Raw genomic sequence first — 72,089 nt, 5'->3', positions numbered from 1 at the left:
GAATTTAAAGGTAAACTGTGCCAAGAATTTTCTATAATAAAAATATAATCCCCCTTAATAAAAATATAATATTCCTTTATAAGCTTTAAATTTTTTTTAATTTTTTCTAAAATTCTTTAGGCTATTATTCTATATTAAATATTTTCTAAAATTCTTGGAAGCTATTATTCTGTATCATAAGTTGGATGAACGTGTGTTAATAACACAAGCCTGTAAGGTTTTTTTTTAAGATGCAATAGTGATTTTCGATGTAATTTTGTGCGATGAATCCGAATCTGGCCGCCGAATTTGCGTAGCACGTCACGTTTTTGAGTAATTTGTAATTGAATGGCTCAAAAATTGCTATTTTGGCCAATTTCATGAATTTATTATGGGGATTTTCTTTAACGTAAATTTTCTTACAACGTTATACTTATATATCTCAGCGAAAAAAAATCGTGCGGCGGTAATCGAAAGTGAATTTGAAAGGCAAAAATGAGTATTATATGATGCCATTGGCAGAAATATTTCAAAAAATTTGGTTTACTCACAAATAAATTCATCAAAATAGCGATTTTTGGGCTATTCAACTACAAATAACTCAAAAACCTGACGTGCTACACAAATTTGGCGGCCAAATTCGGATTCAGAGCACAAAATTACGTCAAAAATCACTATTGCATCTTAAAAAAAAAATTTTTACCCCCTTTTTCGCAGGCTTGAGTTGCCTTTTACCAATTAATGCCATTATTCATTAATAATTCGCGATAAAATTCAGGAGATAGAATTGTGGGATGAAAATTATTTATTATGGAAGATTCGGTAAAATAAAGCAAGATTACGTAATCGCAAAATTGATTGTCCGTTCTCGTCCTTGCGTGCACTCTTTCTCTCTTTCTCGGATGCAACAAATAAAACATTTTATTTTTCTAATTATCAACGCCGACCATCTGTATTCCGGTCGCGATAATGCCTGACTCTCTCTGCCTTTGCTAACTAATTCTCTCTAGTTTCTCCCTCAATATTGTCTCGTATCTCTTCTCCGTTGACGATAGCGTGTAAGGGAAGAGTAATGCGCGTATAAGAATGAGCAAGATTAAATTAACAACGCAGCATAATGTAACGTTATCTGAAAGACGCTATTAATTCCGTGTACGACAGTAAAAAAAAGGCTCATGACATTAATATTTATATCGACCGGATGATATCTTCGAGGTGTTTCGCCCAGTGATTTTGACTGGCTACCAAATCGCTCTGATAAAACTTTTCTTCGGACATAATATGATATATCTTGGCAATTAAAGCAACTGCATTTTGTAGCCATTTGCTTTTGATTCAGTTTACTGTGCGCATTTAAGTCTCGGCGCAAGACGGATGTTTCCCGGAAACGTTCATGGCCAGAATTCTCTTTAAAACGCTATCCGTTTGCCAGACGCGCGGATATGTTTTAGTCACTGATCTGTGACGACACAGATAAAAGCCTTGACGCAATCATTCGAGATACCGCGGGTCTTTTTCGAGCTTTTGCCTGCCCGATTCTTTGCACTGTCATATAAAACTAGATTCATACACTATATTCTAGATTTTTAACATCGAACATTGAACATAACATTTAACATGTTCAAGATTTTATCTCTATAAATTAATTTCAAATTGCAATTTTTGGGGGAGAAAATTAGATTATTAAATTTCAAATTTTTTATCTATTTTTAAATTGATGTTAGAAATTCAATAAACTCCCTGTATAAAATGCCTAATAAAATTATTGTAATTGTAATTTTCTATAACAATAATTAATACACTAATTTAATACATTAATTTAATATTTAATACATTAATTAAATACATTAATTTAATATTTAATACACTAATTAAATACAATAATTTAATACTTAATACATTAATTAAATACAATAATAATGTAATGCAAATAATGATTGTAATTTTTTTACGATATTTTAAAAATCAATTTCTATTTTTATTTATTCGATTATTATTCCAATAGCGGAATATCGAATATATGCTTATCTGTATTTCATTTTAAGTCAATCTTAGAAAAATAAGAAATAGCACGTTTTGCGGCGCCATCCCTTTCGCTTTTCTTCCTCGAAAATTAGTAAGACGTTTCGAACCATCTAAATATTTTCTTAGGACACAAAACTTTTGAGAATTCAATAACGAAGGCAATGATCGAATAAATCATCGAATTATCCTCTCGCTTTTCTTTGAAGGAAAAGTGAGAAAAACTGTCAAAATAATAGAAGCGTCAGAAAAACCGTCAAAAGTCGCATAAGAATTTTACGAAATAATCAAATGTAGGTAAATTAAAATAAACACAAGTGATGAGAAGAAAAGATTTAATTTTTAATATTAATATTTTTAAATATTTTTAGATAATTTAATTCGTCTATTATTTGTTTATTTTTTTGAATAATATTCTTTCAAAAAGAGAGAGATATATCTCGTCATTTTCGATAAACTCTCTCTCTCTCTCTCTCTCTCTCTCTCTCTCTCTCTCTCTCTCTCTCTCTCTCTCTCTCTCTCTCTCCCGTTTGGTAATCTTTTCTTAAAATCTTACATGATCGGCTCTTAAATTGATGCTAACTTACATCAAAGTGATCTTTACGACAAACTATTAAGCGATCTGATGTAAATGTGTGCGCGACTTTTATCTGCTCGTATCATCTGCGGTATATGTCGCCAAGATATGCGTACGTTGATATCTAATGATTTTCGTGACTTGGTGAGGAAAGAAAAAAAAAGAGTAGGAAAGAAAGAAGGAAAGGGGAAAAAAATAAGAAAAAAGCAAAAAAAAAAGCTGGCCGTTAAAAAAGATTTTCCTGCGATATATCTTCATTTACATACAGTAAATAACTCATGTGTCGTGCTCACACTCTCGAAAAACATTGTGTCAATGTGATGGTCAACTCATTTTTTTTGTCGCTTTTTGACGTCACATTTTCGTAATTTCTTATATGACGAGATGATTAGATAATTTTTATATCTTTTCTTTTTTTATATATCTTTGTCTATTAAATTTTAAAATTTTATAATTTCGTGTTTTCTTAAATTTTGGAATTTTTTTAAACTCCAAACAAATAAAAACGTTTTTCTTTCTCTTTGTTCTAAATTATAAATACATGTTTTATTTAATTAATTAATTATTTAAATATAACTAAAAATATAAAAATATTTTTTATTATATAATTTAAAAAATATTTTATTTTTATAATTAAATAAAATTATTTAGATATAATTTTATTTAAATTATTTAAATAGAATTTTTTAAAGAATTTTTTAAAGAAAGAAAAAAATGTCGCTTTTTTTTATTATTCTTTTCTAATATTTTATTTCTAGAGAGTGCAATATTATTTAATAGCAGGTTTATTGTGATATTACAGTGTGAGCAATAAACGTCTTATACAATATCTTTCGCAGGGAAATCCTCAGAGATACTTTTCGGTAACGCTCATAAATAACCACCAGCTCTAACTGTCGGGGAGAGCAAAGGAAAGAAGGGAAAAGGACGCGTCTCCGCGGGAGTGAGAGACATCGAGTTGCTCAAGTCGCATCACTACCGGTCGTTTGATAAGACTGATAAAGCGCATAAAGAATGCTTGTCCCCGCGTCTCCCTTCCCCCTTCCTCGTTGGTATCTTAATGTCTGTGCGGCCGACCCTTCTGCCTCTCGCTCTTTTACTGTTAATCTTCCTCCCTCTCTTCGCTCCTTGTTCCTTCCTCCCGTTTCTCTTTCTCTCCCTCCCTCCTCCTCTACCCTCCTTCTTTTCGACCGCCTCTCCTCGTCGATGCCATAAATTATGCGACTGCAACGTGAGCGCAGCTGCGCCGATGGCTCGAACGATCTTTTCGTTTCTCTCGGTATCGTACCGGTGGTCCAGGATCGCCCCGGCCTCGAGAAAATCGACGCTGAACCGGATTAGAGAGGAGATTAAAGCCGGATTAGAAGCGAATGAGCCGAGAGTTTGTGGATATGAGATATATCGGACCCGCGGAATTTAATGCTACGCATTGTTACAATTTAAGCTTTGTTTTTTCTATGGACGGAGAAAAAAATATGTATATCATTGTCCTTAAAGATATGAGAAATTATCAAGAAAGTTGCGAATGGTATAAATTTTATTTTGGAAAACTTAAGAAGAGAGAAAAAGAGAATTTAACGCGTTCATAAATTTCGATAATTTAAGATTACAATCCGATATATCTCCCTGTATAAAATTTGTGAAATTTAGAAAATTTTTACATATTTCCTCTCTAAAAATATTTTTTGCATGTATTTATTGTTCTAAACACATTTTAATATTCAAGTTTGCACTTTTTTCACAAAGATTTCGATTCGGTAAAAAAATAGTGAAATTAAAATATAAATAATTGTAAATAATCTAATCACTGTCATCTTTAATTTTATGTATTTTTATGATTTATGACAATGTAAACTGTCAATTTCTTTGTAACAACGATTGGTGCATTTCTATCCGAATTTTTACTTTTATTTTATATTTGTTTAAATTTTTCGCCTCATCGAAAATTTAAACAATGAAGGTGCAAGCGTTGCTTTTTGTATTTTGGAATCGAACGACAGGTTTTTCACGTTGGTAATACGCGTGAAAACGAACACGCCCCTGTGGATTTTCCGCTGATGACAGGTGTTATAATGCCACCGTGAAAAGTTTCCGAGGGCAGCTGCCATTTTATTGGGGTTGGCGATGCGTCGAAAAACATTTTACGACACGAATGGTTGTTCCGCAGAGTACCCTTGAATGTGTTCACACAGTTATGCTCATTTATAGTTTAATCGAGGACCCGTCGTGTCCTTAAGAGAGAGAGAGAGATAGAGAGAGAGAGATTGCATTATAAATATACATGTATTTCCTGAATCCAAGAGAAAAATCACAAGTCCCAGTCGTAAAACAAGCTACATAATTTTGAAAAATCCGCACATATGTGAGATAAACACAAAATTAATATACACGTGACTGAAATATTCGCTCCCTGTGGCAATAAACACATTCTCTTTACCTAATTCCGCTAATATAAAATTGGGGGGGAAAACTGTTTCTCTCGTGATAAATTATTCTAATTGTTTAAATCTGATCTCGAGATGATAATTTCGTTGGAAAATAAATAAGCATACAAATATCGCATCGAGGAGATATATCGTTGGTATTTGCGTACGTTTTCGTTAGCATTCGCGTAATGTCCGGCTGAGTGCATCGAACACGTCCGACGATGATGCACTCCTGGCGAGATGCATCGGGAGAGAAACGCGCCGCAGCGTCACTCTCTTCACTCTCTCAAGGGCCTGTGCATCGAGTTGGCGTCTGATTGATATACGGACTGTTAAGTGTTTGCAATAACCGACGTTTATATCCACCTTTAATACATCCAACCATAAATAACTGGCCACTTCGAGATTCGCCAGTCGGGTCTTCGAGAGAGAGAACGAACAAGGTACCGATGCGGACATCAGTATTTTTGGCTGTGCTTTTTGCAAGTTAACACCGACAGATAAAAATAAAACGAATATTTTAGAAGATATTTTAAGTAAAACTATAACTTGTATTTATTCAATGTCGTAAAAATTAGGAAAAGCTTTTCTCCGATTCTTAAATAATTTTCAAAATTTCGTTTTTCATTTTCGGAAGCTGAATTAATAGTTTTAATTGATTTTTAAGATTGACAAGCAAGTGCTACAACAGAGCAGCTTTATAACGGGAGCTTCCAGCTTGTAGAATTGAAGAAATTAAAGAGACATTAAGCAGGCAATGACAGCTGGATCACAGGTGCGTACCGGAAGAATCCTTTTGGAAATGACCGATTTCCAAGGATCGAGAAGGCCATAAAGGGCGTGACGACACGCTGAGCACGTTAAAGGTAAACGGATGATTTCACACCAATTAATCACAGCGTGATAGCTCATTTAAAGGAATTTACCGCCTAACGAGGAATCTGTAAATTCGTACGCCATTTTAAGAGCCGAAAGGATTAGGATCACTTTCTGAACAAACGCTTCTGCTTTGCCGGATAAATAAAAATCCCTCGTGTTATGCCAGGTTGTTTTGTATATTTATTGTATACCGAGTTCAATAATTCACAAAAGAACAAGTTTGCAATAAATTACAAACCTCAAAATATTCGAACTTTAAAAATATAGAAAGTATACTTTTTCGAAACTTAATCCGATTAAAATTCGAGACTAAAAATAATACAAATCTGAGAGTCAAATTTTTAAACTTCAAACACATACAAGCTCTCTCGAAAATTTAGCTAACTATTGTCACAACCCAGCGTTAACACATTTTTTAGGGATACGTACAAGGGAGTGAATGGCTTAAGATGTTAAGGGTTTGGGTTAACTAATTTGACGTTTTATCAATCACGAACTGCCACGTCGGCGGTTTCATTGCGACGGGGCTTTTTCTGGCATGATGGATGAATCCTGGAAGTCTGTAATATGAAACGCGGATGGGGTGCAGGACACACGTCCTGTCGCACGTACAGGCTGATCGCATTGTTTATGAGATTTTTATGGAGGTGAAATATTGGGGAAACACGCACCCCTCACGATAAGCCGGATGATAAAACGCCATGGAAACGTTTCATTTTTTTGTCATGTAAATGCTACAATTAACCGCAAATCTTACTAAAGTTGCTGCGAAAAATTATCGCGAAATGATTATGATGCGAGAATAATTATTAATATTTTTTTAATTATTAATAATATTTTTTTCTTATATTATTTATAATAATGAACCTATTTAATGTATCTATATAATAAATGTATGTATGTATTTATTAAATTAGTATATGTATTATATATATATATATATATATATATATATATATATATATGTGTGTGTACATTTCATATTACATATAAAATAACTAATATTCTGTGTGTATGGCCTTTCACCTCTCCCACATTTCTTACAAATGGCTGTGTTTTCAAAAAAATCGAGGGTAGATCGAGTTTGAAATATTGCCGCTTTTCCCACAATAATAGCGCACGTGAACTCATGATAGGGCGCAGAACCCATTTTTTTACGAGTATCCCTTACGCGTCAGATCAGCTCTCGTCAACGTGTCATGTTACTTTGCACGGCGGATTTAACTGTCAAGCAGCTCGCGTCACACGAAACAGCTTTACATGCCCTTTTATTTTTATTTCATTGATTTTTACATGCCCTTTTATTTTTATTTCATTGATTTTTACTTAGATTTAACACCGGCAAACTATTTTCTCTTCATTAACTCGAAACAGTTTTTACACATTCATAAATATGCGCGACAGATTTGTACCTTTTTGGGAATTATATATTTATTATATTAAATTTTTAAAAATAATTAAAAAATAGTAAATTTTCTTTTTATTTCTCGCATTGGGAATCAACATAATGCAAATAGTACAATTACTACTCATGCAGTATAATCTATTTGTTTTAGCTGCGCATTTATTTTAAAAATAAATTTATGTACGTCAAAATAAATATTATTCAATGAAATATGATTATAATTTATATTTGTAAAATTGTAAAGTTTATTTAGATTTATACAATTATTTTACTTTGAGAAATTTTATTTTATTTTAAGGAATTATTTTCCTATAATAATACTTATGTAATACATATACAATAATAGCAATAATAATATATGAATGGCACAAAGTGCAACACAATGCAGCTAAGAAAAATAGATTAATTGTAAAATTAATTGAAATTCAAGTACTCACCATTTTGCGACGTCCCTCGATGTCCACCGATGCATCTTCCGCTGCAGTTACATCATCAGCAATACTGGTCCTCGGTAGTGATTTGATAGCCTTCCTGTCCACGTCATCTTACGTCCTTGTCCCACGTTGTTGTTCCACGTCGATTGCACTTTATTTCATTTCATGTCACTTCACTAATCATTCACGACACTAAATTCGTAGAATGCAATTTAAATTTAATTTTAAATTTAAGCGAATTAAATTTAAGTGTAAAATAAAAGTAAAACGAAAGTTTAATGTTTTGACGGCTTCCTTAAATCTCGAACTAAATTCTGCGTCCAATATTTCACGATTGCTGTTCCACTATTATTTCAATTTAACACTAATTTACACACGTGCGAAATATTTGTAATTTATTAAAAAATATTTCTGTTCCTCTCTCCCTTTTTTTTGTTTCTCTTTCTGTATTATGTATAATTACATTTAATATTTAAATTAATTTTTATTTATATTTATACAGGATGTCACTTAATTGGCGCCCATTATTTATTTCGACTCATTTTTTCACGAGGAATATCGCTATATAAATAGTGGACATCCTATATATATCTTGATAATTTACCGTTTATAAAATGACTAACTGATATAAAAATTATGAAATATATTAAATTCCAATAAACAAATACAAATTATATTAATAATAATTATTATTATATATTAATCGTCATAATTGTTATTATTAATCGTTAATATATCATTGATATAATTATACGCGTACGATGTATTCATTATGACGAATGTAATAATGAAATAGAATTATAATTGTACAATTACGTAATTGTACGTGTCAACGTTGCTTTAATTATGATACGTTATAATATTATAAATCATAATTATGTTTTACGTACGTTAGTATGTTAAATGTTAGCGTAGTAATGTTTTAATTAAAGAATTTTATCTCGAAAATTTTGTTTTGCGTATTTCAATACGTGCGTTACTTAAGTTAAGTCGATAAACAAATGGAAATAGAATCTTGAATCTTGAATGCATTAAAAACAAAACGCAGTTATTAAATATATAGATACTTTGATCAAAACAATATTACGATTCGTGTATTTTAATACGTTCAATGTTTTAAAAGAATTTTGCGTATTTAGGAATCGCCTTATAATCGCCTTATAATATTATAACGCGTATTATCATAGCGAGAAAGAGAGAGAGGTACGTGATTATGTGCGACGTGCTCGACTTCAAGGGCGACTTTGACCTCACTGAAGAATTCGATGCGCCGGGGTGGGGATGCGTACTATCACTACGTCACTACCCTCGCCTAGAATCAAAATAAGTAGACGTCACGCGCTACCCCCCTCTGCTCCTTCCATCTCTTACGCAGCGAAATCGAGGAGGAAGAATGCTTTCTCTCTCTCTTTCTTGCTTTTTTCTCTCTCTCGCTCTCTCCTTTGTCGCGCGCGAATAATAAATACATTATAAATACATTTATTATTGAATATAACTGATAATATAGAAATTTATATATCACTATATTAAATAAATATATATTGTTTTCTCTCGTCATAACTATTTAATTATTCTTATATATTATATTTATCTTTTTCTTTCAGAAAAATAATGAGAAAAGAGTAGATATTTTATTACTTTATTTTATCATTATTTTCAAAAATTAATTTATTATAAATATAATTTAATATTAATTAAATAAATATTAAATTGTATTTAATAAATATTAAATTGTATTTATGATAAATTTATTTTTAAAAATAAATGTGTGCGTGTGTGTGTTTATTATAGATTGTTCTATTAAATTTATAAAAAAATTTTAATAGATAATTATTATAACAATTAATATAAATAACAAATGGATTAAAAAATATTTGAAACGTACAAATTTTTATAAAAATTAAAAATACATATATAAAGTAACAAGCAAATATTTCTGCAAAATTTTAATCGTTAAATAATGCTTGTCTACGAATGAATAAACGTTCATGAGCTATCAAAATTTAATCAATATCCGCTTAAAATAATTTATTGTTTTATCCCATCGTGTTTTAAATTCATTTGAAAATCAAAATATTTAATGCTCTCTATGTCGATAGGATAGATAGGCTTTTATTTTAGGAAAAAGACTTTCGGATTTTGGGATAAGCATAGTTCGGGCTAAAATCTGAGATAATAGGCGATCGGAGCCGACGATTGGCCCGTGCCGGATTTCAAAGCCGACGGAAATATGACGCATGTTTCGGAGCTGCCTGCGTATACGTCTTCGAATCTGATGTGCCTCGAGAATTTTGCTTAATTAATAGCCTTATAGGATCGCATTGGAAGAACCCTCTTTCACCCTCATAGAACTAGTCGGCAAAAGGGCACGTGCGAGCCACGTGTCGGTAAGAGGATATCCGTTCGTGCAGTCTCAAGAGAACGTTTTCGATTTGAGAGAAAGAGATAAAAAGAGAGAGAAATCGTCACCAAATCTCAGGTGCCTTTTATAGTGAAATAAACTTCTATAATAAATCTCCCCGTAACAGTTTTTTTTTTATTTTAACGAGTTTTAAATTGCCTTGAATTTGCAGAATCTCGAAATTTCTTCAACGTGGAATATGAAATGTGTGTTTGAGTTGAAACTTTCAAAATTAAAATATTCTTAGAGATTTCTATATGTTATTAAAATTTTTTCAGTACATAAATTTTTAAATATTTAATATTTAAAAGACTCTTCAGTGTTTGTAAAGTTTTCAAAAACTTTGCAGAAAAAATTGTGTAATCATACAATTATAGAATACATTCCCGAAACTCTCCACATTTGGAAAGCAATTTTTTTTAAGCAAATCTTCAATACAATTATTCTTGCTACCAATCAGATATTGTGCATGTAATACAGCAATCGATATAGTTAAGTGAGAATATCGCTTGCGAGTAAATATATAAGTCAAAAGGATCAAGAAACATATCAAAAGTGTAGGACAAAATATCGAGAATATCGAAATGCAATATTTCATTCATAATTTCAAATATTATTAAATATATTGATCAAATTATAGAAAAATTGTCGACAATAAATATTAATAAATAAACATGTGTATAAGTGTCATATCATGCTCATTACCGCAGTAAATCGCATTAATGATGAAAACGCACGATAATTCCATCAAGTGAACTCCGCGTGACCGTAGATAGTTATACTAAACTCACACATTTACGGAAAAAAAATTTGCTTTCCACATAAATTTTCAAGAAAAAAATTCTTTAAATCTCTCGAGAATTTTTCAAGTTTTCCGGATATCCTAAAGTTTCTTTCATCTTCAGATATCCCCTTGAAGAGAGAGAAAAAAAGAAGATCTGACTTCGCGCATACTAATTTCTCGCAAACTACCGGTCGGTTGCATCGAATCCAAGTGGTTCGACGAGATTTCCAATTTTTTTCGCTGCCGTTTCGTCCGAAGTTCCTTCGCACACACCGGATGCCAAAAGCACCGCGCAGTTTATTACGATCGCGGGACCTGGCGCATACGAATCGCGCGCATTAAGTCCTGTAAATATAGACGCGCGCAGAGTTCATTCTCGAGAACACGATCGTGAATGGGACGAGGCTGTTCGCTCAAGCAAGATCAGAGGATGCGGATGAAACGCCGCTTTCTTAAGTAATTTTCAAAGGAACTTTATTAATAATATCAAATATCAAAAATATTAATTTATATTTAAAATAATCCAGGCTAATTGTACGGTCTATTTTTCGAATGTGGATAAAGAAAGTGAAATATTATGGCATTATTTTTGATAATTTTTTATCGTAAATAGATATCAAATTTGCTCAAGCATACAAACGTCGAATGGGCGAGCGTGTTATGTCGAGCTACGGAAAAAGGGCCCTTTAGAACCATTCCGTCAGTCAGTCCGGTAAAGCCCTCGTAAAGCCCGTCGTCGAGCAGGCACGTGTTACCGCGAAACACGTGCCTCGTCGACAACGAATCACCCAGCTCTTATAATCCACGCAGCGCTCATTGATCGGCACGCGCTGCTGCTCCACGATCTGGAAATCCCGCCAATAAAGTGACCGCGTTAGGCGAGATTAGAATCGCCCGATGACGTATTATTGCGAATAATGGCATGCACGCAAAATTGTGATCCGGCTCAGAAAAAATTGTGATCTCGTCTACAAATTTTACAACATTAATTATTTATCTTTGATTATTATTTCGCGCAATAAAATAAAGTGAGAATAATTTCCCTAAAAAATCCCGAAACTAAATATTTCGCTAGCTTATCACACGATTACTATCATTTTATTACTTGAAAAAACTTGTACACATATGAATAATTTATCGTAAAAATAATTAAATCAGTGAGAAATTAAATTAATTTAATCCACTATAAAATAATAAATTAAATAGTAAATTAAATATACGAAATAATAAATTAAATAATGAATTAAATATACGAAATAATAAATTAAATAATAAATTAAATATACGAAATAAATTAAATAATAAATTAAATATATGAAATAATAAATTAAATATATGAAATAATAAATTAAATATATGAAATAATAAATTAAATAATAAATTAAATATACGAAATAATTAGTCCACTTTTCCACTAGGATAAAGGCACCCGTTGGAAAGAATTACGGGAAAGGAGACCGGCTCTAGATCAACCGTACAAGGAGGGTTAATCGACTGATCCGGCGTGCTCGAGCTTTAAGTCGCTTTTCCTTTCGTTCCTGAATGTCTACATTTTTGTAAAAGAGGCGATGGAGAATCGCGCTAGGTCCAGCGACGCGTGTTGCACCGCGTGTCTGAATGAGCGTGTAATCCCCGCGATGACCATTCAGCAGCACGCGTTTCCGATCGCTCGACTATCTGGAATACTTTCTGTTCATTGTCACCACAATGGGGGCGAGCGGCGTTTCCTTGCCGGACATTTACAACGTCCTTATCCATTGTTACGCCGCTGTCGTCCCTGCCGTTGTCGCATTTATATGTTTTAAATTCTCTACAGCCTACAAGATTTTACGCTGTTTACGATTGTATTTTGCTTGCACGAAAAAATTAAATTAAAAATTTCATTAAAGAATATATTAAAGAATAATTATGACAAATTTTTTTATTTGATTTCAGGACATGCAGATGCATCAGAGATTCTAAAAGTAATTTTCTTCTTATTCTTCTTCAAAAATCTTACGTGTGTGATATAAATCTAATTTAATTTTTCTATAACTAAATTCTTACAATCGTATTATATATAAATAACGTGAATAGCATCACGTCAATGTATAACAACAGTTTATTTATGGAGGATTTCGCTGCAGCCGAAATTAAGGGTCCTATGCGCACGCCTGAAAGCTCGTTTGTGCTCCAAACGTTCTGTTCGAACGTTTTATAAGATCCTTCTCATTGTAACGTCGTTGTCGACCCTGCGTGTAACCGGCCTGGATCCCTCCCTCATTGTCCTGTGGAGCTAGTCAGGAGAGAAGCGTCCTGCGAAATCGCGCGTGCTCGCGGCTTGTCGGCCGCAGACAATAGCGACAATGACCACTGGGTGGACCGTTTAGCAACAAACGGCGACCCGAGAACATTGCTGGACTGCGAAAAGCAGGGTGTCCTTTCCAAAGTGCGATCCTTCGAGCGTCGAGTTGCACCGCTCCTGTCGATCTCGAACTGTCAATTCGATCCGCTGATTTCTGTTTATTTAAATTCGACTATAAATCTGTGAATTTTATGCGTTAATTTTATTTTAAGGATTTGCAGAGTTTTACATATTAGATTTAAGAGTCCTAGATTTTGAATTTTAAGAACTATTCTTGAATTTAACAATAAACCAAAGTTTGATTTAATATATGACAGCGATTTTTTTATAAACAGATTCCTTCAGCCTCTTAAGGCAATTTTAAAAGAGGACAAAGGCGAGGAATAATTTTTTTTTATTTTTCTGTCAAATAAAATTCGCTTTTTTTCTGACTTCCATCGAGAATTCCTGAGACTCAAGTTTGTCCTTGATTCTTCTGTCTGTTGGTACTGGTCGAAGCCGAAAGCATAAAGAGCGACGCGAATTCAGTGACGAGCAAACCAAAGCCCTTTCACCCAGGTGCGCAAGGATTTTAACCAGAGACAAAGCTCAAAAGCGCCGACGGCTCTCGACCCGACCGCCACTTTCAATTCGGAAGCTGCTTTGCGGTTTATCGCTCGCATACCACTTCCGTCTGTGGAGGCGAAATGCCGAAAATAATGGAGAAATTTCAAATATCTGCGCGCGTATTTTTTGATTATTTTATTATTTAAGGCGTAACGTTTTGTGAAAAACATAATAAGAAGCTGAATTATATTTAATAAAAGTAAACAAAAATATCTTAAGAAATATATATGTATATATTAAACATGTCTACTGTGCAAAAAGATGTAAAAATCATAATATAACTTTTTTATCAAAAAAATGAAAACTTTAATATGTCTGCAAAAAGCTTGACAAAAATATCGACGGATTTATTATTTGTATATTTATTATATAATTATTTTTTAATTGATGATGGCATTCAATCTTTTACTTTTTCTTCCTTCTTGATGTTATATACTCCTGGACAAAATTAACGCATAATTTTTGTTCACTTTTTCTTTAAAATATTGCTGATATTTCAATTTTAACGAAAAATTTTAAAGAAAAAGTGAAAAAATAATTATACGTTAATTTTGCCCAGGAGTATATTTAATTTGCACGCTAGCTCTCTACAAAATCGCTCCTTATTAATGACACATCTCGCTGTAGAATTTAACTACGCAGAGCGACAGGATCATCGGCAGTTGCCAGGAGTAAGCTTCTGCATTCCATAAGTGAGTTTCCATTGTAAATACTCAATTTAATCACGCCGTGTAAGACGATCGTGGGTACACAATGATGATAACGCGAGTCAAAGGAACGCGCGAAACACCGTTTTCGCAAATTCCATCATCGGGGGACACGCCGAGCACATCGCCAGGAATTTCTGATCGGAGCGACGGTTTCCGTCTACGTCGTGACGAAACCGGTTTCTCTTTATGACGGGATATCGGACGGTCGCCCTACGGTCTTTCAGTTGGTTCGGAGATCATCCTCGTCGTCGTCTTCTTCCTCCATCTCCATGTCGCTTTTGAGGAAAACACAACAACGAGGGATGAAAAGATTACAGAGTTGAAACAGAGAATAATAATCACCGTCTTTTCCAAAAGTGCGAAAAAATTTGCTCGAAAAGCAAAAGAGTTGTTATAATAAATTATGAATGATTGATGATGCAATATCAAAGAAGAGTAATCACTGTGTTTATTGAAAATTATCAAGTTGTACATCCAAATAGTAATAGTTAATTGTCGCTTGGTATAAATGTTAGTGGATACTTGGTATCATCATTATACATTTTATATATTTGGATATAACTTTCATAATTCTCCATATTTCTCTATAAGTCTAGGACAATATTAAGATTGCTAGGCTACAAACTAAATCTTGGAAAATATATTTATAGAAAAAACGCCAATATAAAATAGATATCTATCTGTATGGTTAAAATTTTCTTTTCTTTTCAAGTTTAGTATTATATGGGAATTTTCTGTACAACTTTATTGCAAGACATTTGTAGAAGATGTCGGCAATTTCGTTCCCAAAGCTCGCCTTCTGATAGATGTCATTTCTTGACAAAGGAAAAGGGATTTTTCTTTCATTTTTCTTTTAGTCTCGAGGAGGAAGAGATAGTATTCCCTTACGCACAATTTATGATTACTCCAGAGGTTACGACAATGCGAGACGCAGCGGCGTCGACTTCTCTTTCTCTCCACCGTTCTTCCCTCATTTTGCCCACTCTCTCCCCACAAACCCGTTCGCCGAGAGTGAACAACGCAACTTCATCACAGCGCGAGCAAGTTTGCGAATGGGCTGGACCAACATGCCATCCAACGAATGGGGTGCCGTGGGTGTGACTTGCTTGCGACCTGAGACCCACTGCATTTCATGATGTTGCCAGGTTGATGTTGGCTTCAACGCCAGACGGCGCTGCCTCGAACATAATCGGGACTGGGGGAGTCAGGTCTCGCCGGCATCGTCACTCCGTATCGCGGCTCCGACTCGTCGGAATCGTCCGCATTCACCTTGGTCAGGCGCAGCCGAGTTGGTCCCTCGTCTGGCGCTCCGTTTCGCCGTCGCGTCTCGTTGCGGAGCACATGGACCCGGGAGATCATCCCTGCGCAGGTTGAACGTTCCTCCGAGTGTCAACGGTTGAGGGCGTGGGATGATCGGTCCTCAAATTGTCCTACGACTCGCGGAGTGACCTGTGGGACTGTTCTAGTGCGGGTGTTTCTCGATCGTCGTCAGACATCGCAGTGCGCCGGGGCGATATGGACCGCGAATCACGAGTCACTGGACTGTCACCGATGACAATAGCGGACCTCAGTGCTGATTTGTGAAGTGGCATGGGTGTTGCTCGCGGATGATAATAATAATTCGCGGAGACACTGTCGTCGACCCGATGAAGGAGATGCACTCGTGAAGGGCTCCTCCCTCGACTATCCTAAGTTCACGGAGGAATTCACCCTCCTCCTTTCCCTCTACGTCTCTAGTGTGATATCGGGAGTGTCGCGGGAGTAACGCCAGGGAGAAAGAGAGAGAGATAGATAGAGAGAAAGAGAAGAGAGGACGAGGGTGAACGCGCGGTAGAGGTGGAAGGAAGAGAGAACCCGAGCCACAGCGGACGCCATCTCCGCGTTATCGGCAAGCGGATCCCTCGGGACTCCCCCCCGAGCAACATCGGCGTCGCGCACCCTCAGCGGGAACTACCCCGCGACAGCGGCCACCCTGATGGGAGTGTATGAGGAGCGCGCCCCTCCTACCACCGGCATGCACTGGGTGAGTGTCATCCCCGTGTCCGTGTTGCCCATTGGTCGTTTCGCGCCAGCTGCTCTTCCATTCCATCGGGGTGGAAGAGCTCCTCGCTCCCTCGGATCGCGAGTCGGATGGCGATAAGCGTCTCCGCAAATATTTCTCCCTGTCGAATTCAAGATGGTGAATGTAGGGCTGAGGACGAATAAATTCCTCGGAGATTGATAGTGGGTTTGTCAATTTTTTTCAAGTACTGAGGCTCGACTTGCGGACTGCCTGATGGATCGGACAGGGTGAATTTTGATAACGCGAGGATCTTTATATTACAGAGAGATTAAGAATTAAAATTTACCCTCGAATAATCTCTCTCCTTTTTCTTTAATTATGTCCAATGCGTCAGATCACTAATGGAACTATTAGAGTGAACCAGACGATAACGTATAATAAGATAGAAACAAAGTTGCTTAGCTAGAATGTAAAATTGTAAGTGATCAATATGATGACATTTCCCGATTACAATGAATTACGAGAATTTTTATATTAGAGAGAGATTAAGAATTAAAATTTATCCTCGAATAATCTTTCTCCTTTGTTTTTTTAATTATGTCCAATGTGTCAGATCACTAATGGAACTATTAGAGTGAATCAGACAGACGATAACATATGATAAAATAAAAACAAAGTTGCTTAGCTAGAATGTAAAATTGTAAGTGATTAATATGACATTTGTCGATTACAATGAATTACAAGAATCAGTTCGATCTAGTTCAGGTGCTAATCCTGATATGCGACGGATGGACGGTGAAGAGGGAGCGGGCTGCGAAACGCTTTTTATTTCATTAATTTACAAGCTTCGTAATTTTACTTGATAATAACAGCGCTGTGGAATCCATTAGTAACAAATTACAATTCCAATTAAATCTAAATCTGCTTATCACCCATTACACATAATACTCGAATGTATCGAGATCCAAAGCGAAATGTTGAAATGCAATCGGCAGCTAATGTTCACTAATGTAAAAAGTCAGTATAAGCGGTCGCAAATTATTCAATAATTGAAAGTAACGCAGGATTACGTGGCAAGGTGTGATAACACAGTCTACCTTGGAGTAATATTAATTTGCTCTTAATCAACCGGCCGGGACTGCCGTCGTAAGTAACGAGTGCCGCTTGTAAACAAATGTAATTGATTGTCCCTTGTCGTCGATTAATTAAACCGGCGCATTAATCACGTGCGCCAATGAACGGAGCCGAACGTAAAGTAACATTGCGCTAACGAAAAGTAACACAACGTTCTTTCCTTTTATATCGTTATACGATCCACCATTGATTAATCTCCGTCCAAAGGTATTCACGTCGTTTCGAAAATCTCCGACAATTGCTCATCTCTTTCCAATGTCGCGCTTTTTATGAATTATTATTATGATTATTATTATATATTTCACATTTTATCGGTTCGCCTTTTACTTCAAACAATTACTTGGTACAATTAAAATCTTACTAAATTTATATAAATAAATAAATTTTTTGAAAATGATTCAGATGATAAATAGGAGCTCTTTATTTTGTCGAGAGGCTGCAGCTTCCGTTTTGCCTTGAGAAGGCGGAAATATTGTATGTATATATATATATATATATATATATATATATATATATATATATTTAGAGATATCACAATATCAAATTTCATGGACTAGATATGTTCTCAATTTTTTTATCTTTCTCTTTCTTTTCTCTTCCTTTCAAAAGTTTCTTAACATAACGCATAAATAAATTTAGTATATTAAAATTAGATAAAAAGTTAAATTATTAACCAGAATTAATTTAGTTTTAGATGGATAATGCATTTTGATTAATCATTTTAATCAAAGTAAACATAAGAAATGATTGTAAAAGCTACTTTTGAGTTTATATTACAGAAGGTTACTTTCGGTAATTTACTTTAAAATAATTTTTCTAGATATAGAAATAAATGGAAACATATTATGGACCTATCACGTTATGATTAAAGGTTTCATTAGACTTGCGATAAGTGTTGTGGATACCAGAGAGAATTAAATGTACGTTTCCATGCATTCCACAGACGCTTTGCACAAAATTAATCCGCGATTTGGAAAAATGCATAAACGATATCAGCTATATCGTTCGATTTGGCGTCAATTAGTCTCTTAGAGCGCGCACTCGAACTTTGTTGCGAGCTTTTCTCAAACGCGAAGCGCTCGCCAGAGAGGGAGGACGAGGATTCTGCAGCTTCGATGAGATAAGGCCATCTTATTGCGAATGTCTGGCCGTGATAGCACCGCGCTTGTGACGCGCGTGTAATTTATTACATGCCGAGATTACATCCGCCGCCGTCCGTCGCCGGCAGTTATCGTCCCCGGCCCAATGTCCGACGTTTAACTTTGCACTCGAGGCCCCAACCTGGTCCGCCTCATCGCTACACTTGTTGTCGACGTTATCGTCTCGTTATCCGTTATTTCATAAACGGATATATCGGGTGTCGGAAGGAGAAATGAGCGTTCGATGGAATTCTTAAGCGATAGATCAAAGAAATAAAAAAAGACACTCGTGAGACTCCTCTCTCTCGCAAGCAAAGTCTTTGTAAACGCCAAGTTAACTGCACGTGCGTGTGTAATATCAAAGCAACTTGTCAATATTAACACACTTCATTTGACAAAATTCTTAAACATGACGTTACATAATCCCGCACGATTAGACGTGCATATTTTCCTAAAAATAAAAAAGCTGCAATCGTTCTGAGATACCTCTCGATATCAGAATTGGTGCACGTGTCTCGAGTACATGCAATTTAAGATTAAAATAATTTTATAAATTGGATGATGTCATCGTGATATTTCGTGATAGTTAACTAAGAGAAGATGGCTCTCAAACATGTTGCTTTTTTATATTTCGGATATCGTTTGTGTGCGAATTATGCGTGTGTGTGTCGCATATCAACGTGATAAATATAAAATTCCATATAAAAAGCCATCCACTCGATTATTAAAAACATTCAATCCGAGTGTTCGTACGTTCGCATGTTCGAAAATTCGATTCGATTTTCTAGCGGGATACTTTCCTGATGTGATTTCTTGAAAACGTGCGTCGATAAATATCAAAAAAGGGAAAAACACGCTGAAGCGACAAATAGCGTCGACGCGATGAAGGTAAGCGAGAAGATCCTGTACGAATTGCTTGTAATTAATTGCAGATATTAGAGAGAAGATAAATGGGGACCAAGCGTCGTTTGTTTAAATAATTCGATGAATCATAAAGATACGTGACGTTGAAAATTAATAGCGAATTAAGTTTCGAGATATGGATGAATGATAAATCGATTCGATAGATGAATGATAAATTGACTCGAATTAAATTGCGTAAATCTTATAATTAGAAGAAAATTAATTTCCTTATAAAAATCCAGTCACGCCGAGGAACTTAAAGTGTTAAAAGTTAATAAAATTTGTCGCGGTTACACGGGGGATTTAATGCGATTATCGCATAGTACTCTCTCGATTGCCGATTGTCGTGTCGTGTCACGCATCGCACTTAATTTACCCCGATCAGAGGGAAGTCAGATTTTAGGTGCCATGTTCGCGTGCCGGAATCATTTAGCATGCAAGCGCGCATTGAATGGCGTCGATGAGCCGCACGCAAATCTGCGCTGAAGAGACATTTAAATTCAACGAGATATTAGATACGTATAAAGTATAATTAGGCACACACAAAACAAGATTCTTCCATTGAATCCCTAAACTCGAATCTCCTTTCATACATTTTAGGTGCTTCTCCACGCGATATTTTCCTGCCAATCATCTAACGCGAATCTTCTGCTCAGAAAAACATAATAAAATTTATCTTAATTTATTCAATTCTTTATATTTTTGGTAAAATTAATATTTTGCGACAAATAAATGCACGAAAAAATTGAAAAAATTTTGAAGCTTAGTTGTCAAGATTTTCTTCTAGGGAGAAGTCTACTTGTTTATTACAAGAACGAAATGCACTTGTCTTTTATATATTTATATGTATCGTTGAAATATTTTAATATAATTAAACTATACGATATTTATATATATATATATATATATATATATATATATATATATAGTTGCTCAACGATTCTTGCGGAATGCGAGAAGCAGGATGATGCCCACCCGAGGGAAGACCGATAATCTCCCGGGGTCAGGTCGCGATTCTTGGCCTCCTCGGCATGCGACACTCGCCGCTTCCAGCGTGTCAACAAAACTTCGTTTATTAGGGCTGATCGTAAAGCAGGGAGGAAGGGAGAGAAGGAGGCGTATTTAAATCTCGAGATTGCGGTACCGACTATTTCTTTCAGGCGCTTCATATATCGCGGAATCAGCTTTGAAAATAATTTATGCACGCATCGTTTCAGTTCGTGATTTATGTAACTCGTTCGCGTAGCCATTTTTATCGATTATAAATGAGAATGAGAAACAGATAAAGAACAGATTAAATGTAAAGCGAACAGATAAAAAATAAATATAATCGATTATTTTTGCAAAGATATGACGTATATTAAATTATGTAAAATTATTCGTACAGGAGTTCTTGAATTTTCCGAGGGAGAGGGAAAGAGAGATTTTAGTAATGAACGATATTATACATAAAGAGGAACTCGACATGAGAAAGCATCGATATTAATGTATGGGTCGCTTGATAAATGAACAATCTGTTGAAATTATTAATTGATTCTTCTCATGCGGGATATTTTATACATGAAATTGGCAACACACGTGTACATGTGAAATTAAATTTGCGCGATGTACTTTCGATATATTCTTCAGGAAGCGGTCTAATAATATCTTCCAAGTGGAGCGCGAATCAACGATCCGACTAATTTGCGACGTCGTTCAAACGTCACCGTTGTAAAGAGACAACGTTTTGGCTTAGAAAATAGTATCAAAGGAGATATCTTATGATACGCAGGAAATCCGCCGAAAATCGTCCGAATAAATTAAGCTCTCGCAGCATTAAATCATGATATTTATTACCTAATCTGTCAAGCATTCAGCAAATTACTTATTTATATTATTCTATAAATTTGCAGCAGGAAGCTGCAGTTTATTAAAAATCGATGGATAAAAAAAAATATGAAGGTTTGGAGAGAGGTATTTCTTTTTTTGTGCTGTAGCTCTAAAATTCGAGCGGATATGTATTTCTTCGTTTCACTTTTTTTATTAGACTAAATCATAAATAACTTTAGTTTTTATATCTTTTTAATTTTTCCAAATGATAGCACGTGTTTAGCTTTTCATGGCTGTTTGATATGGAGTTCCTCTGGCATCTTTAAAATATCATCGCCAAAATTAGAAAAGTGACTCGCCGCTTTTAAATTTATGCCTTTGGGACAGAAATTTCCAGACCATATTCTTTCATAAATCTAACTACTACACATGTTTTCAACCGTCGTCGAGCATTTCTCTTGTTCGATTCTTCGAGGCATCACATACGGCGAATACATACTTTTAAGTTTTCTACCATATAATCCATTTTAAAAAATCCCACTTTTACCATAATTTCCATGTTTCAAATATCGATTTGAAAATAAGAAACCGAAAGAAATGAAATGCAAAAGCCAGCGTGATTCATCTGGGATCTCTTGGAAGGATACATGTTTGCTACCGCCGAAAATTATTTATGACTCAACCCAATAATATTTCCGATCGAGAGAAAGAGATCTCGATGAGATGCTGTGTGTTGATGGTAGCGGGTCTATTCAATAGTTCTGGTCAGCTCGATTGGTAGCAATGGCGACCCCGAGAAGTGCAGATAGCCGAGCAGCTTATCGGCTCTCCGCGATGTTAAGCGTCGCCCACGCGTGTTTTGAGAGAAAGAAAGAGAGAGAGAGAGAAAGAGGGAAAGAGAGAAAGAAATCGCGGCCGACGCGATGGACGAGGCTGTTTGTTGTTATCGCTATCGTTGGCTGAGCAAGGGAAGCTGATATCACTACACGTGCCACTCTTTGCGTAAGCCACCGAGGGCTACCAAACAGTATATAAAACGTCACGCGCTCCTAGTTTTAACATTTTTCTCGGGAAGGGTTATCGGATTCTTGTCAACAGAATCCCTCAAAAATATCACTTTCGCTTCTCAAATATTTTCTTCAGAAAAATTCCTTAATTTATGAGGGACGTATTTTCCCTATCTTCGCTAAAAAAAAAACGGAATGTTTCACAATCACCGGACTTGTTTTAATCGTAAAAGAATTTTATATTTAAGGATATTTTACTTTACGGTCTAATGTATCGAGATTTGCGTTAATCTCTCGGAGAGCTCCACCAAAGTCGGCGACATTGCCATCGATATCGAGGACGACGAGTTATCCCGATAACTTTTTGTCCATCGTTGTCGATGCCTAAAGAAATTTCGCTGACTCAGCCGGGCTTCTTCGGACTCGTGCGTTGAAAAAAAGGAGAGCCGAGTTACAATTTGCTGCGATAACGCGCTGTATCTCGGTAGGTCGTGACGTAAGGTTATCGCGCATGCTTTTCCGTAGCTCGGATCGCATTCGGTCTTGCATTTTCAAACAAATTACCGTTCGTGACCGATACGACGACTTCATTTTTCATCAGCTGTGCAACCTTTGTTAACACTTTAGATTGTTGTTTAATACCGGATCTTCTCGAAAAGAACTCGAAGAAGCTAAAGTCATTGTATTTAGTAATTTGCATTTTATCGCTGAAAAAGGCATTTGAAATTCAAAACATAAGCGTAAAAATAGTACAGCATTAAGTTCCTAATTTTAAAAAAATTTAAATTCATAATTCTTAAGAAATTTAATTAATGTGTGTTTTTCATGCTATTTCCCTTGTCTATTGTTTCGCGATTTTAAAATTAATGACACTCGAACGATATTTGAATTTTAGATAAAATCAATGTTTTCATTTAAAAAAGAAATTAAATCAACACGCAAATACGCTACTAAATCATCACGCGCACGCATGTTTTTACTGAATCGCTGTTTCTCATATTTTTCTTTCATTACGAAAATTTTTGCGCTCCGGTAAAAAAATTCTCCCTCAATTATCGCGTTGCATTCGGAATATGCATTGAAAAAAAGGCAGCAAGCAGATTCACGCGCAGGTAGGGAACAGGACGTCGAGAGTTTCTACCGAGTTCGTCAGCCGAGCAACATTTCTGGCGACATTCTACTCGTTTCCGTCTCGGCATCTCGCGACCGCGGATTCCACGCACGCGTTATTTACTCCGCGGTTTCGCGAAAATGAGAGGAGAGGAAGAAAGAGAGAGAGAGAGAGAGAGACGAGGAGGAGAAAAAAAAAGGGAAGGCAAGCGCACTCTTGTGCAAGCTTCGCCGCCGGTGAAAGTCTCTTTGCAGTCTGCGAGAGTCTCGTTGCCGGACCGCTCTCGAGATGGATAAGGATCTCGAGGATCGATCGCGCACGTTCGCCGCTCTCGTGAGAGATTTATCGGCCGATCACGTTGGCCGTTCTGTCGCGCGATTGTCTCGTCGAGAATCGCGATCGATTTTGCATTCGGGGATTCGACGATTTTTTTTACGTCATCCCGGAACAAACATGATTCGCTCTCATTATCCGTCATCAGGCAGTTGGATTCGTCTATAAGTACCATATTAGGATTTCCGCAAGAATTGCGACTCCGTCTCGCAAATAATTCGCGATGCTTCTTTTGAGCTTAACGAGTCGTTATTACCGCACGCGACGACGGTTCGTCGCGATAGAGGATGGAGAATGCGCAGGATAGACGTACGCATGTACCTTCTCGAGGAAGGTGCATTCCTGCAATACCTTTGTTCCGACCCGATCCCCGTTACATAAGGGGCAACAACGCGCACGTAAAGATTACGTCGCGCTACGCGAAGGCGAGACGGTGAAGTAGAGTTGGGGTAGAATTAGCGATTCCGATCACGTTCCTCGCGGCAGTTAGAACGATATGATCGTTCTACGTGAACTTTACTCCTTGCGACTCATAGCGGATTGTCTCGTTTACGTTTATTAGTTGACTGCGCGGCAGGAAAATTGCTTCTGTTTGTTATAAGCACAAATTTTCATAGAAAACGTATGAGGATTATTGGAAAGTGGAATTATTTACAAATTTTGTGTAGATTTTTAGAGAGATTTATACAAATATTCTTCATTTTTATCTCTTTTGAATTATAAATCTTTTAAAAGCAACAACTTTCGAGTAATAAATATTTTCTTTTAAAAATTTTTTTTTCTTGAAAAAATCTCCTTAAAAATCTATATAAATCATATCATATAAATCTTTGAAAATATTTTTAAAGGGATTTTCAAAAGGAGAATTTGAAAAGAAGAATTTATTGAGGGTGTACTCGAGAATTATTGACGAACTTTTAGAAAGTTGTTTTGAAAATTTTTTTAAAAAATCAACATACATATAAAGGGACCTTTAAAATAATTTTTAAAGGCATCTTTCAAAAAAGAAAGAAAGATTTGAAAGAAGAGAAAGATTTGAAAGAGTTGAAAGAAAGATTTATGGAGGCTGTGCTCGAGCATTGTTGATTTCGAAGGATTTATAATTCGACAGAAATATTAAAAATCAAGAGTAAATAGATAAATAAATCGTGAATTATCGAGAGAAAAAGAGAGAGGGAGAGACGACAAGAGGAGGCGGCTCGTAATTTATGTCTATGCAACATCGGCGGGTGCGTTGAACACTTGAAACACACAGCGGTTACTCGGATTGGCCGCCTTCGGGTACCTTATAGGGTCGGGCACATGCACGCTGCGGCTTACGACATCCATCAGAGACGACCGGCTACTACCATCGCCGGTGTATCGCTCTTTCTCTCTCGCACGTTTCTTCCCTCTGGTGACAGCGGCGGTTGCAGCCCGTCGTCACTTTGCCAGCTTCGTCCGATCGGTCCACCATCGTCCTCCCTCCGCGTCTCCTTCTCCCGGATCTTTCGCTTCCTCTCTTCTTTGTCCCCGCTGGTTCCTTTAATCCTTTTTCATCTTTCTCCTCTTCCTATTTGTCTCGATACCTTTATTTCGTTTTATTTCTTATCGAATCTTTCCTTTAAATTTTCTCAGATTTTTTTTATTTTTCTGTTGGTCCGTTTGGTCTCCAAGCTTCTTAACATTTTTTTAATTTTAATCTATTTTTTCATTGATATTATGTATCGTTATTTTTTAAATTATGTATGTTACTCAAATTATGTATGCAAGGAATATAAATTGCGAAAAACTGTTCTTAACAATACTAATAATATAATTATTCAGAGAGAAAATGCTCTCAGTTTCGAGAAAGAATAAGACAAATTTTTCACCGAACGTAGGAAAAATTCTCGTCCCATTCGTACGCACCGGCTCCGACTTTCACGAGCACGCGCGCCGTTTCGATGCGCCAACTAAAAGCGTCGATATGTCGATTTGTTCCAGCAGCCGCCCAGCACGCAGGAGCGTGGCAGCGGCTTGGCTGTGGGGCGCCAAGGGGGACCAGGTAACGCGGGGGGACCCGGTGCGGTGGACCAGGCGCGAGATCTGAGCCCCTGCCTCCCCGCGTCGATGGGCGATGCCGCGCGACCGACCACTCTACCGTGCAGCCCTCCCGCCGCCCATCATCACGGGCCCCTGCATCAGACCCACTGCGGTACCAACAACAACTGCTACGACAGTTCGACCACCCCTTATGAGTCGCGGGACTACGATTCTCCCGGAGGTAGGATTATCCGTCAAAAAAAAAAGAAAAGAAAATAAAATACGGAGGAGTAAAATGAGCAAGACGAATATTAACAATAAATATTCTTTCTTTCTTCCCCCGGTTTTTGGCCCACGCTGATTCAAAAGTCAAATCAAGTAATATAAGAAAGTAATATAAGAACTCTATAAAACAAAGATAAAGGAATATCCTTTTAGAAAGAAGCTAAAATTGATTGATTATCCTGACATATCGTTTCAGCGGGTGGACCGGAGTACAGGGGTGGCAACTTTGAGAACGCCAACGACCTGAGCATGCCATCGCAGACGGCGCACCATCACCATCATCATCATCACCACCATCATCCCCATCTGCAGACGCAGGAGCAGCAGACGACGACGGAGCATTTGCACGCCGTCCCCAAGCTCGAGCCGCCGCCCACCCCGCCCGCGCAATCCGAGGACGTTCCCGGGGTGGTTTGCGCAGGGTGCGGCCTCAGGATATCCGACAGGTTCTATCTTCAGGCGGTTGACAGGCGGTGGCACGCCGCGTGTCTCCAATGCTCGCACTGCCGTCAGGGTCTCGACGGGGAGATCACGTGCTTCAGCCGTGACGGCAACATCTATTGCAAGAAGGACTATTATCGGTGAGCGAGCATTTAGATTTGAATGAACGCACACGCGCAGCCTTATCTTTTCGATTAGCTCTTCTATCTTGTGACGTAAGAGGAGAAAAGAATGCAATAAGCTGGTCTTACGCCAATCGATTTTTTACGAGATAAAAATATCGGCTGAGCTCGCATAAATCGATTCGTAGAAGAAGATATGAAATCGCTGCTCGATCATTCGAAATCGCGTTATTTTAAGAGTATGCGTCATATTAATTTGAGAGCCGTTTAATACCCTTCTTCGTAAAAGCGAGAGCTGACATTTCATTGAAATCTTAGCTTTTTTTCCTTGGCGAATTTCCTTGAGCTCATCGATTGCTTAGCAATTTTGTCCTATTTCGACGGGACGAGGCCGCGGCTCGTTACAATGAAAGTCATACTGTTTGCGCGAGCAAGTCAAGCGCGAAGTAATTTCTGCGAGTCCATGGCCGAAGATCTAAAGAGTCGTTCTGAAAATGCGTCGCGCCGCCTCTTGCGTAATTCGCGTTTCTGCGCTCGTCGTTTCGGTCGTTATGCGAATGCCGGCAAATAGCTAAAAATTGCGCTGATAGAGCTGCATTACGAAGGATAATGCAAAACGCAATCTTCGAGCTGATTTCTCTTCGCGCGAGGTTGTTTTTCTCCGAGGAAGAAATATGCGAAGAATTTTTTTTAACTTTTCAAAAAGAAATATATATATATATATATATATATATATTTTTTTTTTAATAAGAAGGGGGATAGAAAATTAGTTAAAAATTTCAAACAACTTTTTGCTTATCAGTGACAGTAACTAGTCCAGATATCCGAAGACGTTTGATAACTAATCATGAGAAAAACGAGAATAAAGTAGCTGGAAATCAAAACAAAATGTAATCTTTCAACTGATTTCCCTTCGTACAAAGTTATTTTTCTCTAAACATAAAATATAGATTGCTTCAGAATTTTTCTTCAAATTTTTGAGATAAAAATATATATTTAATTTTTCCAAAAAAAAGAAGGAATAGAAGATTAGCAAAAAATTTCAGTTAATTTTAATTTGCATTTATGAGAATAGCTTTGACAAGTATTAATAACTTGGTCAGGTGTCGGAAGACATCTGTTTGATAACTAAACGTGAGAAAATCGAGGGCTAAGCAATTGAAAATCCTATATGTATGATTCTTAGCCTAGTGAAAGTAACTTTCGTCAGTCTCTCGAAAGTATTTGATGAATAACATAAAACGAGCCAAGGCCGAATGCAGTTCGTATTGACAGCCGCTGCAGATGCATCGTTATGCATCGTTATGCAAGGCCGATTGGCGTCGTGTCGGGATCCTACCGGGCCTCACACACAGTCTCGATCGTATGTAACATTGTCGCTTCTCGGCCCAAGTCTATACGTACACGCTTCGCGGACTAATGGTCACGACTCGACCATTTACCTCCGGCGAAGTGTTGATTGTCGATAAGTAAATCACCGTCGATCTACTTCGGGGGGCGGTGGACGTGGATGTTGCATGCGAGTCGCACATTCGGCGTCATTCCAAGTACACTCGATCGTCGTGATCTCGTCAGAATATTTCTATTGATTATTAGCAATTAATCGATTTCTCTAGCTATTTTTTTGTTGAGTATTTTGAATAATATTTTTTTAAAACTATTAAATATAATTGAAAATAGAGATAATTAAATAGATATTATCTAGATACCTTCTGACTCTTATACTTGTACTTGCTTAAGCAGTTATGCCTAGTCAGCAGACCGAAAAAAGTATGTTTAGGAATGTTTTTTTAAAGTGTAATAATTTTTTTTTTACAAATAAATTTTTATTCAAAAGTACAAATATTAAAAATGTTATTATATATTTTTTTTTAATGGAATATTAAAAAATGTAAAAGTTATAATTATTCTCTCGGATATTGTTTTTTAAAAAGCGCTGTGCGATGAGTGCTTCGAAGTTGATATCAAAAATTCGATAAACTGTAGTTAATGTATGAAATTGTCTAATAAATGAACAAGGGATTAATAGAAAAATTGTTTTGGGACAAAATGGCAACCATTTGACACTAAGATATTCTTTTTCGACTTAAAAATTGCTCATTTTTTATTAAGTAAAAAAAAGTATTCATTAAAAAACAAAATCCCTCATTCATCTAGGTTTTTATATAGAAGAAGCCTGTAAAATTTCAAGCAAATCGGTGTAATCGTTTTTGAAATATCTCGCTGACCAATTTTGAAAAAGTGATTTCGAGAAAAACGCGTTTAAGATTTGTGTCAAGTTTACTTTTAAATAAAATGCAGATTTTTTAATTTACACAGAATCATCTATTCCGGAGCCATATAATTTTAGTTTATTTAAGTCTTTATATATTGGCTTGACCAACCCTCAAAACATCAGAGCTGCAGCTTCATAGTCGTGTTTAAACAAATACATTCTGGCGCTTCATGAAACATACACTTATAACTCCGTCAATTTGCATCCGATTAATTTAAAACTTTAGGAAATATTTTCAATATGATATACTTTAAGAAAATGTAAAAATCGGCTCTTTTTACTCTTATGACTGGGCATAACCCTTTAATGTGACGCTGCAGATATTGCAAAGATTTTAATTCTCCACTGTTTGTAAATTACGGCAGTCGGAGAGAAAGCACCAGACGTCTCTCCCTGTGCATTATATAGATTTAATTTCGGTGTCCGCCATTGCGGCGTCGTCACGCCACGAGCTCATCAATTATGTGGCTTCATCGGTGTCTCCTTAATGTCTTATCGTCTTAAAATCGTCGCGAACGAACATAACTCGGCCGCTCGTTCCGTCGCAATTTCGGGAACTGCCTCTTCCCTCCCCCCCTGCTTCGCTGCGACTCTTCCAAAATCGCACTAGCCGATCTTAGAGAGGGTGAACCCGAGATCCTGGGATAAGCAGCTGGTTTCGTCGGACGCGTGCTCGCTCGTTGTCGAGAGGCGAGGACGGAAGGACGAGAAACTGCATGCGTGCAGTTCGAGAAACTAAATTAGCCAGCGCTCGTCACTTTCGGCGACTCGGTTCGTTAGGTAACCGATGTGATCTTAATAGCGTAATAACATAAATAAATAAGTTTTATTTGCGAGAAAGAGGAGAGAGGATGATTCGCGAGGGAGACGTCAGATTTGTCGAATTACAGTCGCGTTCATCCCCCAAGTTTCGAGTAAATAATAAGTGACAGCTTTGACGTTTCACTTTTTCAATTTCGCGCCGAGTGCAATTTCGTCTCTCGCATTTTACCCTCGTCCCGTTCTTCGATGTGTATCATGGAGGAGGACTTTTCGTTATCGCGATTTCGATTTTCTCATCGGGAGGAGGGGGCTCTCGCATTCACACGTCGCGCACTCGTGCACGCGAATCCCGCCGAGGATGGAATGGCATAGACATCCCGTCACGACACGCTTTTAGCCCAAAGCCTTGTGCCTTATCTCGCCGCTTCGCATGCGCGCTCGTTTGCGTTTGCGACGACCGCGGGTGTTATTAGTCGAGAACGTCAGTTCTCCGTAACATCCGTCTGGATATTTCGGGGGAAAGGGGGATTAATGATGTAGCTTATCGCGTTTTCCATTGAGAATGTCCAGGAACAATCCGCAAGCAATATTCTGTGAAAGAATCTCTCGGAAAAATTTCAAAGAAGACATGATTTATAATTAATTTGAAGGATGAAGAGACAGGACCACTATTCCCAAAGATTGGCGCCATGCGTGTCGAGGATTCCCTTGAAGGACTCTTGACGAGTCATTCTCTTTTCCGAGAGAAGAATGCGAATATCGCCGCGTATTATCGTGTATTACATGTCGAAAGCATCTCGTCACCTCGCGTGTTACCTCGGCCCGCCCGGGTGGCTTCGTCATAAAAATTGCCTGGCCGTAAAGAGATCGTTGCACGCCGAGGAAGCGAGAGCTTCCTGAACTCAACGTTTCTCTCTTTCTTCTTTCCCTTTTGTTTTTCTCCGTTGCTTCTCTCTTTCTCTTTTTGCGCCTCCTTCCTCTTCTCGCTATATATTTTCTCAAGCCCTCGTCGTGCTTCGATCCGCGTCGCTCGCGAGATGCGCATTTGCTGTTAATCGAGCCGTGAATGGCACAACACAGAGTTGCAAGAATTTCTAAAGGTATAATATATATTAAATATATTAAAATCGAAATATAGAAGAATCTGAAATTTTAATGTTACCGTGAAGATGCAAGATAGATATCACTTCCGGTTTCAATATTAATATATCAAGACCAAACGCCTCAAGAACTTTCATAAAGCGTGTCCCATAAAATTTTAAAAAATGCGAAAATTTTAAGAAAATATGAATATTTGAAAATCTCTAAATCTCTAGAAAAAAATTTACTTTTTACAAAAAAAATATAGAGGGAAAAAAATAAAGTTTCAAAAAAATTCGAAAACAGTGCATCAGGATCAGAGGGACGGAAATCATATTAAATTTGTGGAGATGAAATTTGCCAGAATGTAAATTTATTTCTGTTGTGGACGGAGCCGTTCGAGCGATCGTTGCTGCGGAATAAAGTACAGCACCTTTTTTCGCCAACGGTTATTTATTATCGCGGCCGCGTTCACATCGACAATCACGTGGGACGCCGGACACGCATAATTTATCGCGCTGCGACTCCTTACGCATGGCGGTCGCGAAAAGTACGGATCGTTCTGCGATGATTGAATCCTTGAAGAGAAATCCCACGTGCGACCTCTCCGAATGATACTTAATCGATGTTATTAAATTATGATATGGAAATTTTTGAAATTTTTTGCTCTTTGTACATCAATATTTTTGGCATTTATTATAATTATTATAATTATTATTTGATCTCCTTTTGAGATCCTTAGATAATTATTATCGAATCTTCTTTGAGATTAAACACAATATTTTTACTTAGAGATATTTATTTTAGAGATTTTCAAATATTTATATTTTCTTAAAATTTTCGAAATTTACGCATTTAAAGTTTTCTCTTATTTGAAACTTTTAATTTTGCACTATTGAAACCGAAAGCGAATTTAAATATCTGCTCTCAATTAAAAAAAGGATTTAAAAAATGAACGTAATCCTAATTAATTCATGAGGACGATTTGCGGATAAATTTCAGTTTCTCACCCTTTAACAAAAAATACGCGAAGTACAATACGTGACTATTATCACGACTACGTTATCGAGGCTCTCCAGGAAGTTGAATCCGATTCTCGATAAATTCCCCGTGTCTGATCCAATTAAGCTTTCACTGCACCCGCGTCATTTATTGCGCAATGCTAATTTTTCATCTTAACGAGTAACAGAAATTATTTACGATCATTCCCTCGTAGCGGTGGCATAATCATCCTCGCTCATTCATTCGCTAATTTCACGGGGCACTTAACGCATATAACGCACGCGCGGCCAGTGCATTTACCTTCTCCCGCATGAGAAAGAACGAAGAGGAGCGTCGAGAGTGGCGGAATTCAGATACAGGCACCACCACCGGATCTGGAACGGCTGTGTGGTATCTGCTCATTCATTAAACGCATTAAGTGCGATTTATCAGCCATCAAGACTATAGACACGCTTCGATTCCCACCCGCACCTATGTAATGCTGGCGACCGAAGCGGAAAGGTAGAAAAAAGTGCAAAGAAAAAAGGAGAACGATGTAATTGAGGAATCCGTACTAATTTTATTCGAGCGATACGTCCCTTCGTTTCTAATTCCTAACGTCCATCTTCCTTCATTTTAAACGTTCGCATCTTTGCGCTCTCGAAATCCAACGTTATTCAAGAAAGAGAGAGACGGATAGATGCTTTTGTTATTTATAAACCCGCCTGTAATGGCGCAATCTTTCATTAGGGAATCTTTTCGAAGCGCGTTCCAATCGAGAGATCGTTCAATCTATATTAAACTTATAATATTCTGCGCCTCTCGAATCCTCCTTACTCTCGATCGTTATCAGCAACGGGGGATCTTGTTAAAGGGACGCGAAACGAGTTCCTCGCGGATTCTGTCGACGGCGACGATCGTGTCGGGCGCTGTTTCCGCCGTGGGAAGTGGTCGTCTTAAATCAACGGCTCGCAAAGAAAATAGCTAGTGGTAATTGAGCCATAACCCTCGGCCGGCGAACACACAAATATTTCAGCGCCGGAGCCCGCTCATAATTTAGTCCTTATAATTAAGATGCGCCGGTAACTTGCTGGAAGCACTTTGCTTTCGTTGCATCCGCAAGGCTCCCGTTTCGATAGAACGACGAGCGATATCGCGATATGATTCATTCGAAATAGACGTAATCCGTGCTCGCGATACTATCTTATTATGGAATTTAAACGTCGAAAAAAAAATGGTAATTATCGTAAATTATAATTATTTTTGGCGGCAACTATATATTTTAGATTATTATTACTACTTTATTAGAATCCACATATTATAGTAATAAATATAAAAATAGAAATTTTTATTTTTTATCATGCAATTGTAGTTCCTTTTCTTAATGAAAAATAAAATAATACTTTCTTGAATTAAATTAATGAAAGTTTCACTGAAAAAAATTGCAGTCATATATTTCAAATAGATATATATATCAGCTCGCCTTTAATAAATTGAAAGAAAACTACACTGACAAAGTCGCAAGTATTAGTAACTAAATCGTACGACATAAATTTGTGTGAGTAAAACTAAATTAAAATACATAACTCACGTGTTCGCGATAAGAAAGTCGATGACAGGTCGACACGTTAATAAACATGTTTTTTTGACACTTTCGATGCAATATCTAAAAGAATTGACGCGAAAAAAGTGTCAGTGTTTTTTCTTTTAGTTTTCATATGCACTGTCACAAGGTTAATATAAATCGAGCTTTTTTATTAAGAATTATTTTATTTTTGAAATTTTTATTAGTGAAAGAGACGCGAGAGGAAATCCAGAGTCGTCCAGAGATGGCCAATAATCGCACTCGCTCGATTTTCGATAGGAAAAATCGGATTTTGCGAGACATCTCGCGTCCCATTGACGTTTCTTCTCACATCCTTTTCGAGTTATTATCTTATTAAGCACAGTTCGATTTCCGCGATCTCGGTATGCAAATAAAAGTAAAGTATATTGATACTTTTTTTCACAACTTTTAGTTGTTTGAGTATCGCACATCGTACCAAAAGTATGAAATAACACGTCCACCTGTCATCGACTTTCTTATCGTGTATAAGTGATTTATGTTTCAATTTAGTTACTCGCACAAATGTGTATTTCGTATATTTTACTTACAATCATACACTTGATTTGTCGGTGTAGGTCCGAGCATTTTATATTTTTTACAAGGTAAAAAATAAATATATGTACATACTATTTATGTCTATTTAATTATCAATGATAAAATAACGTTAAACCATTATTTTATCGTTGATACTTAACAGAACGTAAATAATGACATATATTAATATTAATGCACTAATTGTTATTTTATTCATTTGCATCTCTAAAAAATATTCTGTATCTTTTCTAAAAGTGTATTAATTTGGAGATTTTTAATATTAATATAATATATAAGTAAATAAACGCGATTCATTTAATTGCTAACAAATATGTTATACTATTTTATGCATTTTGCTAAGAGAATAGAAACAATTTTTTCATTTGTCAATCTCGACATGACGTGATTATTTCTTAGAGTGACTTTGATTATTCGATTAAAATAAAAATGACGTATAAAATTTACAATATATGTTATTAAACATGCATTCCATTTGTAAATTTGTAATGCAATATTCGCCTTTAATATCATTTATCATATGATTGTACAAAATTTAATCGATAAATAATTGTAAAATCATTAGTTGTGAATTATACGTGTGTTTAATAAAATATATATTGCAAACTTTACGCGATTATTGTATTATCTTTATTTCGATTAAATAACCAAAATCATTCTGCGAAATAATCGCAATTTCGCGTCAAGATTAATGAGTAATAAAATTTTCTTTTTATTCTGAACAAAATATATATTAAGTATTAACAATTAGACGGATTGCGATATCGTATTTATAATTCAATTAGTTAAATCGACGCGTTTGACTGCAATATTTATTTGTTTGGCAATGATTTTAGTATATAATAATAAACTTTTTAGCGTACATTGCTTCCGCACAATGCTTCAGAAAAACATATGACAAAGTTTCAACTAGTATTATATTTTAGGTTTTGCAACATCATTTATTTATATGAATACAAATATTAAAAATCTAATATTTTTTTTAGAAGAAGTACAGGATTTTTTTAGAGATGTAAACAAATAAAATAAAAATCATCAGTGGATTAATATTAATATATGTCAATTAAAATGTTATTTTATTGTTAAAAATGAAGAAGATAAATAATGTATGTACACATTTATTTTCTTTTATACTTTTATTTTCTACCTTGTAGAAAATGCTCGAAGCTACACCTACGTTATAATCACGTGTGGTAGTGACTGAAATGTCCGAAATAAATTTGTGTGGATGCAACTGAATTGAGACATAAATCACTTGTACGCGTGATAAGAAATTCGATAACAGGTGGACACGTAAATAAACACGTCATTTCGTACTTCCGGTGCGATGTGCGACACCCAAAGAACTGAAAGTTGTGAAAAAATTATCGATATATTTTTTTCTTATTTTTCATTTGCATTTCACTCGCGGAAATCCAACTCAAGCTTTTACAGAAATTAAAAATAACGCGAGAAGGGGATGCGAATAGGGTGGAAAGATAATTCGATATGTTAATAAGATATGAGATGATTGCGTGAATCGATATTATTAAAGCTGATCTTTCTATTAAATCGCAAAATCGAGAGACTATGATTATTGGCCATGACTCCACGCGGACTATTTAGGTCAAAATCTGATCTAAATAATTCGCGGCGGATGTTATCGATAAACCATGAAATGTCAGACGATTCAAATTTCTCAATTAAATCTCTCAAGCAACGGTTTATTCATTTGTCCATTAGGCTATGAGAATAAATCGACTGTTTTTAATAAAACACGTCTTGCCATCTCTATTATTATTCTAAACAGCAATTTATTTTGCACATATAGTGTAGCGTGCTTGTTAGTAATCACATTATATCATTGAATTAATTATTAATTATTTATCACTAAATGAATTAAATCGACTGACATTGTGCTGCAATATTCGGCAATAATTCTCGCGTAAATTTACGCTTGTGAACATCTCAAAGAAACATATGACAATTTTCAAGAATTGTATTTCAAATGTTAAAATTCATTAAATCTTCCTAAGGTGTCCTAAAAAATTTAAAAATCGAAGTTAAAATTCTTGCGTAAGAATAGAATAAAATCATTCGCCATTTATTTATTTTTTGGTTTTTTAATATCACGACGAAAAATGTCTTTACAAGGTAGACCTTTCGGCAATGATTAAAAAATCATAATTTAAATCAATGAACTTGTGCTGTCGGAAACAGACCACATCGACGAGCCCTTTTGCAAACAATTTTCATAAACAATTACGAATCGGTCGAGACATCAGAGATACTTTCAGGATATTTTTTCTGAAAATCCTTAACGGGTGAATTATGCCCGCTCAGCTGGAACACGGCTATCTCTTTATTACGGACGGCGGGACGCGAGTGATCGGTGCGATACCTCCTCGATGTAGTAGATCTCGTGAGATAGGGTGGGACGGGGGAGTGTATTTGTGTACGTTGACACCTGCACACGCGGGGCCCCACTTCAACAACAGGGCATCAACAACCAGGAGAGAATGCGAACGACGCCTGCTCCTGCCCCGTCGACGATATGCCATAACTCGCGTTATCAGATTCGCCAACAATGGCGCCCCGCTAGCATCCGTTTGTCCGTCCGCATCACCGGACACCCTCGCGAAATTAATTCGCCGAAATGGCGACGTCAAGTATACTTGCACGTACCATCTCTTCCTCTCTCGCGAGAAGCGAAATATTTAGCGACTTACCAGGGTCGTTGCATCCGAGAGAGGTTTCGTACCAGGAGATTTAAATTGCGGCGCAAAATTAAATTAAGAAGTAAGAATTATTTCGAAAAGAGGCGCGCGTTCGGTTTAAGAGGAATTAAAAAAAAAAAGAAAAAAAGATGGAGAACCGCGAGTATAAAATTCGTTGCCTGCGCGTCTCGGCGAGGGAATTCGTTGGTGGTTTTTACGAGCTGGCGGGTCGTCGCTCATTGCCTTCCTCGCCCTGGGGGTTTCGGCGCGTATCTCGGCAGGGGGTGCATTTCCTTCCTACCGCCAAGGTCACTCGCCATCCTCTCCGGCATAAACTGTCCCCCTCAACCCCCAGCCCCACGCGCGAAAGTATCGCGTTACCGTCTTATGCGAGCCACCGCGGCCAAGATGGACAGCTGGAGATTGTCGGCCGCGTGATTTACAGACGCGCGACTTTGTAATCCCTCGTGCGGGTAGCTTACATCGCTCGGTTCCCTGTAAACAAGACGGGAATTTGCCACGTACGCGGGAGGGTTGCGTAAATACCGACTTAGGTTTCTAGCGATTGCGACTTTTACGATTGGAATTTTAACATGTTATACATGTTTTATTAACTATTAATTGATTAAATTAATTAATAATTTTCGTGCGTTGATTGCACATGATTTACACATGTATGATGTGAAATTTTGTCAAGGATCGTCCTAAAAATCTTATGGGATTATTCTTGCGAATGCAATAAGAGAGGATCCTCCAAATCGTGCTCGTCCTTTTTTCAAGTAGAATAATAAATTACGTCCGAGAAATGCATACGCGCGTAAAACGCGTTCCGGATAAATTATAACTTTATAATTTCTCGCATCTATTACAATGTCGGATGAGATATGCTACAGGATTGTCTCCGGTCGCGGAAGCATAAATCGCGTCCACCGTCGCCGTGCAAAGCCATCCACTCTTCGGTGGAATACAAGTACCGGAGATCGTTTCTCGCTGGTAAATCGCTGCTAGGCGTTTAGTTTGCACAGTAGGGGCAAGTTAAGGCGGTAGCTGGAGGAGGACAAAGTCGGAATCATATTTCTACGGAGAAATGGAAGGCAAGTGTCCGACTTGTAAAAATAGATGGTGGAGATTCGCTAGAATTTGCAAGGATCTCCCACTCGTAGGAAATTTAATCGAGCAAAGCTTCATAGAAATGTGTAAATATAGGGGAAACTTAAAAGAAAATCTAAGTATAAAGATCAATGAACCTGAGGACGACTCGAGAGGACGCAGATTGAAATGATTGTAATGTCAATTTTAATAATCGTCTAAATTTTTTAAATATTTTAGAATTATTTTCTAATTTTTATCTTTATTTTTTAAATATTTTTTAAATATTTTATAAATATTTTCTAAATTTTCATCTTTATTTTTTAAATATTTTAGAATTATTTTCTAAATTTTTATCTTTATTTTCTAAATATTTTAGTAATCATCTAAATTACATAAATAATAATTATTATGTAATAATAATATCTAATTATATCTAAAAAAAATTACAATAGAATAATGTAAAAAGATAAATAACCAAAAATCCAAGAGTTCGATCATTCATGCAGAATATATAAAGCTCAAAGATCCTGAAAAGGACTCGAAAGTATGCAAACTGAAACAATCGTAACATCAATTTTAATATTTAAAATTTGTCGAATATTTCTGTAACCAAAGCTACATCTAAAAGAATCGCAAATAGTAGAGATGTAAGTCAAAGACTCGAGGATGCGATAATCGCGGCGGATGAGGATCGCGTATATAAGTAGCATCGACGCGTCCCTCTCGCCATAAATTATACGTGCATTAACTGTCGAAGGGGGACCGCGCACCGGGGTTCGTCGCGTGGTACGTATGCCAAGGAGAGGAGGCGATATAACGCCGTGATCTAGATTAATGCTGGAGCCGGTGCCGGCAGCAGCCACGTAGCGTCCCACGCGCAGCGTGTGTCCAGCGTGGTTTGCGCGAGAATGTCCCACCGAGCCCCGGCCAGAGGTCTTCCCCTCTCCCCCTCCTCGTCTCTCCGTCACTCTTTTTGTCGCTGCATTATTCAGAAAATAAAACGTGCGAAAAGGTAACTCGCGCGACCGCAACCGGAGGGGGAGAGAGAGAGAGAGAGAGGAGAGGGAACCGAGCGTCCGACTTCTCCATGAAACGACGAGCTGCGAGTTTGCACGATCGCTCGGGATTAACGCGAAAATCATTCATCAAGCTCGGCCACTCTTGCCCCGACACTTCCGCCGACCGCGTGTCGTTAATAATGCGATACACGCGAGTGCGCTTGTCCGCTATTAAGTCCGCGTTAAACTCGCTGACAGCGAGTTTTTCGCAATCTTCCGTTGCCCGAGGGACGATGTATGCGTCGTGAATAGCGATCGCGCGATAGGTAACGAGCTTAATTGTAATTACGTATAAGTTAATTGTAAATAGATGATTATAGTTACAAACAGGTGACACGTGAATGGAGACCATTGTCATGTATAGGGCATTTTTTTTTTTTTTTATAAAATCAAGAGGATTTTTCTTTGCAAGATTCCAGGTGTTTGGGTCTCGTCTTCGTTTTTTTCTCACAAGTCTGCGAATATGAGAATAATTCATGTTTGAACATTTTAAAGCTCTCGTTGCCTGGCAACTGAATCCCGAGGATGCTATTGAGGTGCGAATGGTCAAGCGACCTTGATACAGATTCTATACGCGCTTTATGGTATCTCTGTCGTATTAGTCGATGGCTGCGGCTGAATGTTCAAAAGATACGAAGGTCTGGCGTTATCTAGTCGCCCGCAGATTGTTATATACTTGGTGTTCTGAAGTTTGTGTAATTAATAATTATAATTATCAATGGCAAACATTCCGCTTGCATTCAATAGGAAAATAATATTTTTTATCTAAATATAATTTTCAATATAAAAATTTCCAATATAATAAAAAGATTTCAATATAATTTTCAATATAATAAAAAAATTTAATTACAATTTTCAATCTAAAAATTAAATGATAAGTGCTGTTAATATGAATATTACGACAAATTAACTCGTAATAAATACAAAATATCAGAGCCTAAATTAATTATTTATACTTTGTATCTCTCATAATTAGTCATTTATTTATGCGCAGCAAATATGAATGAATATTTTACGAATATATTATATGAATGAATATTTTATCATAGAATTTTTGTCGCAATCTTTTCACGCTAATCTACCATTTATAATCTTGCTACGATCGGTAATACCACTTTTCCATTTAAATAATGGTGATTATGGAAAAAGAAGAATGGAGAACTTAGCGGATTCTCCGTTTAAATTCCCATGCGAGAAATATAGCCTCGCGTTCGCGTTTCGGCGACACCCTGTATCGTCTATCTATAATACAGCCTCGCATTTCTGCCCGTGCAACCCGTTTTCTGCGCGCGTTCGGGGATTAAGAAGCGGCTCGCTCGGCCTTGCCCGGCGCGACCGATGCCGTAAATTATTATTTCCACGATAAAGACCGTCGGGGCAGCGCCGCGGAGTGGAATTCTACCGGTTGCACCGTAATTAATGCATCTGACGATAATCGCGACGCGGATCTAATCAGGACGCGCGTCGATTGTGGCCGCGAAATAAACGCGCGGCTCGAGACACGCGCTCAAATCCGTGAGAAATCGCAGGGGGTGGTTTTTTTTTCGCTTTCGCAGAAGCGAGGAAGTTGTTTACGCACACACGGCGAGAACCCTGACCGCTAATTATCACGTCGATGAGCCTTAGACGAGTCGCGGTCGCAGTCGCGGCTCCTCTCAGACCCGGAAGAACGCGGGAATAAAGAGACAGAGAGAGAGAGAGAGAGAGAGAGAGAGAGAGAGAGAGAGAGAGAGAGAGAGAGAGAGAGAGAGAGAGAGAGAGAGAGAGAGAGAGAGAGAGAGAGAGAGAGAGAGAGAGGAAGACGTCGGGAACGCTCTCTTTGGACGGGAGAGAGGAAAAGGGAAGAGAAATCCACGTGGTCCGAGTGTGCGAACGCGCGGCGAGCGGTCCGCGCGCTCGCTCCATAAAGGATTTCCGCCGCTTTTTTTCCCTCACCCTCGGCGAGAGGAGGGCGAGCGTATACAGCATTGTATAATAATGTATCGCATATGGCGCATCTTGTAAAACTCTGCGGGCGTCCCTCCCCTCGTCCTCCCTCTCTCCCCTCGCGGCGTCTCTCGTCGCCGAGAGAGAGGACGAAGACCTGAATGAGAGGTTTCGTTCCCGGGGCCGGTTCATTCATCCGGCACGACGGGCCTTAGAGAGGTGACGAAAGGTCCCGAAAAACCGCCTCCAGGTCGCGTTCGGCAGGGGGGCTCCCGAGGTCTGCGGATTTCTTCACAAGCAGCTTCTAGTTTCCGATCGTTCCGCCCGACGTTTACCTGCCTGCGACGCTTGTTGTCGGCCTAGAATGCGCGGGGTGTGGTGTGTTGCAACGAGGAGTAAATAGGGGGAAGAATGTTTTATGGGATTGAGGGTAATACGGTTGGGTTGCCGGAGCTTTTTTGGTTCGCGTTATGCGTCACGTCACAATGTCTCACGCTGTTTCACGCTACGTCTCGTATTTTGATCTCTCCTCTTCATAAATTATCCCACCGCTGGAAATAACGCTGATTTCTGATCGCCAAGGTAGATGAGCGACCAACTTTTCCGAATAATTTTAATAAATTTTAATAAATTTTATCAACAAATTATCTCTCTTTCCGATTACTTCGGATAAAGTACGTGAATTGTTAATTTAGTTGCTTTATTTCCAGTTTTGCTCGAGACATTTTTTTTTTTACACTTTTTAATAAGACGGTTTAAGCAGCGTTTCTCACGAGGGAGGATCGTTTTTTGCGGATTCGGAAATTACGTCTGCCTACTTTGTTCAATCTTCCTCAAACGGCGCGACATTCGTTTGTACAGTATCTCGCTCGATTAGCCAACAGGATACGACAGATCCGATTAGACGAAAATATGCGGTTTGGTACACCGCTGGAGACAAAACCAGTGGTCATCGGCTCATTCAGGCCGGGGGTAGTCAATAGGATCAGAGACGATAACAATGTGTCCCGAGTCAAGAGACCCTCGAAGGAACGAGAGACTCGGCGCGGTAATCCCACAGATTAGGCTTCGGTCTTATACATATACAACAAACACGCACGTACACACAAACAGCTCTTTGAATCTACAATTCTCTTCCGCTCGCCGAACTGCCACCAAAAGGGATGTCCGTCCTTTGTAACGAGAATACCCTCGTTCCAGATCATCTCGTTCTTCGAACGAAAGCTCGCAATTGCGTGCGCGATTTTATTTTTATATATCCCTTCGCACAATCTTCTCTCTAGATTTCGACTGTAGAATGTGTAACGTGGTCTCTTGAACAAAATTATTCATAAATGTTACTCGCATGATACTCGTATTACATTTCGCTCGCGATTGACGCGGTTTTCGCAATTTCTCGTTTGCATTCAACGCGTAAATAATCCTGTTCCTCCTACGAGTATTTGTTCCGCATTTTCTCCTCATTTTCCAATTACAAAGATTCAGATCATGAATGCATCTACATCCTCCCTTTGTTCCTATCTATGTCGTTCTATATCAATATTTCTGATCTGCACCAACTTCGCTTACAACATCGCGAATGTAATGTATACTTCAAACGAATCCTTCATTAAAAATCTGACAATCTGTCTACAGTTTCACATTAAAGAAAGAAAAGGAGAGAGGCGAGGAATTATAAACATCAAATTTTTAAAATTCTAGACTCTGCTGATTTTTAAAAACGCAGAAATACAAAAAATTCTATATAAATATCTATTTATATAAAAAATAAATTCCACAAATAAATAAATAAAATAATTCTATAAATAAATAAATTTAAATAAATAAATATTTCTAATAAATGAACCTGTAGTAAAAAATGTAGAAATATTATATTTTTTAAATAGTAAAATAAAAGTCTATCTCCAATGTGCTCCTCAATAATGCAAATATTAAGCGTTTTGTGAAAAAAGGGACGTGAAAAAGAAGGAAAAAAAAAACGATCTCGAGAGCCCGAGGAAGAGAATCTGTAAGATTTGCCGCATCCTCTGACGGTGAACGAACGGTGTATCTCGCGTTTATTTCGCCGTCGCCGAAATACATATCCATTTCCGATGCCGAGGGCGCATCGGGGGGAGGGAAGGGACGTCGTAAAGGACGCGTATTCCTTCCAATGGGACCGGCTCCGGGGCCGGGATCGGCGCGTTATAAGATCGGCCACGTCTTTATCTAGGTTCTTTAGTGCGCGGACGAGGGGGAGCGGAGGCGCGCGGGGTGGCAATATATTCGGGAGGAGAGATAAAGTGGCCGGGTAAGGTAGGTAGGTAGCCGCGGCGTCGGTTGTCGGCCAGATAGTCGACCGGCTCCGGTAATGGAGACTGCAGGGTGCCGCTAATGCAGTAGCGATGTCACGGTGCCCGGTATACGCTCTTCCCCTTCCGCCCCCCTTCCCTCCCCTTCGTCCCCTCCGCGATATCAGCCTCTCTCGCCGACCGTCCGCGATATCAGCCGACGCGCGTACGCGCTCCTCTCCACCTCTCACCCTCTCTTTTCCTCGCTTCTTACTCTCGTACGGCGTGTGGTTTCTCTCCTTAAACTCTCTATCGAGGACGTTGCGATACCGGGGTATATCACGATGCGATAGTCGGACGTGCGGAATGTGTTTACGCGAGATAACGCGGCGTAAGTTTATTTTCGCGTGAATTATTTTTCCCTCCCTCTCCCTTTGATTAATCGAACCCGAGGGATTCGTCGTTTATCTGGACGTACTCTGGATTATTCGATAATTCCTTACAGGATTTATTTAATTTCTCGAATCAATTATTAATAATTCCTTAATTTAATTAAACGATACAAATCGAAATTATATATTTTTGAAATATAAACAAGTGGAGGTACCGTCGTTCGATTCGACGAATATCAATCTTGCTCCACGCGCACCTTTGAAAATGAAACTCGCATCCGCGAGTCGCGCTTTGCCATCCCCCTCCCCCGCCCCCGTTTATTCGGTCAGGCAGTGATAATATTGATCCCCATCCCTCGTTCTCTCTCTGTTCGCAGGATGTTCGGCAGCATGAAGCGGTGCGCGCGCTGCCAGGCGGCGATCCTGGCCTCGGAGCTGGTGATGCGCGCGCGCGAGCTCGTGTTCCACGTGCGCTGCTTCTCGTGCGCGGCGTGCGCGGTGCCCTTGACGAAGGGCGACCACTTCGGGATGCGGGAGGGCGCCGTGCTGTGCCGGCTGCACTACGAGATGGGCGCCGAGCTGCATCCGGCCCAGAGCCCGCCGGTCCCGGTCTACCCGCCCGGCCCGCACTACCCCGGCCAGCCCTTCCCCTCGCCCGAGTTCCTCCACCATCATCCCCATCATCATCATCACCACCACGCGCCGCCGCACCCGCATCACTCGATGCACCCCCAGCACCCGCACGTCAGCCCGGTGTCGCTGCAGCCCTCGACGCCCACGGTGCCCGACGCGTCCTCGCCTCCCAAGGTGCCCTACTTTAACGGCGCCGCCGCCGTAGTCCCGCCGCCCAGGCAGAAGGGTAGGCCCAGGAAGAGGAAGCCCAAGGATCTGGAGGCCATGACCGCGAGCCTCGGTGAGTACATTGGGATTTTAAGGATGTTTTGTATGTACAATCCCAGCAAAAAGTAGCGGAAAATCAATATTGACGAATATATCTACTTTTGGTGTATTTTGGGTAAGAAATTGCGTGGAATAATACAATTTGATCTTAGCTAGAATTAAAGAAAAGAGATTACGAAATCTGCAAATGCGCGGTTTATTAATCAAACGATCAATTTTGATGTCTCGAGCGAGCTTGAACAGAGCTATCGATTAAGCTTCAGTTTCGAATATAAACATGGAAGCAAGTTTTCGCGCTGTTTGATGGATATCACACCTTATTAGCTCCTCATTTTCTTCTGCAAAGAGAGAGAAAGAGACAGTGATAGCGAAAACACGATAATTACAACCAATGATGTCATCGATTGTCAAGAAAAAAAATTGAATTTAAGGAAATTGATCGGATAAATTTAAGGATGTTTTGTATGAACAATCCCAGCAAAAAGTAGCTGAAAATCAATATTGACGAATATATCTACTTTTGGTGTTTTTTGAGTAAGAAATTGCGTGGAATATTACAATTTGATCTTAGCTACAGCGCAGAGATGTATTTTTTAATATTTATTGCATTTTTACTGAAATATTCCAAATTTTGTTAATCGAAATGATTAACTTTTGGCAGAGAATTTCGCCTTGTGACAGATACATGGCTAACTTCATTAAATTATATTTAATATCTTTTTAACCAGTTAATACTTGTATAATATTATTTGACCAAATATTTCCTCTGTATCTAAACTTTTGCAAATTTTAAACAAATTGTGAATATTATTTCCATGTGTTTTTGTCATTTGAATCGACGTGGTTATACGTTTCCCATAAGAATACACGTTAATTCGATGCAAATTAAAATCTTTATAACTAGTGAACGCTTTAGTGAATCGATTTAAAAATTGTACTGAAGATCCTAAACATATGTAAGGACATTCTGTACAATTTTCATTAAATTCTCAATATTTTGAAAATAGGTACAAAACATCCTTAACGACTTTTAACTTTGACATCGCGATCGAGAGAAGAGGATCGCATGTTGGGATCTCTCAAAATTTCATGAATTTCCAGGGGAGTTTGCAGAGTTTCAGGCCCGAGACTGTATCCGAGAGACGGAGAAGCTCGGATAGCGACCGTGTCTCGTAGAAGCCTGCCACGTCCCGTGATTTACGGGCGTACCTGGGCGCGCGAGACACGCTTGCCACCGAAGCCTGATAAAATTTGTCGGCGCGACATAAATTCCCGAATCGAATTCCCAACGAAGCGCGTAGTCGCGCGTGGGCGGCAGCTCGCTCGCCGATAGTTCCCTCCCGGGCGAGGACTCAATTCCCGATTGTCGAACGATCGCGTGGGAACAGGCTGCTTTCCAGCCGAAAAACCAGCCGCCACGCGGGCCTGAGGCTTCCACTTGCTAGCTTGTCTCTCTCTCTCTCTCTCGCTTTTTCACCTTACTTTGTCTTTTTTTCCGTGTTCTCGCTGGAGGAGGTCGTTCGGTGTCGCCGTGTCGTCGTGAAAAAGGATTGTAGCGGCGCGCAGGTGATCGCCCGGGTACCACAAGCCAGTCTCTGATCTATCGTGGATCATGCCGGCAATTTTTTACGGTCGTCGCTAAGGGCCGCGACAGTCTACGCTTTCGAGGCGAGATAAATAGCCGTGCGTTTAGTAATTGCACTTGAGTTACGGTTATAGTTCGAGGCGAGCGGCCTTTCTCGCGCGCGAACAAACGATTTGTAAAGATGAATTGTCTAATAAGCGACCGCGGTCTTGATAATTTCACATCTCTTTTAATTCGCTTCTCCAGAAGAAAATGAAATTGCGTGTAAAATTAAAGAGAGAGAAATTAAAGAAAAGAGATTACGAAATCTGCAAATGCGCGGTTTATTAATCAAACGATCAATCTCGATGTCTCGAGCGAGCTTGAACAGAGCTATCGATTAAGCTTCAGTTTCGAATATAACCATGGAAGCAAGTTTTCGCGCTGTTTGATGAATATCACACCTCATTAACTCCTCATTTTCTCCTGCAAAGAGAGAGAAAGAGACAGGGATAGCGAAAACACGATAATTACAACCAATGATATCATCGATTGTCAAGAAAAAAAATTGAATTTAAGGAAATTGATCGATAGGATAAATTTAAGGATGTTTTGTATGGACAATCGCAGCAAAAAGTAGCTGAAAATCAATATTGACGAATATATCTACTTTTGGTGTATTTTGAGTAAGAAATTGCATGGAAATTACAATTTGATTTTAGCTACAGCACAGAGATGTATTTTTTAATATTTATTGCGTTTTTACTGAAATATATTCCGAATTTTGTTAATCGAAATGATTAACTTTTGGCAGAGAATTTCGCCTTGTGACAGATACATGGCTAACTTCATTAAATTATATTTAATATCTTTTTAACCAGTTAGTATTTGTATATTATTTGACCGAATATTTCCTCTGTATCTAAACTTTTGCAAATTTTAAACAACTTCTGAATATTATTTCCATGTATTTTTGTCATTTGAATCGACGTGATTATACGTTTCCCATAAGAACACATTAATTCGGTGCAAATTAAAATCCTTACAACTTGTGAACGCTTTAGTGAATCGATTTAAAAATTGTACTGAAGATTCTAAAGATATGTAAGGACATTCTGTACAATTTTCATTAAATTCTCAATATTTTGAAAATAGGTACAAAACATCCTTAATATTTTTCTAAACTTTAAGCTCTTGATCAAAATTCAATCATAATCTCACGACGGCGCTATTTGGATTTATGTTGCAGATTTAAACGCGGATTATATCGATATGCCCTTCGGCAGAGGAGGTCCTGGGACTCCAGGCATGCCCGGCTCCAACAGCAGAACGAAGCGTATGAGAACGAGTTTCAAGCATCACCAGTTAAGGACGATGAAGAGCTACTTCGCGCTCAATCACAATCCCGACGCGAAGGATCTCAAGCAGCTTTCTCAGAAAACTGGCCTGCCGAAAAGGGTGTTGCAGGTAAACAGATCGTTCGTTCCTTCGATTCGCAATTTCGCGCATGTTCTTCCTTTACGGTTGACCGCTGATGTCGAAACTGAGATTTTCTCAATCTCGGCACGATTTTATTGACCTCTTAAGCATTCGCCTCCAAAAGCAGTTACTTAATTGACTCTGCTTATCGCGTAATCTAAGATACGAGGTACGTTACACATTTTTTAATTCCACGCACATGAGAAAAATCCACGTATTTTCAATCTCTGCGATGCTTATCTCTCCCCGAAAGAGGAGAATCTTTTTATATATACTTTATATATTTCATACGGCTTTAAATCTTCCATTTTTCGGTAGATTGAATTCACAAACGTTTATAAATCAGCGGGCAAATATAACAAGAACAATCGAGAGATGGATAGCCGGTGGTTCTTCGCTTCGCTCGCACTCTCGGGAGGGTGCGAGATGCGTCCTATAAAAATATTCACGTGCGTAGACACGCGCTTCTCCTCCCAATTAGTGCCCGCGTACGACGGCGTGGCTGCAAAGTTAAAAGAACCGCGCGGAACGGAGCGATATTTCCGTCGACGGGCTGCGGCCTTTCTCCGTAATTACGAGCCGGCGTCAATCCGGAGACAGAGTCAAAACCCCCGTAAGCTAAGCTAAGCTTGGCCGGAGAAGCCGCGCCGGCCTGCTCTCGTTAACCCATCTACCGTTAAATTATTAGACTGCTGTACGAGAGTTTCGCGCGTTCCTTCCTTTGTGAAGCGTGTCACGGGTGCGCGGGAGAGGGCGATCGGAAGTGATATTGACGATTTGGAAGTAAATGGCGACGCGAAATGAGGTAACACGGTCTAGAGAGGAAACGAGGCTCTCTCGCTTTACCTTGACTCTTCATAGACGCGAGGTTCCTGATTAATTTTAGATTATATAGATTGGGAGGATTTAATACAGAGTCATTAATCTGGATAGTGTAAGTTTTTTTAATCTTGTCAAGCTATCATCGAATTATGAGAATCTTTCAGATCTTTAAGTTTGACAGATAGGATTCTTAAATTTTTAATTTTCTTCTTTAAATAAAAAAAATCAAGGATACCTAAATGAGTTGAAGAATACCTAAATGATTGGATAAATCTCGTCAATCATCGTCAAAAATAAAAGATACCTAAATGATTGGATACCTATTTCCAAGTCTCGTCAAGCTATCATCGAATTATGAATCTTTCAGATTTTTAAGTTTGACAGATACCAATAGGATTCTTAAATTTTTAATTTTTCTCTTTGAAAAAAATAAAAGATATTAATAAGATTCTTAAATTTTTAATTTTTCTCTTTAAAAAAAAATAAAGGATACCTAAATGATTTAAAGAATATCTTAACAATTAATACCTATCTCCAACTCTCGTCAAGCTATCATCGAATTATGAATCCTTCGGATATTTAAATTTGACAGATATCAATCGGATTCTTAAATTTTTAATTTTTCTCTTAAAAAAAATTAAGAATACCTAAATGATTGAATACCTATTGGAATCTGTTAAACTTAAAGATCTGAAAGATTCATAGTTCGATGATAGCTTGACGAGACTTAAAAAATTTACACTTTTCAGATTAATGACTCTGTATTAAAACTTTAAATCCTCACGATCGATTTATACAATCTGAAATCATTTAATCACAATTTTGGCAAGAATTTGATAATCGAAAGATGCACTCAGGGAGATGATCACGCCATGTTTCTCCGCACCTTCCTTCCGTACAACAGTCACTCCGTAACATATTACTCCTGCTTCTGCGTTCATTCGTCGGCTTCGAAGGAGAGGGTTGGAGGTGGCTACTATTGTATTCGTAGGGTTCTTGGTCGCCATCTTGCTTGATATTGATCGCGAAACGCACGAATACTCGTTCGCTCGTACTTACACACGCACACAATCTCACGCACTCCAAGGGGAAACGCACGAGTTGTCGGTTTGCGAGTTCTTTCGTTGCGAGGTCTACGGGGGAGGAGACTGTCTTGAAAATGGCGACGCGACCTGTGTAGTCTTTCATCTATTGTGAATACAAAGGACTCCGTACATATCTGTTTTCTCTTATCTAAACGTTACATGCTTATAAGTTCCTTTGACGTAAACAACATAATTTCTCAAAATTATTACGCACAATAATATATTATTTTACTATTCGGAAATTTCTTGACTTAATTGACTATTAATCGGTTGCATCTCAAACTTAAGCAATGACTCGCATGACGTAACACGGCCGAACCTTGTGCTGGTCTTGTTCCCAGGTCTGGTTCCAGAACGCGCGGGCGAAATGGCGGCGTATGTCGCTGAAGCAGGAGGGCAAGATGGACAAGTGCGATGGCGGGGTGGACGGCGGCAACCTCGGCGACCTTGAGCTCTACGGGAACTGCGCCGGAAGTGGCGGGCCGCCGATGAGCCCGCCCTTTATGCTCGGCGGTCCTCACAGTCCGGCGTCCCTGGCGTCCCTGGACTGCGCGTGATCTTCGAGGTCCAGGTCCTCGAGGTTCGTCATCTCCGACTAGCGTCACGACGCGATTCGTCATCGCGATTCTGGGTCGACGTCGACGTCGTGGACGGTTTCTCGCGCGAGCGAAAGCGCCCGATTGTATTATTAATCGGCGAATCACGTAGAGGACGACTCATCTCGCGATGTCGAGCGGCTCGAAACGGAAACGGACGATTAGCGGAGAATCGAACGAGGAGTTTCCCTTCGATGATTCGAAACTGATGAGAAGACTCCATTTTTCCTCGTCATCCAGCGACTCTCGAGAAGCTCGCTTCGGTACGAACAGCTGATCGAGACGACGTGAAATCGATGGACGTGAATATGATCGACGCGTGCGTGGATCCGTTTAATTGATAAAATCGTTGTATTTATTGTAGCTCGAATTTCGCGCGGCGCTCCGTCGCAGAACACTAAAGTTGTTCGTTGAAGGCAATGTAATTAGTAAACGAGATCTATTTATTCGTCTAAGTGTAATTAAGGGTCGCGAACATTACCAGTGCTGTGAAAATCCAGCGTTTCGTGAGTTCTCGAGGAATCGTCGACGTTTTTCAGGACATCATTTGCTTCATCATTTTTCCGAGGATACAATCGATCGCTATTATTGAATGTTGACGAATCAATTTATTAATTGCATATATTGGAGTTGTCAGCATTATTGATTTTTCTAACAATATATATGCTGTATATAACACATATATATTTTTTTCTTTTTTTTTTTTTTCATTCTTGTTGCAAGTTTTCGACAAAACTGACTCCTGTTGATTGACATGATGAAATGTGCATTTTATTTTTGCGTTGTTTCCTTTCGAAAAAGACATTACAGCTCCAAGATTAATTGACGCTCTATCGAATGCGCGAGAACGAAACGCTGGACTTTGACGAAGATAATAAATATTAATTATTTATAAAACACGCGAGCTGCGAATGCGCGTTATCGTAATTGTATATTATTGCTCAAGACGGCGACAGATCCCGAGATAAATCCACGGTTCGACCCTGTTACTGTAAATAAAGGATGTTCCTCCTCGCATGTATGTATGTGTATAAAATATGTACACACACACGCGCGTTTCTTAAGACACCGTTATAGGTTGTAGGGCCCTATTAATTGCATTCAGTCGTGTGGCTTCTTTACTAGGCGAGAGGTAATAATAGCAATGACGATACGCAGGATTACTGTTATTATTCCTCCTTGTAACGATGCGGAAGGATTGTCCGACTCTTTTGCAACATCATTTTTTCATCGAATATATTTTGACGATATACGTTGCGTATGTGTCTTTCCCATCATATACATATCCCACTTCCTTCCCTCTCGAGTGTTCTTCAAAAAACTGGACTCTAATTGATTCCTCGAAGCTTTCGACATAAATTTCAATTGAGAAATAATTACTAACCGATGTGACAGTTTTCGCAAAACTCGTCTCGACGACGTTAATTGAAAAAATTGCTACCATTTCGCGGTTTTTTCCGCGCAGAATAACTTTGCCTCGTTTTTCCTCGCGATATAAACTAGATCGGGAATTGCATATTACATCCACGTTTAGTTCGTAGAATTGGCTTTCGACAACAGACAGTCCGAGACTTTCCACGAAGGAGACGCGATGGAAAGTCGCATGGTGGCGTGCGAGCTACGATGGTGAACCAGAATTTCACCTGACAAAAACGGCCGTAACAATGTCCGTCCTGTCTTACCAGTCGGTTAACTGGATTCACTGACCAACGATAATGGCCAGGTATTCCGCGCTCCATTTATACGCGTGCAAAAAGTTTCGTGAAATTTGATTCGTTCTAAAGTAATATCGTGTCTCTTTAAATCGGTCTGACAGAGAGACTTGTGTGTCGCAAACCTTAGCGTTATGTCGGCCTCTTCCAGCAACCTTTCGATATTAAACAGCGAAAAGAGCGGGAGAGCAAAAAGAAGAAAATCTCTTCTAAAAACGGAGCCAAAGTATAAACTCAAACATATGATCGATATAAAACGTCAAGTCTTTGCGTTTTCCAAGAGAACTGCCGCTCATTATTCACCTTATTTACGGGCTTTGTCCGCCCAAGCTGGCGACAAGCCGCATTCATAGACTTCTTTTAGACGCCGCAACGTCAACGATTTAACTGCCCGATTATACGAAGCTATGAAAATATGCGATGCGTCTCTCGCGGCTATTAAAACTGAAATTATTTATATTCAGCACGTCAGACCAAATTACGCAAGACCGGTTACCGGCTTCGCCTAAATTACGCTCGCCGAATACAGAAAAAAGGGAATTCTATGGCTGTTTTGCCGTGTTTTTCCCCCGACGCGAGAACACCCGTTATGAAACCTCATATAAACTCATGTTTATATGATGATCCCATTTGCCGGTCTATTAACGTGATGTACACCTTTCCATTCTTATAAAAAGAATTATTATGACGCAACAAGTGACTTGACAGATGCGACTAAAAAAAGTTGCATATAAATTTCACGGTATGTTTTTTTCTAAGAAATTTAATATTACAATAAATACAAAATAAATAAATAATTAAAAATAAAAAGGTAAAAAATAAAAAAATTACAATAAATAATTATTACGATAAAATTATTTACGATATAATGAGTAACTAATTCTTGATATTACAAAAGTAAGGGCAATCTTGGTGTAATTGATTTATTTGCTTCACGTTAATTTTTTTGCCGCTGTTTCCTGCCCGTATTCGTCTTCTGTAAGAAGTCTGTTTCGGTCCTCGTCCCGATTTCTAAGTGAACTTTGCGCTCGCACAGGTCTGCGTCGCGAGTGGCAAACGGCTTTCCTTCGGCCATGCAATATGCATCATGTTGCATTCAGGACGCATAGCAGGCGCGCCGATGCGATTTCAGCTCGCGATTATTCGTTGAATTTCTAAGCCAAAAAAGGACGACGGGGGATAAAGGGAACGGCGGTGATGACGTCATTGATGGAGAAAGACGGGTGCTCTTGGACGAGAAAAAAAGTTTCATTACTTAAAATTTACATTTATTTCGTTTCTTTAGAGACGCTGCCTCTTGTTTGCGTGCGCGTTTGATTATCTTGAAATTCATACTTATAAATTTTCGAAAGTACATCGCGAATCGCAAACTTTATTATTTCGCTCAATTAATTTTTTATTTCAATTAAAATTAATCGTAAGGCGATCTTCTGAGGAAAATTTGATCATTTCTTGTATTTAAATTCTTTTCGAAACAAATGGCTTTTAAAGCCATTTTCCGCAACGTTGCGACCGAATTCGTGTCCTGCGAAGAATCCACGAGGACGTGGCGTCCGACCAAGTAAATGAGACGTCGCCGATGTTCGACACCGTCGCACTGTCATCAACGATTTTCTGTCCGCCTAGTCCGGCATCGATCATCCGCGTTATCGGTATCTCAATCCTGGAACCGGTCAGAGGACAGTGGAGTAAACGAGAGCCATCCCGGCATCGGCTACGGGGATCTAGGAATCCTTCGGCCTCCATCACGCCTCATCGGTTTTCAAAATGAACGATCTTCGAATGTGACTGGAACACGCGCGAGTTTGTCCCTTACATTCGATATAAGCGATCGAGAAGAGTCCTCGATTTCAGTGTCCTTCGTGAAGCTGATGTACGAATGAATATCGCAGGTAGACTGCACTTTGAAATAGATATGCATCGATACGCTCCGTGAGTATTTTTAAAATGCAATTAAGAGAAATTTATTTAAAAATCGGAAGATATATATTAGCGAAGAGGTGTATCGATAATTTTATAAATATCAAAAATTCCTTTCCACTCGTGCAAAAATATTTAAATACCTAAAAATAATAAAATATAAAGATGAAGAATTTCATTGAATGAAAATGAGCAAAAAGTGCAGTCTTTATTGCCAATATAAACATCTAAATCTCTCAATCGATGAAAGTCTTTAGATTTATTGAATTCGGTTACTTTGTAGAATTTTGATAGTCATTGCTACATCATCGATAATTTTACTACACTTTTTGTCAATAAACAATCGCACGCTTGTTTTGTAGAATATTCGATAAAATTGCAGTCGATTTCGGGATTTTCAAGCTAAAAAACGTAAATTATAATAATTTATACTTTATATTTATAAAAGAAAGGCAAGAAGCAGCGAGATTTCGCGGCGCATCAAAGAATTAGTCCTAGACGGTGATCAGAAATGCAGAAACAATCGCGAATTAATTAAGATTCTATTTCGAACGAGCAATTCGATTGCCGATGCCGTCGGCATAGAATGCATAATTTAACTAATTAATGACCATGAACGCGCCAAGAATTATGCAAGCTATGAAGACACGCCATCGGAATTAGATTTGCAGAATTCGACGCTAGTTTCGAAACTTTCTAGAGTTTTTCATACTTTTTAATCCGTGCATCATTTCAACGAATTATATTTTTACTTCCTTAAATATATTTTTTTAGTATATATTTTCTCTCTATGATTTATTGTATTTTAATAGGGACAGATTCCTCAGTGACAGGAGGATTCTTCTACTTCTCTATCTTTGCTCGTGCCGCGATTAATAAGCGATTCTGCGCAGCCCGCTTTTTCCGCAACCGAGAAAGTGTAACAGGAGTGTGTCTCCTGCCACGCGACATTATTTCCTGGTGCTAGTCGCTTAGATTCCGCTTCCTGATTTTTTAATGCCTTGCTCTTTCGCCACGCGCGGATGCACCACTCCCGACTTCACTTTCAGTCAGTCAGCCAGCCAGCCTCGTCGCGTTTCGTCCAAGTCCTTCACACCGCGAAGAGCTCGCACAGTCACCCTTGCGCTAATTCCTTTTTAGCTGCTGCCATGCTCGAATACCACTTCGCAAGAAACCCGATGCGTTTGCGCCAACTCTCGAAATAAGACTTGTCAAGATGGATAGCGCGCGTAGTCTTCATCAAGAATCATGTTGCGATCTATCAAACTATTAGAATCTAACTTCATTTTGTCTCTTTTCTGAGGACTTTTCGTAATTCAAGTACAAAGTTATGCAATAATTTGTCAGATTAAAAATTCTCATCTTTTGTTGACAAAGTAATCAATTTATTTCTCCCAAAATATAGAAATTAAATAATGAGATTTATCAAACTGTAATTATATTCTGTAAGAAACGCCTCGCTAGTGAATATTGTCTCTTAGAGGATTCGAGATTTCTGTGCCTTCTCTCAGCAGTTGAGTTCTTTCTCTCTTTTTTTCCCTTTCTTTGGAGAGAGAACACTCTTGTGCACGCGTTTGCGGGGTATTTGTGGATTCCGTTTTTCTCTGCCACCCACCGGGTGCTGTCGACGTCACGCCCGGATACCATTCGACAAGGGGCGCCGCTCTTCTAGGCCAATAATTCAGACTTCAAGGCGCGCCCGCGAAGATCGCCGTGACGGAGTATCAAAAGCCACGTGCTCACCCTCCGCACGTTCCCCCGCCCTTCGTCCCTTGGCCGGTCAAAGCGAAGCACAGCGAAGCGAAAGAGAGTCGAAAGAGAGAGAAGCACGGGGAGAAAATGATAGAAAGAGAGAGGGAGACATGCTATTTATTCATACCCTGCAGCTCGCAGTCCCCTAAATACGTTGGATAAACCTGAATAGGCTGCATTATAAAAGCCATAATACATCGATACGATCTAAAATTACCAGAACTAAATCTCTATAAATGTCTACAAATTTAGAGGACTAAATTTTTCATACACCTGAGTCGCTTGATTAAAGTTCAAAATTTTTTTGACAAAGATACACAGAAGAAAATTAAGTGTTAAATATAATTTCATTTCAAGATTTCCATGTTAAAACTAAATATATTTTAAAAATAAGAATGTTCTTTTTTTCTGTGTAAAAATTGAAAAATCTTGAGATTTCTCAAAGATTCAAAAGTTCCAAAGATTGAATTTTTTTTTTTCGAAAATTGTCATCTCTTTTAAACTCTTAATCGAAGCAATACATTTTCCTAAAAAATTTCACTATATATTTTATCTTAGAGATGCAATTTGCTGGCTTCGAGCTCGCTAAAGATAATTAAACCGATAAAAAAAAATGAACAAACGTATCTGCGAAAGACGCGAGAAAGACCAGAAATGCAGCGAGAAACGGTACACGACGCGAAATGAAGGAGCCGTCACCAAGAACCGTAAAAAAAAAACAAAAAAAAAGGAAGAGAGGAAAAAAAAGCAGCTACCGATTCTAGCGGTGAGAGGAGAGGGACGAGGAGAGGGGGAGGGGGTGCCGTTAGAGGTGCTGCGTGCGGGGAATTCTGGAGGAACGGGGCGACGTGCCAGGGTCGACGGGGAGGGGGAGGAAACTTCCTCCGGGTGACAAATAACCGCGCGGATTCCACGGATCCGCGCGGCGCGCAAAGTCCGCGCTAATTAGCGGCTCCCGAGCGCGCCGAAAAGAGACGGCCAAGGCAAGGAGGGAAGGGGGGAGGGAGGGAGCGTGCAAGAAAAAAGCGAGAGAGGCCACACGTAGCCGGGTTAGGCAAACGTTAGCGGGGAGCGACGGAAGGGGCGAGAGGGGGTGGACGGGGGAAAGAGCGGGATTACTTGAACGGAAGAGGGACGGTGGAGCAAGACGGGCATTTGAATATATATCGGCGCGGGGACAGTGAGCAATGTTGCACCTGCCGCCGCGAGTCAGCGTAATAGCTGCGAGATGTCACACCGGTACAAGCGTGAGCAAAATTCGCGCGGATATCGCAACAGGACTCTCTATAGGGTCCATCATAATTTTCGAGATGAAGATCCATCGAAGCTCCGCGCTCTATTTATATTTTCAATATTCCTCGTCGATGTAATGAGAGCACAGATTTTTCCAATTTTTTTTCGGGAGAAGGTTTCATTATTCAAATTATAATTGTTAATTTTTGTTTAATTTATGAGAAATGACAGCGTTCTGACAAATTACCGAAATTTTGTCGTCTATGGCCGCGTGAAAATTTCGCGGCTTCGCGCGACAAATCGACTACTTAATAGTTTGGCAAATCGGGCGACGGACGGCCAAAGGTGAATAATCGATCGCGCGCGATAAATCGCACAGACGGACGCGTAAATGCGTGGCGCGTTTCCGAGACGCGTATACGTCGAGGAGGGAAGAGAGAGAAAAAAAGGAAGATTTCTCGCGCGATGTACGCGTCGTTTGCGGATACATATATGTAACGGTACGCATCGCCGCCGAGCAAAGTCGGTAGGCGGGACCGCGGAAAGACACGCATGGTTGTTACGCTCCCCTGCGTATTTGTCATCGCGATCGCCCACGTGGACTATCTGGACCAGCGTCTCTTACCATGTGCGGCTTCAAGATCAAAAGAATTGACAAACTGGCGAGGTGGCAATTACAATCTTCAAAAATTAGATGCTTCACGAGATGCTTCTCGCGTTTAATCACGATAAATTCATTAATTTATATCAGCCTAAAGTTTCATCTGCAATGATTCGTCATTAAAGATGTTATTAATCGGGACTCAGGAATCTGGGATTATCGCGCGGATTCGGCATCGGGGGAATCGCCTATTTCTAAGAATAACCGGTCGAGATGCTGGGGCGGCGCGGAATTATGTCATTAAAGCTGTCACGGTTCACCGGGCCGTCGCGATCGATCGGCGGTTGTCGCACCTGTGTTACTCGTCGTTGTTACTCGTCGCTTTGTCAACCCCCCTCTCCCCACCCCCTCTTCCGACATCGTCTCCGTTGATGCTGAAATAACACACCACGTGCGGAGAGAGATACGCGGCGCACGTGTGTGACGTCGCCGCGCGCGCTAACGAGCCTCTCGTTCGTTCATAAGCTGCCAATTAACGAAGTATGAGTCTTTGCGCGGCCGGGATCGGCCGTCAATTAATTCCAATTTTTACCCTTTTCCAGCCTCCCGGCGAACGAGGAGAGAGATCGTTGAAGAGCGATCCCTTTATGTTAGAGTTCGATTAGCGTTCTCGAGCGCGATTTTCGCGATCCGCGTCTCGCTTTGTCCTCGATCGATTTATCGGATTTAACGGCACAAAAGATGGGAGCGTCGAGCGATTAAAAAGTGCAGTCCACGATACGGATTTTTCGACAAGCGTACATGTGAAAAAGAAAAAAAAAAGGAAGACGGATTACTCATCTTTGGCGACCGATCTCGCGGTAATCTCGGAAACGAGAAAACAATGTCGGCGCCACGATGGCGCGTCGCGGACTAACGCATCTCGATAATATAATTAGCTAATAAGCCGCCTCGTTAAAAGCGAACAATGACGGCAACGTTGGTGGCATTCGTTGAGTCGCGATTACGTCATGCACGTTTTTCGACCCGATGGAGGAATCTTGAACTCGAGAAGCCTCATCGACATTGAACAGCGCCTCGTGACAAACGTCATTTCGGCGAGATTAAATTTTGCATTAAATTAAACGGAGCCTCGTAAATCAAGAGCCGCGGTTAAGAGAGCGTTTAAATATCTCGAGACGGAATAAAGAGGAGCGCGTCGAATGAAGTCGGAAAATTTCGCGAGAACCCGCGGAATCCGATCTCTCTCTCTCTCGCTCATTTACCTGCTATCTCCCTCGGGCGAGGTAATAAATCCACGCGAATGGTAAACAGTGCGGACCGACGAGTGCATCGAAACCCGAAACTCTAAATCACGTCGGGATCTCTGCGAGAGAGAGAGAGCGAGGGGAAAGCTGAGTGTGTGTTTCGCGGTCTTTCCTGGCGTTGTTTGGACGAATAAACAAACACGGATTAGGGTGCGAGGCGCGTAAATCATCGCGAAACTTATTACACGCGCGGGGCATACACATGAATGCAATCGTGATGCAATTTGTGAGGTATGCGTGCGAGTTATTTGTCTCTTCCTCCTTTTCAGTAATTTAATTTATTTAATTTTTATTTAATTTAATTTATTTAATTTTTATTTAATTCAATTTATTTAATTTTTATTTAATTCAATTTATTTAATTTATTTAATTTTTATTTAATTCAATTTATGTAATTTATTTAATTTTTATTTAATTTAATTTATTTGGTTATTAATAACGTTACTTGTATTTTCGAATTTTTATTAATGTCACCCTTGTATTGTACCCTTTTATGAAAACTTTATTCCTTTGTGCGATTAAGTTCAACGCGAGCTGTCGAATATAATGATCTTGTCATGTTCATTTCATACAGATTTGTAGATTTTTTATTATTTGTAACTGAATAAAAATCATCGAGAAAGATTCTAAATGACCTAAGAATGCACTTTCTTTCTCTCTGAACCTCGTCGATACCGAAACGCGCAACTGTTGTTCACGCGATCGAAACTCGTGTTTTCCTCTTCCTGGAAGTAGCTCCGGGGATCATTAATTTTCGAGCTACATTAATTTCCCGTGGGGAGAAGAGGAGGAGGCGAAGGGCAACGTCAGTCTCTCGTAGCTCTGGTAACCAGATGGCACAGCCCGGTTGTTCCTCATTAGGTCGTCACCGGACCTTCACGCGCCTCTACATCGCGTCGGTCGCGCCTACATCCGAAATCCGACGAACGAGCGAATGAACCGCCGTGGAAACGACGTACCGCGGTCTGTTCCTTCCATTCGGAAGGAGCGATCGTAATGCGCTTTCGTGTCGGACCACCCACCCGGTAGCGCGCCCTTATACACGTTGATCATCGGTGACTCGACGATCCCCTTCAGGATGCAAACGGCGTCGCGATTAGGTCGCGCGAACGATATTTTTCTCGAGGAAGAAGCGCGCGTTTCACTCCGAAACTGTGTCATGAGGAATGTGTTTCTCCCCTCGAGAGATAAATACATTGTCGAGCTTAAAAAAAATCTCAAGTCTCGAGACTATATATAACATTAAATGACAGAAGAATCTAAACAAACACTAAATCTGAATTTCTAATCGCGTCTAATATTGATTTATTTAATAAAAATATTCGCAAAATAAATTGGACAATTTTTATTAATAAATAATATTAATTTTATTATTTAATTAATTTAATGAATAATATTTTATTTAATAAAAATATTTGCAAAATTGTCCTTGTAAAATAAATTGAAAAATTATTATTAATAAATAATATTAATGTTTTATTAATTAATTATCTTAATAATATTAATTTTATTATTTAATAAATAATATTAATTTATTTAATAAAAATTGGCCAATTTATTTTGCGATCACACACATTCTTTGTCGATCGTTAAAGTCATCGAAACAGCCATTTTCATTACGTTATCAATGAATATCTGCCTGCGAATAACGCGCTAATCTGGAGGATAAAATTTCGAAAATGCTTCGGGATCGTTACCGTTCTCTCTACCTCTTTCTCTCTCTTTCTTTTCGGTTTAATTAATTGGCCGTAACTCAGGAAAACCGTAAATCTCCGATCGCATTTGCACAAGCACGCGCCGCTGGGCGGAAGAATGGACCCGTAGGTGGCGATTGTCTCGGGGCCCACGCGACAAGACGTGTAGGTGGTGCGCAGAAACCGGCCCGACACGAAAAATGTTCGACCGGGACCGGGCAAACTTAACCATCACTTTGTTGCGTCGATTCGCCACTATATTTCTCTCTTTGCCTCTCTCTTTCCATTCTATAAACACCTTTTGCGAAGAAGATGGGGGATTTATTTTTAAATAAGGATTTTTGCCACATATACACAGAAAACAAGGACATTCTTGTTTTGAAATATATTCAGTTTTAACATGGAAATCTTGACATGAGATTATGATTAATTAAAGAAAAATATAATTGCTTGAATGAAGCCATTTTATATAGTTCAATCGAGAAAAATATACTCTTACGATTTAAGATTTAATTTTCTCGAATGGAAAAGGAACAATGTTGAATAGAAAATAACATTTTTAAATCGAAGATTATAATTTTCTTAAAGTAGAATTAAATAATTATATATTTTTGAGATGACAATTACAATATTAAAATAAGACTATAATATTGTTGAAACTTAAAATTATTAAATTCTTCCAAGAAGATTATAAATTGTTGCGTATATACGAAACAATGAACGCGTTAATTTAAGTATATAAGTTTTGATTTGACACTTATTTTTTTTTCTGTGTATATTTGATTATTGATTATCCCATCAACTCGGATTAATCTATAAACAAAAGTGAGCAACTTGTGATAGACTCATTTAGTAAATTTATAAAAGTAATAATGTTATTTGAAAGAGTTAAAATATTCGTGTTTATAATTAATGCTGAATTAAATCAATTATTTTAATGCTCTAATAATTACAAAATAGTCATCATCTTTATTATACCGCAAATGATGCTAACGTATAGTGATTATTTTGTTCATCGATATTCACTCTAGCATCATTAATATCTTCATCGACAGGATATTGATCATTCGAGGATATCTTTATCTGCGTCAGCGTAATAAATTCCAATAAAGAAAAAGAGATTTCTTTGCGCGAGAGGATGATAAGCGACAGATCGAAGACGACGGGGAGAAAAGTTAGTAGCTGGTTTCATGTCGTCTGTGGTCCGCGGCGCAACATCATCGATCATATCTCGAGAAACATCGCCGGGAAGAACAGGGAGTGCGAGGAACGGGAGGAGAACAAGTAGGATCAAGAGGGTAAGAAGGGCTTTCGAAACTTCGAGCCAACAGGAAGGACGGTATCACGCGTCTGACCGGCCAGACGTGAGCTCGACGACATCCCCAGTATATTTCTGAACATCAATGATACAAAGATATAAAGCCTTTTCGGTCCATTTATCGTACACGTTCCCCGATAAATTTTCGATGTAAGAAACTCGCAAAATATCTCATCGGCAGAGATGAATGTATTGTTAATTTATCATTTACATTAAAATAAAATTAATTCGAAAATCGATAATATATTTTATATATTTTATAATAAATATTTTATATTTGTATATATTTTTTATAATAATTTTAAATATATTTTATTTATTTATTTATCAACACTATGTAAGATATTTTAATCTATTTTTAAGGATGTATTAAAACATGTAACATAAAGTGAATCAAAGAAAGAATATGTCACATATTCCTGAGCTTCAAAACGCGAAATCACATTTGTTCCGTTTTAGAGAGTAAAATTAGATCGCCACGTATTTTAGAACTTGAAGAGAGGGATCTTTATCGGGATCCTAACAAAATTTCACGCAAGGCGTGAGCCACATCGATGCCCTGGTGATCTCATTGAGAGAGGGAGGGGCACACCACGGGGTTCTTGCTACCCGCCAACTTTACAAACCTCTTTACAGATCGTTATTCGTCCGATCACAGGGCCACACATAAATCGGGGTTCGAATGCAGAACGGGGAGGAAAGGGGGAGGAAAACGTTTGTATATATGTGCGGTCGGTGCGCATTGCGAGCGGATCACGCGAGGAGACGCACTTCCAACGGAGTAGAAAACTTATTCCGATCTCGACTGAGGGGGGGTCAAGGCTGCCGTAAATATGAACGCGAGCACCTGCTGCGAGATCCTTCCTTCTTTCTCCATCCTTCTCGACCACGGAGAACTACTTTTGTGCCCTTCGTGGGCAGATTTTAGCAGACGAAGCGCGAGAAACGACAAAGCAAGGATTAATATGTGAAAATGAGGCAAAAGTCGGAGACAAAATTGACAATGAGAATCAATAAAATAATCCAAGAATTTATTCGAAAAATTTTAAGTTGAAATTTAATATAAATTATATAATATTTCAGAAAAAGATATATAAATATTTTATAAATATTAAAAAATATTGTATAAAAAATATTTATAAATTTAACTAAATTTAAATAAATTTAATTAAATGACAATTTAAAATTCTGAAGAAAATAGAAAAAAGTATATATATCTGAGAATTTAAAAAAAGGTTAATTGATATTATTAAAAAAATAATGTCGTATTTGCTTCATCGGTTAGTTTCATTAATTCTCAGTCTGTTGGATCGATACGAAGCAGGTACGTTTTCTCGCAGGAAATCATTGGATCGCGGACCAGTGGATCGTGATGGTTCACTTGATGCACGCCGGACGTGTAATGCCTTCGCCGCCTGGCAAAACCGAACGGACTCGTAAAAGTGAAACGTAAAAAAAGCGAGGAACGCCCACGCCGGCGAGCGTTTCTTGCGATCATTATTCATAAAATGCTAGACGAGAGTCCGGCGTGTCTCCCTGGTTTTTTTTTCAGTTCCTCGGAGATTCGCCATTGAAGCGAAATTGCTTCTCGCAAATTTTCCTCGTTCATTTCCATAATGGAATATTTAGAAAATTTGCCTTTCAGAATCTATTTTTAGCGGTTTGAATATCAATCAACTTCTAAACAAGTAAAGATAAAGAATAATTTTTTTTTTCAAATATTCGCGAAGCAAATCAGTGATTCTTGGGAAGCGCACTACTGTTTTTTAATTTCGATTCGAGAGCGAATTTATTTCCATCCGAAGAAATATTGAGATTTAACAAACCGAATATCGCGGATAGCGATACGTCGAAATTAAAAGATAAAACTGGTCGCGTCGAACTGAGTGGATTATATCGTCACTGAATATAGAGCAGAATCCACAACCATATTCCAACGAGAGATTGTTATCGATGATAACAAGATACTTGACATATTCCTGGAATGCAAAGATAATTCTATACAATTTTTTTATTCGAAAGAAAGAGCACGTCTCCGATAAATGACAATATATAGTGAGACTTTGTTAAGGATTTACGCTCCTTGCGATATTATCGAAAGATTGATCGAATAGGAATATAAAAATAATTCAAATCATTTTCTTTTCTTTCATTCTTGTCACGAGATCTCTCGTTCAATCATCGAAGGAGGATCCGAGAATTATTGATCGTGAGTTAAGCGTCATGAAAGTGACCTCGAGAGCACGTGTGTCTCCGAGATGGAGCATTTTTGCGGGTCGCCACAAAGAGCCCGCCGAGACGGACTGCCGCGTGATGATCCTGGCGCCAGCTCATTGCATGGGTGACACGTGATACGTCTGCGGGGGTGTGAACCCCGTTGGTTCGCCAGGTTCGCTCGTGATCTCACCCGAGCTCCTTGCCAAGGCGACGTCTTTTGCCCTTAGGGTCGCTAATGACGCGTAGAGAGAAGGAAGGCAGGGCGTGCCGCGGAATCCGAGCTATTTTCAAAAGATGCCGTTCGGGTAAACGGAGGACGGATGGAACGGGGGGGACCTTTCGTCTGCACGGCCGTGACTAATCATTTGTTGCAATTGGCGTTGTTGTCGCGATCCTCGAGCAAGAGAGTTCGCTTATATCGGCTGTCACTATCAAAGTTGATTAATAACACAAACCTGCGAGGTTTTTTTTTGAGATGCAATAGTGATTTCCGACTTAATTTTGTGCGGTGAATCCGAATCTGGCCGCTGAATTTGCGTAGCACGTCATGTTTTTGAGGAATTTGTAATTGAATGATTCAAAAATCGCTATTTTGGCCAATTTCATGAATTTATTGTGGGAAAACCAAATTTTTTGAAATATTTCTGCCAATGGCATCGTATAATACTCACTTTCGCCTTTCAAATCCACTTTCGATTATTTCAAGATCATGGATCTACCATATTGATGTCTATATAAATTTTCTTTAACGTAAATTTTCTTACAACATCATACTTATATATCTCAGCGAAAAAAAATCGTGCGGCGGTAATCGAAAATGGATTCGAAAGATAAAAGTGAGTACTATACGATGCCATGGGCAGAAATATTTCAAAAAATTTGGTTTACTCACAATAAATTCATGAAATTGGCCAAAATAGCGATTTTTGAGCTATTCAACTACAAATAACTCAAAAACTTGACGTGCTACGCAAATTCGCTGGCCAGATTCGGATTCAGCGCGCAAAATTACATCAAAAATCGTTATTACATCTTAAAAAAAAATGTTTGACCTTCTTTTTCGTAGGCCTGTGTAATTCATTGGATCAACAATGACAATTTTTATTAATTAAAATTAATGAAAATAAAATAAAAATTTTGAGTAACACTATAATTTCTTTCATATCAAGAAAAATTATTTTCTTTTTGAAAAATATAAGCAACTATTTTAAAGAGAAGCTCCGTTTTCTACGGCCCTCTCGTTAGATCGCTCCCCGTTCTAGCTCGTTGCAGCTCCCTAATATGAGTAGCAAATCTCCGTGTAGTAGATTTGACAAGGTACTCTCGCCCGACAATGACGCGATGATTCCCCTCGGCGCGCGATTGATCGTTCATCAATGAACTCCATTTATCTCCACGAAGATAATAATTCTCATCGTGAGCCGGGACCCCCGTGGCCCCAGGTGCGCGACGAAATTGGAGCCCGTAAGGTAGAATCCTTTTGTTGCAACGCTGGCGGCGCGATAGGTATTGCACAGAGCCTGAAGAATGTATAAAGTGTGTCGGATTTTTCTTATAATTATACAAATCTCGAGAGCCATCCGTCAGTAGGCTCTTCTCTTAACATCACGAGATCTATGTCGTCTAACTTACTACTCTCTAGCGTAGTAAAGTAACCTCTCAGCATACCCCTCTTATCGTCTCCCTCATCGCCCAACAATCCCGACCTCGCTTCCACCTTCGTCCCTTGTCGCGCGCGTGCGCATGGACAGAAAATAATAATAAAAAGTCGTCGTCACGACTGACCATAAATCCCGAGTGTCACGTAGCGAGTCGAGTTACCGGTCTCTGAAGGAACCATTACTTTCGTAGCATCATCCCCGAGGGCTGCTCGAAGGAGGTAGCGAAAATGGCGCGATAAAATCCCTCCCATAACGCCCATATGTGTGAAAAAAGGATCTATCTGTACGTTTCTGCGCGGCGCCTCGCCTGAGAGAAGGAAAAAGAGGCGCGACGGAAAGAGTAAAGGGGAAGAAGCACTAAAAATAAAAACGAGAGGGTGAGTTCGATACGAGGGTTGGGGTTTCGAAGCGAGTTTCGCGTAACGAAGGTAATTTTACTCTTCGTAAGGAAGGTTAGCCTCGACGGGCGAAAGGAGGGAGAAGGAAGGAGAGGAGTAAGAGGGCGGGAAGGGGGTGAGAACCGGTGGAAACGGGGTGGAAACCGGGCGAACGAGAGAGTTGCGAGGGTCGCGAAGGAAAGGAAGTCGGGGGGGAAACGGGCTATTCTGACAAAGCGGAGAGCTCGACAGACTGCGTCGAGTTTCTCGGGATAAAAGGAGACTTTTGCAACATGTAACAAACTGCCGGGGAAAATGGCGGAATAGCTTAGGCGCGTCGCGGGGGTGGGAGGAGACGCGCGCCGAGTTGTTTATGGCAAATCTCGCTATAAATCGAGTTTGTAGTGACACTAACGGGAAATACTTTTTTATCTCTATTTTTCTTCCTTTTCGCATAGCTACTTTTTAATTGTTAATATTCAATTTATAATAGTCTCATTTTCGTTTCTTTGAACAGAGATTGATAACACAGGCCTGCGAAAAAGGGGATCAAAATTTTTTTTAAGATGCAATAGTGATTGAATCTGGCCGCCAAATTTGCGTCAAGTGTTTGAAAAAAAACATCAAGTTTTTAAAAAGAATGTACGGCGGTAATCGAAAGTCGATTTGAAAGGCGAAAGTGAGTATTATACGATGCCATTAGCAGAAATATTTCAAAAAATTTGGTTTCCCCACAAGAAATTCATGAAATTGGCCAAAATAGCGATTTTTGAGTCATTCAATTACAAATTAATTAAAAACGTGACGTGCTACGCAAATTCGGCCAGATTCGGATTCACCGCACAAAATTACATCGGAAATCACTATTGCATCTTAAAAAAAAAACCTCGCAGGCCTGTGTAATCGTATGGTGATTATGGATAGCAATTATAGGTGATTCGGTGGCGAAACACGCTGCCAAACGACCCTTCCACACCGGCAGTCGTGTATTTATAAACACACGTCACCCCGCATTAACCGTCGGCGCACCTTTTGTGTGCGCCGAAAGCTTAACATAACACAAAACGCAATAAACCCGAACCTGGGAGCGTGATTCGTGCTGGGGGGGAAGGAACACGCAAGAAGCGTTCACGCTTTGCCGAGGTTAACGCGTGGACTTGATGCGATCATTTCCGCTATTTATGTTAAGCATTCACCGGTGCAGTGGTAAATGATTTTTGTATGCGTTTCAAATACCACGAGGAAGATTAAATTCAACGAGTTGTCAGAATTGTTTCATCCGACAAAGTTTTTCAAAATTTAAATTAATAGAGAAAAAGTACAATTTTAATGACACATGCGAAGAAAGATGTAATTTCGAAATTTGCTCCGAATTTACGATAGATGTAAAAACCTTGAGAAATGCAAAGCTCTAAAATTGCAAATTTTAAATCTGAGATTTCCATAATTTTCAATCATCTTTAAGATTTAAGATTCGAAATAATATACGTATATTTTAAAATCGTGAGTTTTCGAAGATTCAAAAATACACGTCGACGATTCCAAGTTTTAATTCTTCAAGAAACAGGAATCTCGAACTCTGTTGTAAAAAAAAAAAAAAATGTAGTAAAGCAATACACTTCAATTTTTCCTTCTCTCTCTCTCTTTTAACTTTAGCCCCTCTTTGCGAGCATGTCTTCGATCGAAAATCCTATAGAGCGAGGCACGCAATCGGTCACGAAGAAGAGGGTCGGTGCTTGAAGAGGACGGTAGCCGGGATTTCATCCCCGAGCGCTGGCCTCGCCGTCGCACCCCAATTAGAGAGGAACTTCGCCGACGGTTCGACTCCCGCCTGTCTCTCCTCTTCTTCCTTCCCTCGACGCTCCTCGTCTCTCTTCCTCTCTTTCCGCTTACGCCACAGTGACGTCGACGCTCTCGATTTCACTCAAAGCCGACGCTAACGAGCACATGGAAGTCACGTGGAAATACGACGTGAAAAATGTAGGCGGTAGGAGGAGGGAGGCGGGGGGGGAGAGCGGCGGAGGAGCGCGTATTCATCCCTCGACGCGGAAAAGCCACGACGGACACGTGGATCTGACAGGTGAGCGCGACAGCGACATTTATCCGGCGCCGCAATTGGTCTCGCGACCAATAAGAGTGACTGTTGGAAAAGGAGGCTGAAAATATTGCCGATTTTATTCTAGTAAATCGACAAGAATTCCCGAGAGTGCGATAAAATCAAAACGCTTCGGTCGCGCTTATAATTCGAAATATAATTGGTACGTTGGGGATCTCTAGTTGAACGACAATCGACGAGAAATTTTTGAGGGCATTAACAATTACGATTTCTGCAAAAAATAAGCAATTGCGGTTCGCGTAATGGCGTACATTGATTTATCTGTTACACGCGAGTCGAATTGCTCGATTCAATAAAAAAAGAGCGAAAGAGCTCGAAGGGAGAGAAGGAGAAAGAAGTGGAGAAACAGAGAAAGAGAGAGTCGTGGAGAGCATATGTTAGGGGTTTTCGTCCCCCTGGGGGTTGCGGGTAGAGTGGCCTACCCCCCAATTACTGGCTCCCCTCTGGCCTCGTCTTCGCTATGTTAGGCGGGACCGACCCTCCAGAAACTACTTCATTACGCAGACAGCCGTGTTGACTTGTATTGTACCGCTGCTCCACGAGGGAGCCCCTTCAAATAATATCTGTGACGAATCGCTTGCACTTCCCTCGAGCCCCTTTCTCCCACCCTGTTTTTACACCGGTGCTATCTGGTCCCTTGTATCCTATACGTGTCTCGCCGACTTATCCAGGGGATGCTTACAAGACGCGGATTTTGCGAGATTTTTCTTCACGTAGATATTTCATCTTACATTTAAAAAACATTGTTAATCCTCAGGATTGAATAATTGAACAGTGCTCATCTGTAGCAACTCTAATTTGTAATCAAAGTTTCTTCTAAATTTATTTAGCATACGATATTAACGAAACAATGTTGGATTTCACGTTATATAACACGGAATGAAAAGCGGGAAAATAATATTTCGTTAAAATTCATCGAATAATTAAATTCCATTTAAATTCGTCTGGTGCAATCGCGTTTTCGCGCAAGAGATCCGTCAAGTACGTGCCATCGAATGGCTGCAAAAATCGCTTGTTTATCCCTCTCTCGATATCGAGTCGCATTGTGAGCGTATTATGCCACCCTCGTGGATTTTAGCAGCGAGAAAGGAAAAGGGAGAGAGAGAGAGAGAGAGAGATGGGGAGAATATGTTGGACATTTGTCCCAGCAGCTCCAACCCTTCCTCCGATCGTCGCCGTATGAAGACATTAAGCAAATTTATGGTCGCCGCAATCAGCTGTACGACCCTTTTTTCCCCTTTTTTCGACAGACGTCCATCGCGAGGTCGTGATCCTCGATTGTTGTCGTTTAGGTCCCGTTGCGCGTCCCATCAGCGACTCAATTATATGCGAGAATGAGAACATGACGATTGAATTAATATTCGCGGAGATCGTCTTTGATTGAGATTTTAATCGATGGACAATAAATAAGAAAAAAAAAAACGGTCAAATTTATTCGAGAAGATGAATGTAGCAAAAGTGACGAGGAGATAGAAATCTGTCGGAGCAAAAAATCCACCGGCAAAAATCGCGCGTTGAAAAAGGGAGCGATAGCCATCACGCCACCTGTCTAGTTTCCAAACAAAACGGCTCCCAAAATCCTTTGAGAGTCGCGGCAAACGGATAGCGTTACGCGCCGCAGTCAAATCCTTACAAAGCGACAAGGATCGGCGTCGAACAAACAAACGGGGGCCCGATGAACGCCACGGGAACTCGTCGTCTTATAACGCTACTAGATTAGCCGGGAGCACGACTAAGTATTTAATCAAACACGCTTTAATCCGTCGAGCACACGTCGGCGCGACGAGAAGGATTGATGGGCACGAATTGTTCGCCAGAATCGCCGGTTACAGTGACAGGAATGACAGGAGAGCAAGACTCGATACGCTCAATCTAGGTGTATGATTCTCTCTAACTAACTCTTGTTTCGAAAGATATAAAGCCTGCTTTTTTATAGACGATCTTTAATTCAAGAGTCTCAGGAATTTATTTATAATTTCAGATGCGCGGCTTGTATTTTTGCATGTATTTCACTTCTTCGAGTATGCATATTTCCGTGGTATTCATAGAATTCTATCCTGAATTATCCTTGTAAATCTAAAGTGAGCTTTTTTCAAGAGTATCCGCGACTTTGTGCATTCTCGAAGACGAAGAATACGCGTATCCTTGATGCGCTTAAGCCGCGTTTACAATCTCGAGGCAAAGATTTCTCGAGACTCGTCTCGTTGTGTCTCTACGAGGTGATGAAAAATGCGAATATCGCGACGAGAGGAAGAGAAAGAGAGAGAGAGAGAGAGAGAAAGGGAGAAGGGAGTGTCCATCAATCATGCTCGACGATTCGGAATTTCACGAGGCGCGTCTCGATATATAATTAGACCAAGAAAGGACTCAATCTCTCTCTCTTTCTCTCTCTCTCTTTCTCGCATATGGAAAGGAGCACCTTTCGCGCGAGGTAGCGGTAAGACACCCCGCTGATTAATGATGCGCAATCAGAGTCAAAGGTGGAGGTTCGGCGCGGCGGCTCGTAAAAGCGGCGTTTAACGTCGCGCATCGCCTCATCATCCCCTCGCTATAAATCAATTTAAGCGCGCGCCTTAAGGACTCGCCCCTTTCGACGGTAGGAGACGGTCCCGCGATCCTGCAATCATGGATTATTATGAGAGGGAATGTCATGAATTATTACAAGAGGGCTCTCTCGCGCGATTCGCCAGATTCTTACGAATCTTGAATGAAAAAATTTAGCTGGATCGACGTGAGAGATCGATCGATCGGCCAGCGATCGCGACCGGCCAGCGATTAGCCGATTCGAGCGATTAGGCTCTCCTGGTGGGAGACGCCGCATGATGGTGTTCGATGTACGCGCGATGCCACGAAGCGAGCAACAATCGGGGACTAACGAACGCGGATGCCGCTTGTCGTGCTTATCAGCTACCAAAAGCGCGCGTAGCCCGCGTACAAAATCGTTAAGAGCATTATGCCGCGGAATTAAGACGTGAGTGTTGCGGCGGCGCATTAATCATCCCGGTACGCAGTCTCCAACGACGATGACGCCGATTCTCCTCTCCTGTCGCCATTGTAAGCTACATGTACGCGGTTTCAATGCCGCGTGATTATACCACGTGGCTCTCTCTGCACGTGGGCGCTCTTTCTCTCTCCTTCTCCTTCCGTTCGAGCGAGAGTCGGCCGCTCGTAAGCCGTCATTATCGCCGTCATCAGCCCGGGGACTCGTGATTTCTGCAACACGCCCGCGTTTGGTAATACAATACTTTTCTGTTTCCGACGCGCGCTCCAAGAAGAAGAAGCCGCGGATCGTCTAACGAATCGCTTCTCCTCGGCGTTCCGTTTCTAACGAGCGAAGATTAAAATGTAACAGGTCCGAGGGGGGGGGGGGGAGGACTTGATGGATGCGCGGAGACAAGAGCGTCGAGCGATGCCGCGCTTGAATCGCGGTTTGTCTCCCTTTTCTTCCCTTTTCCTCTCCACCCCCGATCGCGATATTCCACTCGGATCATTGCCGCAACAAAGAACAATGGCGCACGGTGGCCGCGCGGATAGATCGTCATTGTTCCCCGGGTTGGGGGCCTCGCGTTCCCGGGTCTGCCCGGAGACGTTCTGACCCCGTCGCGAGATAAGGGGAGTCGGGCGGTCCCTTTGAGAGCGGCGATCGCCGCCCGAGGAAGATGACTGTTCGACCGACTTTCCACAGCGAGACGTTTCGATTCACGGGCCGCGCGCCCCGGCGGGTCTTACTTGCAGATATCGATACGCCGCCTCGGAATAATTGTTCTCGGTGCTCGATCCTCGCTGCCGCGAGATCGTCGATGCCGACTTCATCGCCGACAACGCCCGCCGAAATGCTCGCTGGTAATCCGACTACGACGATCACAATTTCAGATAATGTTCCGCAGCCTCGATCCACTCTCTCCTTCTCCTTCTCTCTCTCTCTGCATCTCTTCGTTTGTTTAATAATGAAACCGACGTTTAAGCTTGAATTTTGAAGCAATAATTTCATTAGTAGATTTGCATGGAAATTGAAAATTCTGAAAAATTGTTTTCCTTGAAAAATATTTTTTTGGAAAGATCATTTAATAACTATCAAAGTCCCCAAGATAATTTCATGATTAAATGTGTTCTTCAATTTTCCTATCTTTTACGTTTTTGTATGAAAATATTTAATGACATGTTTAATGACAAGTATTATTTCAATGA

At 39.4% G+C, this 72,089-nt stretch overlaps 1 protein-coding gene across 2 annotated transcripts; it reads left to right on the top strand.

Moving 5' to 3' along the window:
- The first annotated feature begins 15,744 nt into the window (after positions 1–15,744).
- On the top strand, positions 15,745–51,319 carry LOC105258229 (protein apterous). 2 transcript variants are annotated; one of them, XM_025412843.1, is made up of 6 exons: positions 15,745–16,590; positions 25,971–26,250; positions 26,491–26,875; positions 43,925–44,460; positions 47,261–47,478; positions 49,739–51,319. In XM_025412843.1, exons 1-6 carry the CDS (start codon positions 16,543–16,545, stop codon positions 49,952–49,954), a joined length of 1,683 nt encoding a protein of 560 aa, XP_025268628.1. In that variant the 5' UTR covers positions 15,745–16,542; the 3' UTR covers positions 49,955–51,319. The 2 variants fall into 2 exon arrangements, with proteins under 2 accessions (XP_025268628.1, XP_025268629.1); XM_025412844.1 differs by having other exon boundaries at positions 25,974–26,250; positions 49,739–51,318.
- The last annotated feature ends 20,770 nt before the right edge of the window (positions 51,320–72,089 follow it).

Source organism: Camponotus floridanus, unplaced genomic scaffold (assembly GCF_003227725.1).
Source record: "Camponotus floridanus strain SB8 unplaced genomic scaffold, Cflo_v7.5 scaffold58, whole genome shotgun sequence".
Lineage (NCBI taxonomy): Eukaryota > Metazoa > Arthropoda > Insecta > Hymenoptera > Formicidae > Camponotus > Camponotus floridanus.
Note: the sequence above shows the minus strand (reverse complement) of the source record. Positions and strands in the feature narration are given on the sequence as shown.

What these genes read in the sequence shown, in the direction of transcription:
- LOC105258229 (XM_025412843.1), top strand. Translation starts at nt 16,543, where the DNA reads ATGGGAGTGTATGAGGAGCGCGCCCCTCCTACCACCGGCATGCACTGG. An exon ending in TGCAAGAAGGACTATTATCG is followed by an intron (nt 26,876 to 43,924) that starts GTGAGCGAGCAT and finishes CTCTGTTCGCAG; the next exon opens with GATGTTCGGCAGCATGAAGC. An exon ending in GGCCATGACCGCGAGCCTCG is followed by an intron (nt 44,461 to 47,260) that starts GTGAGTACATTG and finishes TTTATGTTGCAG; the next exon opens with ATTTAAACGCGGATTATATC.